This window comes from Pinus tabuliformis, chromosome 9 (genome assembly GCF_031772625.1).
Source record: "Pinus tabuliformis cultivar Carrire ecotype Pingquan chromosome 9, CPIR1, whole genome shotgun sequence".
Taxonomy (NCBI): domain Eukaryota; kingdom Viridiplantae; phylum Streptophyta; class Pinopsida; order Pinales; family Pinaceae; genus Pinus; species Pinus tabuliformis.
Window position 1 is genome coordinate 1,667,859,014 of NC_142307.1, and position 72,089 is coordinate 1,667,931,102.

The 72,089-nt window shown below is 37.6% G+C and overlaps 1 pseudogene; it reads right to left on the minus strand.

Annotated features, from left to right (window-relative positions):
• Positions 1 to 13,230: 13,230 nt before the first annotated feature.
• LOC149155269 (E3 ubiquitin-protein ligase PUB23 pseudogene) lies at positions 13,231 to 14,883 on the minus strand (annotated as a pseudogene).
• Positions 14,884 to 72,089: the final 57,206 nt, after the last annotated feature.

The window sequence follows — 72,089 nt, forward strand, 5'->3', positions numbered from 1 at the left end:
AGCCTTGAGATATTCCAACTGTATATGTGGTTTTTGCTATCATTCGTGGCTCCCCCAGATGCCGTGAGAAATTTGTCCAGAATTTTTTTAAAGCACCTAGATATAGTGGTAGAGGTACCTCCCATTAATATAGTATCATCCATAAACTGACCATTATTTATGCTTTTGATGCCCTCATGTAAACGAATGCTCGAAAGGTTGAGAGAAGGACGTTAATTCTGAAAATTTCTTCTCAAGGCATCATCCATAATTATTTATAGGAAGGGTGAGAGGGGGCACCCTTGACGAAGGCCTCTCGAAGATTTTAAGAAGCCAAGAACCCTACCATTCACCAACGGAGAATTTTAGGGAGAGGAAACACAAAGGTTTATCCCTATTATAAACGTCTCATCAATCCCTAATTTTTGAATGAATTTTATCTGGAAACTATGCCTAACCCGGTCAAAGGAATTCGCCATGTCCAGTTTAATGATCTTGCCTTGATCTCCCCTTTGTTAGCTGGTGTCCAGGGCCTCTTGGATAAGGATGATATTTTCAAATATTTGTCTACCAAGGACATGTTGTGCTATACAACAACCCCCCTATTTCTAAAAATCTTTACATAAAATTTTGATAAGAAATGGGTCCATTTTTTCAACTTAGTTAAGACTTGTGTATCCACAAATAAAAATGGTATTAACCTATCATAACAAAGAAATCTTTATTAAAAGGACCGATGTAAATGAATCATTTTATAAAGCCTTTTAAATAAAAATAAAGTGTTCCTTTAGTAAATATTATAAAACCATTCTTTATTGTGATAAAGCGAACGGAGATCACATATTGCAATAATAAAGGAAACAAACACAAAAGCAAAAACCTCATCCAATTCTCCGATCCGAAGATGTAATCGCAATCCATAAATAGGAGGAAGAAAATGCCAAACGTATAATATCCCCTCAACTCCTCCAATGCAATAAAGCAAATCGCAGTGGGCAAATTGGCGGTGTCAATGATAAAGGAACATATAAATAGGCCTGCTCAAAACCCTAGATGCGATAAAGCAAATCGCAATCGGCAATCGGCAGAGTCGCATGACAAAGCAATAAAGCTCGAGCCAAGTCCCGACTGCGATCTAACAATTAGGCATGCCTCTCAAAAAATAAAAATACATTTAAAATGTTTGCAAGCATTATATCACCTTTTAGTAATATGAGATATTTACAGCAAGTGTTAAAGCCCTTCACTTCGACACTCCCAATCACCGATTTGCGATTTATCAACGATCGCCGATCAATGAAATATAAGGAACGCTTGAAATAATCAGTCAGCATATGAGCGGCATGATGGGCATTTATGATGTTATTTACCATGATTAACAGGTTAAACGACTATTCAATAATACAGTTAAGGGTAGATCTTTTAATAAGATTTTATCTATGGTAATCCTTAACTATATCTCTTTATCATTTGCTAATCGACGTAACTCTATTCATTGTCATATTGGCTTGCAACAACACTTTCTCTGTATCACAGTTTGCAACTGTTTGTGCAGAATTCCTATGAAATCAAAAATCCAGAGAAAATGGGGAAGAAATCAAAGAAGCTTGCAACAACAGCTCCTGCAGTCAAAGATCTAGGACCAAGCAAAAAGGGATTAATCTCAAATATGACGTGTCTTGGTCTGGGAAACACTAGCTAGGAGAGCATTTATCATCTAATAGAAGCAGAGGAGCCCGAAGAGTTATCAGAGTAGGCCACAGCTGATTCAACTAACAAATCAGAAGGAACTCTTAAAGAATTGGCTTATTCTTATCTTCAAAGGATAGCAGTGCAAGCTAAACTCCTGCCATATACTGATGCAGTAAGATGGGTGGTAGAGAAGATTTCAGTTTTGGACAGAACCTTTTGCACAGCTGATGGGAGGATATTTGGCTCATTTCAGCGTGAGGATCTCAGGAAAATGTATCACTTAGCTCAACCTGAGAAGCGATACAACAAGGCATTCCTAGAAGCATTTGCAAAGGAAAACGACTCAGAGCCAGTCTCGATAAAGCATTGGAGGAATTTCCCGAAAAAGCACAAGCACGAGTCATCGAGTAAGTACTGCATCGATTCATTGGCTTCCCCTTACTACTATGCTGGAGCTATGATATGTAAGATGTGGGGAATACACGATTCTGCTAAATTCACTACAGAAATGGTCCCTCTAATGGAAGCTACAATCAATGGTTATGTGATCGATTGGGCGAATATTTTGTCCGACAAACTAGCCACAACAATTATAGATTACAGAACAAATGCACATCAAACTACCAAGACCATTCCCCCATTCTATTACAGTGCATACATTATGGATACTATTAAATAGGGAATCCATACAGGTGAGGATGGTTTTAGATAGAGGAGGAATGACCTGTTGAAGAGTTTTGAGAACCCAACGTTTCGGACTACCAAGTGAGTCCATCATCAGGGGACGCGACAATAGATAATCTTCAATCTTAATGATGTATCCATGAGCTGGGTTTAGGGTATATATATCTAGGTTATTAAAGAATGATGTGAGAAATTAGGTCGGCCAATGTATTTATTTATTTATTTAAATATTTTATTTTTTATTTATTTTTTATTATTTATTATTTTATTTTATTTTATTTTTAATTTAATTAAATAAAAAATTAATTGTTTTGAATAATGATTTACTTACTTTATTAATAAGTTTAAATTAATTAACTAATTATTTATTTATTTATTTGTTATATTTAATTATTTGTTTATTCTGATTATTAAATTATTATTAATTTTTTTATTTATTATAATTTCTTTATTCTATTTTAATTTTCTTTAACTTTTAATTTTTAATTTAATTATATATTTTAATAAAATTTTTGATGAAATATGTATCTATATGTTTATTATTGTTGTTGTTATTATTATTATTATTATTATTATTAATTTAATTTGATTAATTAATTATTTGTTATATTTAATTATTTGTTTATTTTAATTTCTTTATTCTATTATAATTTTTAATTTTTAATTTTTAATTTAATTATATATAAAAAAGTTTGATGAAATATGTGTCTATATATGATTATTGTTATTATTATTATATATATATATATATATATATATATATATATATATATATATATATATATATATATATATATATATATATATTTTAATTTAATTAATTAATTAATATATGATTAATTAATTTATTCCTGTCTTATGATTTGATTAGACCAATGAATTAATGCTTAAGGAGGATGGTTAAGTGGAGTTTTATAATGATTGTTAGTTTTTTTTTTTTTTTTTTGTTTAGAGGAGGGAAAAGGTTAATCTGAGTGGCGATTATTGTTTTTTAGGATTTCTAGTAAAGGTTTCCAAGCGTTACTCAATTTTAATCCATCATCACGGTTAAAGTTGTTTTTCCTTTTTTCTATTTGAATGGCTTCTTTAATTTTTCTTTTAAGACAGTGTTCTTCTTTTCTAACAAGTTTGGATTTTTCCATGCAGATGTAATGAGAGGAAGAGTGAACATGCTCAGCTAAGGCAGATTTAGAGATTCTTGCTCTTCTTAAGTCAGCAGTGTGTTCTTTAATTCTAACATTAAGAGATCTACCTATTTCACCTATGTATTCCTTGCCGCATGAGCAAGGAATCACATAAACACCTTTCTGAAGGTTAGGGTTTATGGGATCTTTAACAGAGTTGAATAATTGTTTGATGGTGTTAGCTGGGGTGAATGCTACATTAATGTTATGTTTATTGAGAACTTTAGTAATTTTATTTATGGTACCTTTTATGTACGGAAGGGAGACCTTAGGAGTTGATAAATTTCGATCATTAATATTATTGTTATTTTTCTTAAGGGATAGGTGCATAGCTTTCTTTATGGTATTTCTATTATAGCCATTTAGCTCAAACACTTTGTGAAGATGGTTGAGTTCATTGTTTAAATGGTCAGGATCAGATATCCTTACTGCCCTAGTGGTTAAGGTCCTAATGATGCCAATCTTCTGTTTAGGGTGGTGATGGGAATATGCATGTAGATATCTTTCTGTATGAGTTTTCTTTCTATAGACCTGGAAACCAAGAGACCCTTCTCTTTTAGTTAGAAGGACATCAAGAAAGGGAAGCTGGTTGTTGCTTTCAATTTCAATGGTGATTTTTATATGGTCAGAGAGGCTATTTAAATGATTGAGGAATAGGTCAAGCTTTTCTTTTCCATGACTCGACTTAGCAAATATGTCATCTACAAACCTTTTCCATTCTTCAGGGGTGTATGGAAATGACATAAGAGCCTTCTGTTCAAAGTGCTCCATAAAGATGTTGGCAGTTATGGGGGATAGAGGAGAACCCATAGCCACACCATGAGTTTGTTCATAAATTATTCCTTTGAAGCTGAAGTACGAAGATTTCAAGCATAGTTCCAAAAGATCCACAGTTTCTTTATCAGTGAGGTTTCTCATGATCTCAATGGCTTCATCAATAGGAATCATGGTGTAAAGGGATACAATGTCAAAGCTGACCATAAGATCTTCATCTTTCATTTCTAAGTTATTTATCCATTGAACAAACGAATAGGAGTCTTTAATATAAGAAGGGGTATTACCAGATAGGGGTCTAAGCTTTTTAGCAAGGTATTTTGCGAGCAGGTAAGTCGGGGAACCTATGGTATTAACTATAGGTTTGAGAGGTATGTTAGGTTTATGGACTTTAGGAGCCCCATAGATTCTAGGAATAATGGAACTGCTAGGAATGATTTTCTTTTTAGTGGCATCATCTAAGGATGATTCCTTGATTTTCTTAATTACATCACGCATGATTTTCTCACTAGGATCTTTGTTTATTATTTTATAGCAACCACTATTGTTTAGATGATCTTCCATTTTATTGTCATAATCACTTCTGTTCATAATCACAGTTGCGTTGCCCTTGTCAGCCTTTAGGATAACTATGTTTTTATTATTTCTAAGGGTGTTTAAGGCTCTTTTCTCTTCTAAGGAAATCTTAGATGAAGGAGGTTTTGCTGTTCTCAGGATTTTTGCAATATCTTGTCTGATTTCTTCACTTTCAGCTATATCTAAGTTTTTTATGGCTACTTCGATATTACTGATAACCTCTTCTATCGGAATTTTATTAGGGGTTATGGCAAAATTCAGCGCTTTTTTTAAGATGGATTCAGCTGCATGATCTAGGATGATGTCTGATAAGTTAATAACTAGGGCTTTGTCAGAGGTCATGTTTAGATTGTGATGAGGGTTTTGCGTTTTTAAACTGGTGGAAGGGTTATTAGCGAAGTTTTCTGTTTTATCCATATTATTATTTATGCCAGCGCTATTTTCATTTTGTGGCCTGTTGGTTATGATGTCGTGCCTACCTATTATACCTCTGTTGCTTTTATCCTGAGTCACAGCCACGTTTCTTGCCATCGTATTGCTGCCTTGACTGCTCCCAACCTGACTTGTAACAATGTGGTTCAAAGGTTTAACCGTTGTAACCTGCGTTGAAGAATGCGCTAGACTATCCTTCGAATTCATAATACATTTCCGTTCTGCACTGTTTAAAGATTTTACTGCTGGACCGTCGGGACTGTATACCTGCACCACCGAATCCATAGTCTCAGGGGTTGAATCAAGACTGGATTCCGTTCTGGATGAGTGGATTGTGCTCATTTGTGATTCTGTTTGCAAAGGAGCCTGCGCCACCGAATTATTGCCACTTCTATTCATCATCAAGGCAGTGTTGTTTATAGGCACGACTGTTAAAGATTGCGAGTCAGGAATAGGGGCCGATGAATTATTCATTTGTTGCATCGAATCTAATTCCGAGTTTTTGCTGATACAACCAATATTCACTGCGCTGGTTTTCTTTAATATAGCTTGATTGCTATCAGGAACATTGTCAACCAACATGTCTTGCGGTATTTGTATTCTGGAAGAACCATTAAGATTGTAGTTCTGAGGAATCTTTGAACGAGCGCACAGGTTGTGATCTTCACCATTGTTGCGTAAATTGTTTAACTTTTTTAGTTTCTTGATATTGTCTTTCATTAACCATTTGTCAGCTCTTATGAATGAAATTACATCCAGTGATTGCCAAAAATCCTTTCTAAGATGCGCGGAAAGGTTCAGATGCGTAGAAAGAAGTTTCTTAGAAGTTTTTATTAATTTGGATACTATTTGTTTCAATTCTGAATTTTCGTTACTCAGATGGAGATGGACTCCCCAAGACCGTAAACCAATCCATATTTATCATCAATAGTTATGGAAAGCTCACTACAAAAATCATCTGTATAAAATTTGCAATGGTTTTATTTTACTCGTATATTACTCTATTTTTAATAATCCTACTCCCAGGATATCCCAGAAAGCAGAGACAAACATGACAGTAGTAGGAAGTTGGTTCGGAGAGGAAAAATTTACTTATATAAGGCTTTTTGGTAGCCTCACTAAACCCCATGTTCTCCCCCTGTATGTGCCTGATAAATTGCTAGATCGGGAATTGGCTTATCAAATAACAATAGAAGGGACATCAAAAACCCTTAGAAATTCTAAGAAACAGGTATGGCCTATATTCCCTTTACAATGTGGTGTTTTCACTCTTCTTGATTACAAGCACGAAGAGAAGGAGACAAAAAAGATGCTAATGCTGAATCTTGCCACAATTCCTAACAGGCAATATGATCCAAGAAAGGTTACCTATAATGTTCTTGAACAAGCCAAACTTTCTAAATTTGATCATGAAGCAAATGACTTCAATGATCTATTTTCCTCAACTGAATCATTATTTCAAGTTAAAGGATTGGCTAGAATTAGGTATCAAGATGAAGGGCTAGAAACGTTTAATAGGCTTAGAGAACAGAGGTTGCAAACTCTACCTTTAGAACTATTAGCCACAATCCGTATAGTTAAGCCATCCAGTCAAACTGAACAAATGTCTGCTGATACGACCCCTGAGGTGGAAAAGGACTCTAAGAAAGAAAAGTGCCAAATCAGGAACATGAACAGGGAAAAGGTAGTGAACTCATGGATACAGACATTCATATTGATCCCAAACTACTCAAAGAATGACAACAGTTTGACTCAATCATAAGAAATACTGAGAGCCTACAAGGATTTAGCACGCCTGAAGTCACAACTGGTCAAAAGACAGCAACTAATAGGGTTCTAATTGAAGGAACCAGCAACCCACCCATGACTCAAAAGGATATAGATGATTCTAGAAAACCTATCCGATGAAATCATTCTACATGTAGAAGAAATACCACCTTTGGATGTCTTCTATAGCCCTAAGCATAGGGTTGTAATAAAGAGACAAAGGAAAAAGAGATAACTTTATCAATCTTCTCTTTTGCTTGCACAGATGGAAATAACTAATGTGGTATGGAGAGAGGAAGTCAATCCTTCTAAAGACATTACTAAACTCTCTCAGTATGTTGCGGCATACTCGGCAACTACTATGGATAAGGCATCAGAAGTCATCAATTTTCTTAAAGAAAAGGATCGGAAAATTGTTTCACTGGAGACACGGGTACATGAAAAACAACAGAGGGTAGAGTAGTTAGAACAGCAATTGGCAGCACAGCAGCAGTCAAACAACCAATTAAACAAGAAATTGTTCAAATAGAAATAGAGAATAGATCAAAATGTAGTTCAGAAGCAAAAGGAACTATCTCAAGCATTGAGCAAGCTGAAGACAATGAATGAACAGTCGAGCAAAAAAAAAGATGAACAAATTGCTCAACTATCACAGTAAATAGAAAGGTTCAAAGGATTTCCTCAAGTAGGAGAATTCAAATCAGAAGCTCTCCAGATTAATAAGGCATTATCTAATCAATTGAACTTACTATGTCATAATATCTCTCTTTCTCTACCCCTATGTGAAATTTCCTCATCAATGATTGATAAGTCAGTTGATGCAAGACAGAAATTGGAGAAAGCCAATGAAACACTAACAAAGTTTCTCTCTTGGCAAGAAACCAAGGAAGTACAAGTTGCAAATCTGCCTCAAATTCTGAAATCACATAAGGAAATCATGTTCCTAGAATGGCAATCTCAACTGATGAAAGCGGAGAGGGCGACATCAAGATGCAGATCGGCGATTGGTAAACTGATTGAATTAATTAATGATACTCTTTATTTGTCCAATTTAATTTCAGAATGCACTCTAGGAAAACTACCATCAGCCAAAGCATTGGAGTAGACATGGAAACAGGAACTGGAAAAGACAGAAAGATTGATCGCAGGAATTCAAACTTTAACATGGGACACCTTTTGGTTCTTCCTTGTTAAACCACATAGTCAAAAGGCAGCAATGAAATTTCTAATCGATGCAATTGGTTACATGATTCCTAAAATTATTGATGCCACATATTCTGCCCAACTACATTCACATATGAGTCACCCTCTAGAACTGCAACCGATGCTCGCCATATGCCAGTGCAAGCCAAAGGATAGTCAGCCGAAACAATGAGTCATTCTTACTGACTGCAAGCATGTCTATTTCGGGGAGATTTTCATATATTTATGATTTGGTTATACCAGCTCACAGCTTTTTTATTTTATAGCTAGTTAGTTTTGGAAAGTATTTATAGATCCTTTCATGTTTTTAGAAAGGGTCCTCAAATTTTGTATTAAGACTTAGATCGGGAGTTTCACTATTGTGCTTCTAATATATATATTTTTTATGAAGACTAGACCTGAATTATGAGTTTTAATGACGAGTATTTTTATGGAATATGCACTATTACTTTTTGTAAGAGTATTTCCAAGTTGAAAGGCGGAATCTGAATGCAATTGATATCAAAGGGGATTCAAATTACATATGGTTCTACTATCTATGTCTGTGTTTTATTCTTTTATATGAATCAGCGTTTATTCATTTTTTCTATCATTGATATATGTATGTGCTTTCACAACAGTCCTTTGGCTTATCACTATTGAATGTTTAAGGGTTGCTACTATTTATTCATATTTATGTCAATGGTATATAAAGAATAGTGTAATAATGTTTTAATTATTACTTTGTTCAACTACTTGAACAAAGTAATTATCATATGAATGAATATTCTTGTTCATAAGTGGAGTCATCTATATGTCTACTTGTTAATAAGAATCACCAAAAGTTGCACTAAGAGAGAAATTTCTCGGGATATATTAGTTATTTATATTGTTTCACTTTTAGAATAAATCATCCATCATTACCCCTAGATAATAGAAAATCAATCACTTATCCATCCTATTTACAAATCATTGGGAAATTGGTCCCATTATATCTAGTCGGAGTCACCACATCAAACGGAAAATGAGCTGCCTTTAAGGTCCAGACCGGGTGGCTTTCCTCGATGTCAATGTAGCAATTTTCGAGGCATCAACAGGACAAAACCCCCCTAGTTTTCAAAGATTAAGAGGGGCAATAGCAACTTGAGACGATAAGCTAGCAACTTTGAAAAGATCTTATAAGAGACATTGCAGAAGGAAATCGGGTGAAATCTAGAGAATGAGGAGGGGCTCGATTCTTTAGGGATTAAAGCTAGAAAGGAATAATTTATGTCACTCCCCATATCACATCGTTTAAAGGCGTATCCCACCAACTTGCACAGGTCCTTATTTATAACATCCCAGAAGGAGTGGAAAAATATCATCGATAAACCATTCAGACCCGATGCCTTATCAAGGGGGAAGGAGAAGATTACTTTTCGGATCTCCTCCTCTGTTGGAGGAGTAGTCAAAGAGATATTACACTCCTCTGACTCTAAGTGGGGAATGTCGTCGAGAAGCAAGTCTTTGTTGTCTAAATCCCATGTATGATCCTTAGAGTACATATTTTAATAGTGCTCTGTTGCATCTCTTTTAATTTCTTCAAATTTATTGATGATCGTCTCCCCATGAGTAATCTGAGTAATATTGTTTTTCGATTCTCTAAACTTGGCTTGTTTGTGAAAGAACTTAGTATGCCTATCCCCTGCCTTAAGCTAGTTATTTCTTGATTTTAGTCTCTAGTACTCCTCTTCCTTTATGAGAGTTGTGTGTAGGCTCTTGAAGGTTTCAACTTCCTTTTGTATATCTAATTCCCGAACTGACATGGTTTCCATTCTCCCTTGGATTGCTTCCATTTTTTCTTCCATATTTTTGATATTGAACTATCTTTCTGATTTGTTTTCTTTGAGCCAAGCTTTCATGTCTCCTTTAAGTTTGTCAATATTAGCCTCCCATATAGTAATTGGGCATCCATCAATCCATCTCGACCAGGAGATGGTGACCATCTCTAAGAAATCAGGAACTTCCATCCACTGGGGGGAGTAATCGAAGGGAATAGTGCCCAAATCCAAAGGCAGGGAGATATCTAGGCCAATCGGTCAATGATCTGATCGTACCCATGAGAGGATGGAGGATTTAACGATGTAATTCAGAGTCAGGATATTGTTGACAACAAGGAACCAATCCAAACGAGTTGTTATATGGTTTGGACCCACTCTTTTGTTAGTCCAGGTGCAAAACAATTTTTGAGGTTTGAAATCATATAGGTTCAAGGCTAGGATGAGGTCCACCATGTATTCCTATTGGGCATCATGAATAATGGAGTCCCCTCATTTTTCGTGATTTCCCATTGTGGTATTGAAGTCTCCCCCAATAGTGTAGTTATTCCCGAACTTTGTAGCTCTCATTTCCATGAGAAGGAAACTTTCTTTTCCCGAAAGTGGATAGGCATGTACACATTGATCACTATGAAGAGTTGTTGTTTCTCAGTATTAAAAATAGTTGTTATCCAATGGGTTGTTTTTAGAGTACTCACGAGATTTAGCTTTTTAAGATTCCATAACATACCAAGGCCTCCAGACGCTCTTCTTGAACTGACTATTTCCATCTTGCTACTGTTCCAAAACTTATGTTTAATAGAGTTGATAGACTCCTCGTCCATCTTGGTTTCCTGTAGGAGGGTGACTTCTGGTCTTTCTTTATAGATGAGGGATTTTGGTTCTGTGATTCTTTTTACTAAACCCAAACCCCTACAATTCCAAGACATAATATTTAGTAATCACTTTTTGGTGTCCCCTGCCCCATTGATAAGGCCCATGTTGTTTCCATTTTCCGCCCCACCTCCTTTGTTTCTTAGATTTGGTAGCTGACGTGGTATAGTGTGCTAGACTCCTAATTATTTCTTTTTTTTCCCTTCTGACTTCTTGGTTTGTTTTTCATCCTCATTTATTCTCTTTTATGATAGGTTTCGTTTTCCTTCTCCCCTTTGATTTGTCGTCAGCCAAGTTCAGCTGCACAGTAGGTCCCTTACCTTCAGAGGAGGTTAAGAAGCCTTCCTTTTCCTCCTCTTAATCTCATGAATCCTCGAAACTATTGTAGGTGTTAGGACTTGAACTAGAGTCCTTGTGCCCTTTGGGGGTGTGGCCTTAGGGGGCAGAATGACGAAAATAGGCCCTCGGAAAGGAGCGGGGAGGCTCGGGGAGATCTGGACCTTTGGTCCCAGCCACAGAGCCCAATATTCCAAATTTATTCTTAGATTCCAAACCGAGACTGCCCTGAACCGACGAGCTTTGGGGGAGTGGGGGGTGGGAGCGGGGCAAATCCACTCCCATGTTGGCTTGAACTGAACCTGGGGTGTTGGTGAGAGGTGGAAACTTCAAGGACTTGCGATGCTTAACCTACATCCATTGATCTTTAGGATCCCCATAAAGCTTCTCTGCACATTCTCCACTTTTAGGTTAGTCTTTTGCAAAGTGTCCATATTATTGACACAACTTGCACTTGAAGGGTAACTGATCATAATCAACCTCTTGCACATGCCTCTAGCTATCCATACAGAGGTTGACTACCGCCAGGAGATTCTTTTCTAAATCCACCTCCACATAGATCCAAGAATAAGAGAAAATGCCATATTTAGGCTCAGAGCAGTCAATATTCCTCCCCAAACAGCTGCCAACAAGCTTGAAAGTCGCATCATTCCAGCAATGCAGGGGAGGTAAGGGAGTTTCACCCAGACCGGAATTGAATATGGAACATCACATTCAAGGTTGAAACTAGGACTCTATCGATCCAGAGAGAGCCCCTAGGCTCCCATAAAATACAGACCGCTCCTGAACACTAAGTCTCGATCCAAAAGATTCTCAAAATAAATGTTTTAGAAACCTTTGCCACATATTGAGAAAATTACAACACCCTTGATCACATGATTCCAGTTCTTCTCAACCCAGACCTTAACCATATGAGGGGGCCCAAAGGTCCATGAACTCCCCAACAGACCTCCGTCTACAAGCATCAGAGCCCTTGAGCGGGTTTATGGGGAACAGATTTCAATCTTAGGGATCTCGTCATCTTTCTTCAAAAAAATAGAACCCCCCTACTTGTTGAACGTAAGGGCAGAGGCCACCAGAGTATTGGAAGCTTCGATTTCCGCCTAGAACGAAACTTCCAGAGAAGGCGAAGGAATTCCCCCCTATCCAGGAACCAATAGGGCGGGTGACTGCAGAGCCCAGGACAATGACAGACCAAGCCAGAGGCAGCAACGAAAGCAGGAAAGGGGACCGACTGAAGAAGGTGGAGTCAATCCACGGAACCCACCCACCAGCCAAACGGTTCGAACGATGCCAATCCAATAAGTGACTGAGACCGAGTAGAGGAGCCGAGGGAGCAAGAAATGGTCAGTCAGGCCGCAGGAGACACGGCCAACACTGAACCACTGGCACCGGCTAGAAGGGTCAATCCCACTAGAGGGGCATAGACGCACAGCGGGGAACTAGCGGCCAGCAATACGAGACCATCAAGCATCAGGTCAAGCTGGTGAATGACATTTACGTGATATGAAGCCCATTACCATCTTGGAAATTCTCCATTGTTAAATCACTTATTTTAATATTTTGTTAATTGAGGTTATTTAGGGTATTTTGGAGGAAGGAATAATTTTTTTCTCAATGGAATTTAATTTCAGCAAGTAAAATGATAAATGTTTTAGTAAGTAAAATGATAAATGTTGACGTATTTACATTATATGCATACTCAATCAATATAATGTTGTGAAAAAATAATGGATATAATGTTGTGAAAGAACAATATTATTTTCATATCCTTTTATATTAATAAATGCTTTTTTTTCAATAATTTGTAACATATATTTTTGTGCTGTCGAAATTTTTAGTGTGTAAATGATAATATCATTTTACAATTTCTTTTGGTAAGAGGATGATGACTAAGTTTTCATAATGTAAATAGATATCACTCTCCACTGACCTTGTTAACAACTTCGTTGGCTAAAGATATTATTCGTCAATAATCTCATAATAATCAAATATCTTCCCAAAACGATCATTACTATCTGAAATATCCATAGCATTTAATCTTGCACTCTCCCTCTTCGAAATAGGAATGCCTATATACATGACTATAACAATAACGATGCTCATACGCATCGAATCTCTATGGGCCGGCAAGTTTCTCTGTCTTTTTTCAAAGTAACACTATTAATGTCCAACCCATTCTATAAAATTGACATAACAACGAAAATGCCTCCTTTTTTCAAGCCATCCTTTTGTTTAATTGCTTGGGTGTATCGGATCAAATTTCGAAACTGTGCATGATAGTTCTCATTATGTACGGAAGACAAGGGGAGACTCTAAAAGTGTTTGCATGCAATCTCAATACCTCCTTCGCCTTCTGCTTCGTTTTCTCTGCGCAACTGAGTTGTTGAAGCATGCAAAGTTTAGACACAGCTCCACACTGAAGCACCTCCCGAAGAATCGACGGAGTTGAAGAATATATGCAAAGCGACCAAAGAATTCGAACTGCTTTCTGAGTGGCAATTTCTGAAACCCTAATAATCTTCTTGGAGACTACAGCAATGCCCATCGCGTGATCAGCCATGGCAGCCCTTCCCTCTGCGTAGTCCACTAGCATGTCCAACAGATCTAATATCTTTTCACACTCGGGCTTCTCGGCCTCTGGAAGTAATTCAATCAGACAAAATACTGTGCCTGCCTCTATAGCCATTAATCTGTTCTTTCTGGACCTTTTACATATTGCTCTGAGGACAACCAAGGCTGCCACGATTCCCTGATGGCAGGATTCACCCTTTATGATCTCTATGAGACTTTGGAAAATATCAATCTTTTCCCTGCCAATAAATTCCCAATCAGATATCCAAGTGGAAACCTTCTGCAATAAAACGACCGCGTGAAGTCTAGCTTCATTGTTTCCCTTATGCAAGACAAAGGCCATGGACCTAATGCACGCTGCCTCTGACAAAGATCTTGCAGTTTCCTGAGTCATAGGAAGCAGATGCAATATACCCAAAGTTTCTTCACAAGCCCTGAACTTTTCATTGCCAATCTCGTCGCAGCAAGACGAATTGATCAGAGATGCAAGAACGATACTCGAACCGGCCGCCGCCATGCACCTTCTGTTTCCCTCGCTCTCCCGCGCAATGGACCGCAATTTTTTCAATGCACTGATGCCTTCGACTGCTGGAGATCTGAGTGCAGCTTGAAGTAACACGGAGATTTGATCAGAGTCGACGGGCGCCCGGGGAGTGGTGATTTGCTCTACGCCCTTGGAGCTGTTTGCAACGCACCATCCTTTAATGAGGCGACGCAGCATGTGGTTGGGAGTTAAATCGAAATTCTCTAGCGGCTGCATGGTAGCAGGACATGTTTTCTTGTTGCACGAAAAAATCCAGTGCTCTATGCTTTCCCGATCATACGTCATGCCGGTGGAAACGGTTACGGGGTCTCTCATAAGCTCCATCGATATGGGGCACCTGAAGTATGAAGGCACCTCCACCTCCGAACAATCATGTGGTGGGTTATTGAAGCTTAACATAGTAACGTTGGTATCAATACAGCGAGATAACCAGCTATTCAGGTCGACGACACATCAGGGCAGGCTTGGTATCAATACAGCGAATTATTCAGATCGACGAGATAAATTGAAGCTTAGCGTCTATGACTATATAGTTTCTCTTGCTGCACAGTTGTTAATGTCAACGCACTCGCGCTGTCAAGGTTTCTGTAGTCAACTGTCACGCGGTCAAATATTTCTATAGACTGCAATTCCACACGTTCCAATTAATAGACTATTTCAGCTTTCAACGCAGACACTAATGACTGTAAGTGTTTGATCCAGTCCAGTCCATAGGCAACTGTAACCACACATATCAGAATATTGACTTTTTGAAAATGTAGTAAGATGGTAACCAAGGCAAAGTCATCATTAAAAACGTGTCGCAATGCAGCATTGAAAACGATTAAGAGATCAATCCTCTTAAGTCCACCAGAAAATTCGGCATTTAAGATATAACTATCATAATTTTGATTCAATCGAGTTTTAACAGTTAGTTCATGTGTCGGGATAGTAGTTTATGGATTACTTAAAATGTGGAGATTTTGGAATTCTCTCTTTTTATTAAAGTTAAACAAATTGTTCGAGTTAAAATTTTATGCCGCCTAGTTCAATTAAGTCTCTGAAATTTCCTAGGATTGTGTTCGAATCATGACTTTTATGCATGAATCTTATTTAATTTGAGCGTTTCACAGATCATTTATGGAATTAATTTTTGTATGTATTTAAAATTTAATTTTGAAGAATAAAAACATATTATGTAATTAAAAAATGTGTGATTAGATTTTATTTTTGTTGGGAGAATTAATTATATGAGATGGTTTTAAAAGTTTATCAAATCTTAATTTTGTAATTAATCAAATTTTTTTTTTTCAAAAAGAAAAGCTGAATTGTATTATAATGAGTCTGTATAATAGAGCATCCATACAAAATATGAGGACATATGAAATATAATCCATAGGATGAGTCTGAACAGAGCATATAGCCTGAACACAATAGCAGACCTCCCAGCACCAGCTGGGATCAAAAAGAATTTTAACACTCAATTTTATTCAGTAAATACAAATTTTAATATATTTTAAATTATTTATATAATTTATTAAATATAAATTTTTAATGATAAATAATTTCTTTAATCTTTTTTTAATATGTATAAATGGTTAATTTAAAATATGAAAAAAAGCCATTTATATCATGAATTGGGTTAGCCAGTGCAAAATGGCTAATATGCCCTCACTACCAAAAATAATTAACTCTAAATATCCCAGACAAACTAATAAACAAAAATAAAATAAAATTAAACTTTACTTTATATTTCTTAAAAAGGAAGGTTAAAACTGAACTTATTTTTATATTAAGAAAAACTACAGACTAATCATTCGAATTAACGTTATCTCCCTCTATTCCCATAAACCAAAACGACGTGATATTCCACAATGAAATCTTATCCATAATAATCAAATTATGAGGATCCTGCGTGTGACTAGGAAGGGATATAACTCAGCGGTAGAGTGTCACCTTGACATGGCGGAAGTCATCAGTTCGAGCCTCATTATCCCTAAATCTAATGTAAGCCCTTCCATATTTTTTGGTCAAAGGTATAGTAGTACTTACAGCAATGCCATCTCTTACTTGAAGTAAGGTGCCAAGATTACGAACTCTTACTTCGTTGTTATATTGTTTGATCTGTTTCCGTATAATACTACTAATTTCGTCGAGTCCTCTAATACTTCCCATTAGCACTTATTAATTATCTGTTCAGAAATAGGTCTTTAACTTTTTTAATTATTTTTTGAGAAATAGGACCTATAACAACTAATCATTTGTGTTCATCATTTTTTTACTTCAAGAAAAAAAATGAATATTTGATCATTTGATAGAATTATTCAGAACAGTAAAAAGAACTAAAAAATTTGTTCATTCCAATCCAATACATTGCACAACAATTTATAACAATTGAAGAGTTAGCTCAGAGATGGGAGAAGCATTCTATAATTCGAATAAATGTAGAAAGAAACATAATAATATGGATCACATCAATTCCAACAGAGCGGCATAAACATGATTGCATAAACTGCTATTTGTAATTGGATTTTGAGAACCACCCACTGATTTCACAAACCTTCTCCCCATAGACCTTGTGCATGACATCCCTTGAAAGTGTTTTATAGAAGGTTCGCAATACCTTTATGCATACAACTCTATTGTAATTTCAAATGCATCGTATATCATTATTTGTTCAACGGATTTATCTTGTAGCATTAAGGCTGTTTTTATTTTATTAAGCTTTAGATTTGTGTGGAAAATTACAAGCTTTTTTGAAAAATTATAAACTTTTGAAAGTTGATTTTAAAATTAATTAATTTTATTACTTTTAAATATTATTATTATTATTATTATTATTTTGAAATATATATATATATATATATATATATATATATTTAATAGGTTGTTATTATATATATTGTGATTGTAATCCATTAATATTAGGAATATGTATTTTTTTAAGGAGTTTATAAAATTTCTTTTGAATGAAGTAGAGTATGTACATTAATTTGGTAATTGTTTTGGTTATAACTTTAAAATTAAATTATGTTAAATGTTTTATCGGTAAAGGTTATGGTGTAGAATATGAAGTCAATAGTTGTATACATTGTATTTATATCTATATTATTCTAATGAAATGCAATGTATTTATATTCTTTTCTTCTTCTTTTTTTACAAAGAGACATTCTAATCAAAGCCATCAATTTAAGTCACTAGCTTTAAACTTAGGTGCTCTTTAAATCTTTTCACATCTTCCTTACCAGGTTTGGCATTTTGTCTACTATTATGTGTTTATTGCTATTTATTGCACCTCACCTCCATGGTTACATTTGTCTACATATTTGAAATTCCCTTATCTCTATCCACAATCATTTGTTTTTATGTACCTAGTTCTAAGGTACTTGTCTCAACGTGTTTATTTTCTAGTAATATCTTCCAGTGGCTCTTTGTTATCAATGACATCACCTTCTATGCAACCATTCTATTCGAGATAGTTAGGTTCGACAACAATGCATCATTTTTTACCTTCTTGATGGAGCTCATGAGTGGCAAAGGGAATTTCATTTCCCTTGTCACGATTGACAAAGATAGTAGAAGGTTTCTCTTTATCATTCGAGGAATCCTCATTATCATATCCATTCTTTACATTCTTAACCAATTAGTTTGCTTGTCACAGTAGCCACTTTCTATATCAATCGCACATCACTTAGATCCATAATTCAAGCATAGTGTTTTCTATAGCTAGTGATCTCTACTATTATACAAGGAATTTGGATTTTCCTTGGAGAAATAGGGTTGAATTTGGCACCATTTCGGAGACAAATCACATAATTTAGATTGTCTTCTGCAAAATAAGCCCAAAAAAACCTTAAATATAAGGGCCACTAATTATTTTTGAGTTATATATGGAATCAATGGCATGCTCTATGACATAGTGTGCTCCCATTCTCAGTCATGGTCATTAGTTTATTGATATTTTGACTTCCATAGTGAAACAACCACGAAAATAGCTACGAAAATGTTTATTATTAAGCCCATGATGGTGAAATTCAAGGAGACTCATGGAGAACTACATGGGATTGATATGTCTTTGCCTTCTTAAAAAATGAACCTTGAAAAATGTTACAAAGGATGACAATTATTCCCTACCACCAAAAAAATTGAATTATCAATTGAATAGAAAAAATCGTACTTTCATGAGCACTCTCTCTAGGTTTGTATGTAAAAAATGGTATCTATGTAAAAAATACAGACACGAGCATGGCTTAAGAATATACTTTATTTTAGCACATGTCAAAATATTTTTTCTCAAGAGACTAGGGTTAAGGATTATCATAATATTTACAACAATAGATGCACATATATTATCGATTTTGACTATCGCTTTCTTAGCTACTATTCAAAGGATACATGCATGTTTCATACATAATCAATAATAATGTGGAGGAATGATAAAATCCATTGACAAAAAGGCTTATTGTTTTGAATACCTATGAATCAAACATGTACATGTGAGCCTAATCCACAAGCAGAACTAGTGTCTCAAACCTCAAGTTAGAATTAATGTTGTAGCCAAAAGCAAAACCATCTGTGTGTTTCATTTTTCAGTTATTTTTTAAGCGATATTAGTTTATGGTCATATTCAAATTTAGAGAACTTCCACTTAACATAAGAGATCATCCCCAGGATAAATTAGAAATGTTTTGGGAATTTCTAAGCCCTAAAAGCATCCTCCAATAGTTTGCAGTCATATTCAAATTTCCATCTGTGAGCACTACTAATAAAAAAATACATCAACTTCTAGCAAAATTTTGAAATGTTTTAGAAGAACTAAGTGTTAGAGCTAAGTTGTAGAGTTAGTGGTCACACTTAAACAACAATTTCTTAAAAGAATTCTACTTTTATTACCCATTTGGTTTAGATCTTCCTCAAGTCATGAGATTCAAAGATCGCATCTAACCCTTAGCAAGTGTCATCATCTGTCTACTAGGACTCACATACACTCATTCAAATTAAGGAGGGGGCGGGGGGGTTGGTAGACACATAACCAACAAGGGTTATGGTGTGGAATACAAATTAACACAAGGAGTCTAGGAGAACTTGGAGGAGGAATCCAGTGGTCCTAAACATTTTCTTTATATCTATATCATTCAAATGAAATAAAATTACTAATAATAATGATATTTATTATTATTATTATTATTATTGTGTATAAAGTTATATACAACATGGTGTGGTTTCATTGCATGCATTATAATCATATTGTACTAACATATTGTGGTTTCCTCCCATCTATCTTCCTCCACATGGATTCATACAACATATGTTAATGTCAAACCATTAGTACTTAGTAATTCATAATGCCACATTTTCTCACTTACTCCATGTAGAATACATAGTTTAAGGACACTATCATCCCAATTAAAGAAAACTGGTTTCTCGGAATAGTCATCACTGTTCTATTAAACTATATATTTGAAATATCACTTGTGCCCCTCACAAAATTTTCAAGATCTGTCTAATGATAAAGGAGGAAATTATAGTTGCATACTTAAACAATCTTTTCCCCTTGTCATTTTATTTGTCATTGTTGGAAGATATATCTTACCTTATTAGTATAGATTTTGTAGCTTGGTTAATGATTTAGTGAGGAAGACACACTTCTGGGAATGGAAACATGATTTCTTCTCTAATCCACCATTTTCTACTAATGGTAGAATCTTCAAAGCTAGAGAACCACATGGTAGGGAGATTAAGACAATGGCTTAGACCTACTCTCAAAATTGGTCCTCCAAATTGTTTGACTAGAGTTAATCCATTATAATTAGAAAAGAAATCAAGGAGTATCCTTTCAAGTCCAATTTAAATTTAAAATAAATTTATTTGTAAATTTTCCTTAGAGAAAATCCAAAAATATTTGTTTCAAAATTATTCCTAAGAGAAAATCCTATATTTTTTATTTGAATTATTCCTGCAAGTGATTCTAGAAATATTCATGAACAATACTTAGGCTAAATCTTGAATCATAAAATTGTATGGTAATGGTTTCTCTTGCCAACTAATGTGAACTATATTTTGTCTTATAAAAGAGAGGTTTTTGGTGAGACTTTGTGTTTTCGTTTGAGAAGTAACACATTTATGCTAGTATTCAACTAACTCCTTGTAACCTTCCTCTTGCACCTATTTTCCTTTCTTGAGCAAGAAAGAGTTTCCTTGACTATATAATTAAGATATTCCCTAAGTGAAACCTAGTGGATCTACCTGGATCAACCTACTATAATGAGAGAGTGGGATCCTTTGTTGGTTATTGAGCTTGATTTTATTCTTGATTGGGGCTTTTTTTAAGCCATGTTTGGACAGTAGTTTATCATGGGGGGTAGATGGTCTTTCTATTGGGCACGACCCAACTTGGCCTAAATTTTAGCAAAGAGTCCACATATTGTGGGGCGGAGCACGTAGCGGAGTGGAGCATGCAGCAGAGCACATTTATACCGTGTGGTTTCGTAAGGACTTCAGGGTTGGTCGAAGCCCCTCCTTTTTGTAAAAGTACGCGACTTTCTAAGGGATCAAAGGGTTTTGGGGCCATAGTTGCTTGTTTTAAAGAGTCAATTGTATTTTGACCATGGTATTTTGATGATGTTACCCTACAATGCAATATTATATGTAGGGTGAGATAATAAGAAGAGGTATCAAGTAGTTTTTATCCATATAAGTGTTATGCGTGAATTATTGTTATCTATAATTTGGTAGCAAAGGAGAGGCTCTGCAACTCAGTGCATAGAGGCATAGGGAAGAGTCTGCAGCTAAGTGCACAGACCAAGAACTCGTTGTTATTCAAAGATTCATTATAGTAAGCAATAGTTCTTCTGGAAGTAGCCCTACACTGGGGTCAACCATGTTAATTTGGTGTTTTTATGTGTATATTTGCTTATTATCTGTTGTAGAGTAGTAGTTATTACAGTTGCATTTTACTTCATCACAATCATAGGTTATCATTTTATATGGAATGCTTAATTGATTAATCTAATGCGGCAAAGGGATTTATAATTTCTAATAATAAGATAACATAATAATACCACACCTCCTAGTCCCTCAAGGCTACAGAAACTTGGTTCTACATCCTCCCATAGTAACTTCGTGTGAGACAACAATCTGCTTGCAGGTCATTGCCGAAAGGGCCAATGATCAAGGGTTTTGTTGGGCTGCGATATAGATTAAACCTAGGTTAGCCCAAATCAAGCCAACAAATGGTTTCGTTGTCGGGATCAACATCTGTTTGAGGGATATGTGGATGTGGTACCCATCAGAGAAGGAGATTCAATACTGGATTGTTAACGGGAAAAGTGTCTACTCAGAACGCCCCTATCCCACTAAGGTGTGACAGTACCTTAGAAACAAACAAGGAAAACTACTTTCGTATTCTTCTTTATGAACTATAAACGAAGAGGAATAGGATGAACCAACCTGTGTCTTGCGCTAGCCCTTTGATCCAATCTCTCTCCTCTTTGACAGCTTCCAGCTACCTGCTCCCTTACTTGCCCAACTTCACCAAGTTCCTGCAAGATCACAGAAGAGGAAAACTACACAAAGACATGGATTTACATTCATAAATAGCTTAGGATCAGATTTAAGCTAAACATGCAAATATAACAAAACATCATTGATACACAAGCATGTAGGAGAAACTCAAATAGTTTTATTGATATCACAGGAAGATCCAGGAGGAGTTACAACCGATGATTCCTGATCCAGGATCAACCCCCCAGCAAAGGAATCCCCTCTTCACCTCCAACAAAGCATAAATCACCCAATGCATTGATCTCTATCTCAAAACCAACAGCAATTCTCTGCAATGTACAAAATTCCAGCCTCCGAATCTCTGGGATGAGGGATCCATATATAGATGTATGCAAAGAGGATGAGTTAGCTTATGATTTGACTAGTGGCTTCTCTTTGTCATTTGTTGCTTCCACTTGGAGACTAAGAGCCTCTTACTCATCCTTGGTCGAACTCAGTGAGGCAAGTGTCATTGGGGAAGATTCTGGAAGCTTCCATTGTCTGTCCACCTCGCGGAATGACACTGCCATTTGTCATTTCCCGCTCAGCGCACCCTGGTAGTGCATTTAGGTGCGTTGCAACGCACCTAGCTAGTGTACTGGGGTGCTATGCAACGCAGCTAGCTAGTGGAGCAGCTGAAATGATCCTGATTTGATTGATTCTGAGCAGTTTCTGGTGGAGAACTTCTGGGAGAAGCTCTAATTGGTTGACCTTGTTCCTTTAGGGGCAGGAACAACTCTTTTAGGGACTTAGGATCCCTTGGTTTATGGACAATTCATGCTTAGAGCTGTAAGGCACAAAAATGTCTATAACAGTTTCCCCCTAAAGTATGAGGCCGTTTATCGGGTGAAATTCTTTATTAGGAGGATCCGAAGTTCTTTCAGTGCTGGGAGGAGACCTGTAATAAGATACAATACAATACATTATCTTCATACTGTTTTCATGATCTAGCTGAGGCGGGCATTCCCATGCTCAGCTTTATAAATTAATTTTTATGTACACAGGACAAACAGCCGTCTGATGGTAGACTGATGATTCTGATGAAGTCATCATCCTTTTGGTAGGATGATTATCTGTGCTGCAATGCTGTACATGTCAATGTATTTATTTTTCCTGAATATATATCGTAGCCCGGATGGATGAAACTAGATCCGGGGTCTTCAATCTCGTCCGATCTTCACTCGAAGTACAAGTCGATCCATGTGAGAAATGTTTTGAAGTCGAACATGGAAAGACATCGCTTGATTACCAGTCAATGATGTAAACTGTTAACAAGCGCGAGAGGAATCACCGATAATGATGATGACCCTCAAGGTACTGCAGTACAATTCACGTGGTGTGAATAAAGGACTTGGCGTCGAACACCACGCAAAATCTTTCGGTCGAAGGTCATTGATGTATACCTATCGCTGGAAGTGAGAAACTTTCCATTGAGGCATGCAAGCTTCAAAGTACTGAATGGGGTGTTCCTAGATCAACTTCTTGGATAATGAGCTGATGTCGACAAGAAGCGATCCGTCAAAGGAGGGCCTTGATGAATCCCACATCAATGACACAGAACGGAGCAAATGATTTTGATGGAGGTGAAAACGATCTGATGATATATGGTTCAGGATGGCGGCCATGAAGGAATGAAGTATAATGTATGGTAGTGGATGGGACACGGGTGACTTCTCTGGATGACTTCTCTTGAACATGTCGGCGACACTTATGTGATGGATTGGTAGCATTTACCCCAAATGTGGATGGTATGGCGTGACCATGGTGATGTGACCGGTGAATGAAACAACCCAACCCGACTCAAGCACGGAGTGGAAGTTCAAGAGCGACTTGCTACCAATAAAGATTCTTTGAGTTTCTTCCCAATTTTTCCCCAGTCATTGCTGACCAATACCTCTTTATTTTTGTCAAGCTTGAGGAGGATAACATATGCTTGTTCTATAATTTGCCCTTCGGGCAAACCCATTGCTATGTTTTAACGAGCCTAGCGATAGTGAAACTCGTTCTCGTCTAAAGACAAGTTTGTCGCTATTAATCTTTTTAACGAGTTTAACGACAAAGATAACTCGGTCCTTTTCATTTTTAGAGAGTCTGAAAAGGTACGTAAAGGTAACTCCGAAGTTCCTTTTTCGTCCTCTAATCCCTTAAGTCCGAAATAGTATAAAACAATACATAAGGGATGAATTTTCGATAGTTTTAACGAGCCGAACAAAACATGCGCTCGATCTTTTTGTGCAATAATCCCTCAGGTCCAAAAATATTAAAATCTAGAGGAGGGATAGCACTTCCAGTCGCTTTAACGAGTTGGAAGGCCAAAACTCGGCAATCTTTTCATATTTTACGAGTCAGTTGAAAAGAGCTTAAAGAAGACTCGTCTTTTGAGGAATGAGTGATAAAATGGGTAGCAGCTGATTCCAGGTAAGGGTTGGAATTTTCCAATCACGGCAGTGTCACAAGGATGGCTAGTGAAATCACTCTTCGTAGCTGTTCCTCAAAATGTGTAAACAATCAAATGGATGTGAATGATCGGCCAATGGAAAAGTGGAGGTGACGGTGCAAACACGACCAAGGCTTTAATGGCTGAAATGCTTCATTCACGGTGGTTATTTACCGGGGAATAGTTCATTTTTTAATGAGCTTAAACGCGGGTGGAAACACTTGCTCATGTCTTATGTTTATTTTTTAACGAGCTTGAACTATGTGCTAAAACTGCTCGATTAATCCAATCATATGATAAGAATGTCTCATATAAAAACGGCAACTTTTAGATTTTTGCCCCACATCCTTTCTTTATGCAAGTTAGGTGACAACTAATCCTACGAGTTTAAAGGGTTAGAGGTCCTAAAAATTAAAAAAAATAAATAGTCGCCCCTCGCTTGCACTCCAAAAGGTTTGCATGCCCCCAGGTATAAAATAGAGTTTCGAGGTCTCCCTCTATTCGAGCTGACAAAACATTCGTTTTATCAGGAAGGGTCACCCTTTATTCGAGCTGACAAAACATTCGTTTTATCAGGAAGGGTACTACCTCTTACAGGTTACCCAAAGATTGCTCGATTCGCAGTGCAAACAAAACACTTCTTCGGCGATGTCTACCGAGATAAACAAAGGTGAGTGACTCTGTTCTATCAACTCACATAACTTTGACAAAAGAATCTTGTTCTAGAATAACCCCTTTTCCACCGACGGACGGGGTACAAACTAGTCATATTCTCCCGCAGAAACCTACCCTATACCCGAATTTTTCCTGCCGAAGCAGACCAGGACGCATGCCCCCTGGGTTTCAGTCATATCCCTCTGAATTACTCACGCTCATCGGGAGGATGGACTAGAGATTGAGACATTTCTTGCGTGGAGAGACCATTTAGGGATGGTATATGACTATTTGCTATGCGTGATCCAGGAAATGAAAGTTGGTCCACGAGCTTGACCACTCTTCCTTCGTGCGGAAAACAAATTACTCTAAAGAGTGAGGAGACGATGGCTCCCATGCAATAAATATAGTCTCGTCCAAGGAGTAAGTTATAATCCAAGGGTCCTTGAACTACTATTACGTTCATTTGAACTGTCTTCCTTCTCAATGTTATGGGCACATTGGGAAGGATCCCTAAAGGTAGACTGGTTCCTTTATCAAAGCCTGTCAGATTTCTCATCTCAGGCAACAGCGGTGGCGAACCAAGCGCTTTCCAAGCAATAGAGGAAAGGATACTCACAGAAGCCCCCTCATCTATGATGGTACCAGCCATGACCTTTCTATATATTTGAACGATAATTCGGAATGGTATGCTTGCTGGTAAACGGGGTATGCCTAGTTCATTCCAGTCGAAGGAGACAACTAGGTTGCTTGGTGGTGGGACTGAGCAGACGGCCGGGTATGGCTCTGACGAACTTCCCTCCTGCGGTAAGGGAATGGGTAAACTGCCCCCATGTTCGTCGGAGTCTGTGTTGATGAAGAGAATTTGGACGGTGTCATCCTTGTTCTCTTCAGTGACTGTATCATCCGAAGATAAAACCTCTGAAGGCAAGACTGGGTCAACTTCCACCTCGACCTTTTGACTTTCGTCTGGTATAGATTCAGATGGTTTATCTTCGACGATAGGCGCTTCAGCCGACCACTTGAGTGGGCCAGCTGGATTCTCAATTAGCGACGGACTGGGCAAGAGTTTTTTATATCCAGGAAGAAGTCGTAACGGTGAAACCGGACGATCATCCAAAACTCTTTTCGCTTCGTCTAAGAAGGGACAACGATGGACGGCATGATTGCCTTCGCACAGTTTACAGGGAAATCTAGCTTTCCCTTTTTGTCCTGGGGCTTCACTTTCGCTAGTTGACGGTGTGCTTTCAACATGATCATCAGAGGTTGATGACACTGGATTGTGCAAACGAGGAGACCAGTCCCTTAGTATCCGAGGGATGTAAGGACAATCTCTGTGAAAGTGGTCTCCTTTGAAAATGACACATGACGATTTAGGCCTGGTCGGTGCAGTGTGTGTATTTTCATTAGATGACACTCGTTTTCCACCATTCGCCTTTGGCTCCTTCTTCTTTTTCTCTTTCTTCTTCTTTTCCTTCTTCTCCTCAGGAACTTGACTTTTGGCTTTGCTAGCCCCATCAAGCGAAGATGAAGGAGGAGAGGAAGAATTAGAGGAAGTAGAAGGTTGGTGGGCAACTCTGGACTCGCCTAATTGCTGATTCGATTGTTCAGGAATAGTGGTGTTCTAAACGACATTGGTTGAGAAGAGCCAGACTGGCAAGCCAATTGTCAGTCCTGGAAGCGACAATGTGGCCATATGGGGTGCACGAACATCTCCCCAAGAGGAGAAGGGACTAGGATTTCCACCAAGGGGAATTCCTTGGTTGGTAGACTCCATTTTTCTCAACCTAAGATCAACGTAGGAAAAGGGGGTGAATATTCCGTTTAAAATAAATTTTAAGACGCTTTGACACAACTTGTTTTTTCAATTTTAAAGAGTCGAGAAAAAATAAAAGATGACTCTAGTCTCCTTCGATTTTTAATGAGCCTGAAGTGACAAGTGCTTAGATGGACCTTTTCCGTTAAGGAGTCTGAAAAGGAACGAAAGGGACTGCTCTGGAGATCTAGGTAGCGGGAGTACCAAACCAATCGCAAAACTGCAGAATACTTTTTACGTTACGGCAGTCAATCTTCTCGAATGCTGTGTTCGGTGCATTGTGATCAGTAGGGCGGCTGACACGGCTTCCTATGGATAAAAGGTTTTAAGCCTATAGGGGTCTCCCAATATATACTCGACGATACGTGGGAGCACAAGTCCGTACTGGCACTTATCGTCTCAAAGTGGAGGGATCACCCAACCATCAGTGAGGACAACAGTTACCAGGCTTTACGACACCGGAATACGTCTCTAGCCTAGACCTCTAAATGTTGTGTGTTAAGTTCCAAAGCGTTGTTAGATTCATTCAATTTATTTTAAGTTGATCTTTCTTAGAAGTTTGCCTTTTGGGATCACCACGAGATGTAGATATAATTCCTAAAATGCAATCTAAAGATGATAAGCAAGCTTTTATCTCTTTTCAGCAATGAAAATCCTAGCTACAAGGGGAAAAGAAAGACACAATCTTTTCTCAGAGAGCAAAGATCACACTGTAAATGCACTTTCCCTAAATCAAACCAAACAGACTATCAATATGCAAATGCACATATGCATGTATTTGTTTTCACTTTCTTAATATTGATGCCTAAAAAGAAAGTTGATGTACAAATCTGAATTTGCTTTCAAGTGATAAACACAAACAAGCTTCTTTTCGAAATCAAAAGGTGGAGAAGATTACGACACTTTATGATTTCGAAATAAACACTCGTTTAGACGCTAGAAAGTGACAAATTCAAACCAAAGACAAAAGTAAAAGCATAATCGATTGTCAACAGCAAATAAACTTTCTCCTAAGATCAAAATCGACACTTACGACAGATCTAAATCCAAGGACGACAGTGTGACTATTCTACTCTTTCAATGGAAAACTGTAAATGATGTAACAAACACACAAAGAACATGTACAATCTTTTTGTACAAAGGAGGCGGAATTAAGGCAAAGAAAAGGGGTTTTTAAACAGACACACACTGATCACAAGCTGCAAAATCAAAGACAAAACTGAAAAATGAAACAAAGAACCTCAGCTGAACAGGGTTAGACTGATCAGCGCACCTGTTACACAGACAAACTGAATTGCAGCGCAGGTAGCCCTCTCGGGAACTGCGTTGAAATGCAGAATCTCTTCATAGAGCCTGCGCTGGGGCAGAAACGAGACTTCTATCTGGGTTTTGGGTCACGGTTTGCAGTTTAATCTATGGATTTTGGTCGAGTAAAAGCAATCAGTAATGCACAATCAGAGGGTGGATTTAAAGGAGGTCTAAGAGCTATCACAAAGGGTAATCAGATCATTTGTGAATCAGCTGTTCAGATCATAAACAAATCCAGTGAATGGATTGAAGTAGCAGGTGTCTACTTTGCATTTGATGATGGCAAATGCAGTTCGATTGCTACTTCTGTGTTTATGAAACAAACAACAAGAGAAACACAAACAAACTAACTAGACACGCTCCCCAGTGGAGTTGCCATTTTGTTAACGGGAAAAGTGTCTACTCAAAATGCCCCTATCCCACTAAGGTGTGACAGTACCTTAGAAACAAACAAGGAAAACTACTTTCGTATTCTTCTTTATGAACTATAAACGAAGAGGAATAGGATGAACCAACCTGTGTCTTGCGCTAGCCCTTTGATCCAATCTCTCTCCTCTTTGACAGCTTCCAGCTACCTGCTCCCTTACTTGCCCAGCTTCACCAAGTTCCTGCAAGATCACAGAAGAGGAAAACTACACAAAGACATGGATTTACATTCATAAATAGCTTAGGATCAGATTTAAGCTAAACATGCAAATATAATAAAACATCATTGATACACAAGCATGTAGGAGAAACTAAAATAGTTTTATTGATATAACAAGAAGATCCAGGAGGAGTTACAACCGATGATTCCTGATCCAGCATCAACCCCCCAGAAAAGGAATCCCCTCTTCACCTCCAACAAAGCATAAATCACCCAATGCACTGATCTCTATCTCAAAACCAACAACAATTCTCTGCAATGTACAAAATTCCAGCCTCTGGATCTCTGGGATGAGGGATCCATATATAGATGTATGCAAAGACGATGAGTCAACTTATGATTTGACTAGTGGCTTCTCTCTATCAGTTCTTGCTTCCACTTGGAGACTGAGAGCCTCTTTCTCATCCTTGGTTGAACTCAGTGAGGCAAGTGTCATTGGGGAAGATTCTGGAAGCTTCCATTGTCTGTCCACCTCGCCGAATGACACTGCCATTTGTCATTTCCCACTCAGCGCACCCTGGTAGTGCATTTAGGTGCGTTGCAACGCACCTAGCTAGTGTACTGGGGTGCTATGCAACGCAGCTAGCTAGTGGAGCAGCTGAAATGATCCTAATTTGACTGATTCTGAGCAGTTTCTGGTGGAGAACTTCTGGGAGAAGTTGTAATTGGTCGACGTTGTTCCTTTAGGGGCAGGAAAAACTCTTTTAGGGACTTAGGATCCCTTGGTTTATGGACATTTCATGCTTAGAGCTATAAGGCACAAAAATGTCTATAACATGGATAGAACTGAAAGAGTGAGAATTTGTGGATCAAGAGAACAAAAACCCTCATCTTACATCTAAATCTTGGTTACAATAGTATATTTTTACAGATCAATACAAGATTTTATTCGGTTCTTTTCATGTTGAGACGTACAAATGGATATCAAGGTTGACAGAAAGAAAGAATTGTTTTACGGGTGAAGAACCTATGGTGTGGACTCCTGAACTGATGCATCAACTCAAGAGGACTCACAATAGGAATTCAAGGGTTGTCAATTTTTGGATTGATAGGATCTTGGGAGGATTCATTATTGAGTTTGTTGTAGACTTGACCATGCCTTATAGTGAAGTGGAAAGAAGATTCTTCAAAGGAAGGTGAGGTAAGTATTTAAAATATCTAAAACTTTGGATTAAGATGCTTATGTGTGAAGAGGGCGTTTTATGGATGCAATCAAATTGCTAGTTTACTTATGTTTGGAAGAAGAGAGAGTAAATATGAGAAAGAGATCAATGTAACATGAAGTAGAAAGAGATATAGAGTAAATACTAGAAATATATCTCGTGGAAAAGACCCGAAGACCTTCGTAGAGACTGATTATAGTCCTCTTTTGAGTGGATCTGAAAGCGAAAGAGAAGAAAACCACACTGATAAGCCCTAGGTAACTTCAAAATATTCACCCTTCCAGCTTGAGAGTTCGCAGAGGCCAACATCTAGTAATATCCAAGGTGTTTTTGGCTTCCCCCCTCCCCCTACCCGTCCTACCCCCCATCCTCCTCCCCTTACTCATACCCCTCCCCCCTCCAAGAAGAAGTATGGCTCATGATATTAAGCAACCCATTTTCAAAGGAACTGCATTGGAGGATCTGGAACTATTTTTCTTTTCTGTGAAGATGTATGGACAATGAAGTAGATCAATGATGCGAATATAAATAAATTGCAACTCATTACCAGGCTCTGAGATAGAGCATTGACATGGTATATAGATTATTAAAATAATCAGAAAAAAGATAATAATAATAAAAATTTAAAAAAATTGCAGATATTAAAACAACACTGATAAGAGAGTGTAAGAAGTCAAAGTATGAGTTGGAGTGCATCACCAAGTTGAAAGAGATGAAATAGAAACCTATTAAGTCTGTTTGGGAGTTCGATCAAAGATTTAAGGTGTTATTGGATCAAGTAAGCTTTGAAATAGTTGTGCAGCAACATCAAGAATTTTTTATAGCTACATTGTTACCACATATCATATTTCCATTGATGCAACAAAAGATAGAAATTCAAGTTGAAGCTCTACAGATTGCGATCAAAATGGAAGCTTTGCCTATAGGAGATATTAATGCAGGCATGCAACAAAATCATAAGTGGTTGGCAAAACTAACCCTACATACATAAGAAACCAATAAAAGAAAAGAAGTTAGAGAAGAAGTATGGTGTACGAAGTGCAGATCGGAGGGCCATTCTAAAAATCAATGCCCTATCTTCAGGAATTACATGACTGGTGGGACATCAGATCCCTTAAATGTAGGATCTAGCGTGTGGTGCAAAATATGTAAGACTAGAGGCCAACATCGTTCAAAATACTATTACTTGTTACAAAATATGTACAGAATCTGAGGAATCTATATTGCTAATTTTGTAAATTAGTAGGATATGATGAGAATTATTATTGTGCTCATGAACTAATGATGGGGCACGGTGCAGAAGCTTATAGAATGCACAAAGAAGAGCACGGACATGAGGAAAATGGACAATGCAGTGGTCATGGAGATTACTAAGGAAGAGGTCGAGATGGTGGAGCTGGTTGAGGATGTGGACAGATCATTTGCTATAACTATGGCTAGCCAGTTCATTTTGTGAGAGACTGCAACAACCCCACAACGACATGTAAGTACTCTAAATCCTTTGACCATGTAATTAAATAATGTCCTGTACTTATGGCAAATATGATAGAAAAAAGGAATCAGCAACCGACATAGAATATCCAAATGATGACTGCTAAAAGGAGGACTGAGGAACCTCAAATTAGTATTGTCACTAGAAGTGGAGTTGTGACTAGTAGTGATAAAGAAGATGAAAAGAAAGAATCTGAAAGTGAATGAGTGAGAAACACTATTGAGAAAGTTCATGTTTTTATATTCATAAATAAAAAGAAGAATTTATTGAAGAAAAGTGAAGTTTTATGGATGTTGGAGCTTTGACCTCTAATGCACAACCAAAGCCCGATGAGAAAAGTAACTGTGACGTGTCATTAACTTCAATACATAACCGATCCCTAACACAAAATTGAGCTTTGACACAAGACTAGGATTCAACAAATCAAGTAGGTATTTTCAAGTCTTTTCTGCAAACTTGCATGAAATTCTTAAGAGATCAAAAGGTTGTACAAGGGTTGCAGGAGTTGATAGATTCTATGCAACCAAAGAAACACTGCGAAGTGAATGTGTGCAGCCAATAATTTGCATCAACACAAGAGAAATGGAAGAGAGATGAGGCTTAGTGTGCAGATAGGAGAGTATGAGATGGATCAAAACATTCTATATCTGATGCTAATGTCTTGAGGAAGAAGACGTGGGAATTAATAGGTAAGCCAAAGCTACAGTGAACTCCTATTCAATTAAGGATGGAAAATCAGAAAAATATCTTCCCTCTAGGAAGAATACCAGGTGTCACAGTGTATATTTAAGGAGTTCCACTACTGCTGATTTTTAAGTAATAGATATCATCGATGATAGTAGCCCTTATGCTGTATTTCTCATAATTGACTAGGCATTTGACAATATGGCCATAACTAATTTGAAGAAGAGATAGATGATATTTGAATGAAACAATATGAGAGTAATTGTTCCCTTCGATTCATGAGAATGAGTAATATATATAGAACCAGTCAAAGATGAATACTGTGCAGCTGACATAGGCAATATCTATCAAATGACAATGAAAGAAAAAGATTGTGTTAGCCCTACTATAGAGGGAAATTTGAGTTGGTAGCATGATAGTTTTTGTACATAAAACTCAGAAGAAGAGTTGGAGAACTGGCTGAATAGGATGCATGAATTATCCAGAAGGTGTTGTGTAAGAATTACCAAATCAGTTCTTTGTCTGATATCTAAGCTATGTAACCTACCTTCTTATGATGCCTTAGGTGATGTGAATACTTTTCTTGATAATTATGAAGGACAAGTTCCAGAAAATCAAGGGTTGTTAGCCTTGGATATAGCCTTGAAAGTTATCCCTGCTAGATGGTGGAATACACACAAGAATAATATAGGAGGTTGGCAGAAATGTCGAAGACTGATAGGGATAATGTTTGGACAAATAGATACATATATGGATATAAAATATGATGTTGAAACTAATCCTAGGAAGCATATCCAATTATGCACTACAACATGGAAGGATATTCCACAACAAGGATGGGTACATGGATTCATTCATACATTAGAGACAGTCCTTAAGAGCTTGTCCCTAGAAACAAAGCTTCAACATGGTATCGTGAACTGGGCAGACATGGTTTATCGATTCATATTAACATTTAGCTTTGAGGATGATCTCCCATACAAAGATTTGGCCCTTGAGACAGTCAAGAAGAGGATATTTGAGAATGTAACCCCATGGACATGGAAGCAACTTGATTGGCCTGCGCATATAGAAAATGCACTGGAGTGCTATAACCTTACCTCAGATGAAGAAGAAGATCATCGTAACATCGATATAGAACACCCGTAAGGAGATCACTGAGTAACTGGACCTAATCTAGAGATACCAGACATAACAAGGCCACGGAATACCAAGAAGGTAAACATAGGATCAGAGAAGGAACCCAAGTTTGCAACAATAGGAGACTACTGGGATGAGGATACAATCATTAAATTTACATAGTTACTTCATGAGTATCAAGAACTATTTCCCACCATGTTTTAAGAGATGAAGGTTATAATAGGAGATCTATGAGTCATGAATATTCCTGTTAATCTTCGTGCAAAGCTTTAGAGGGACAACCCTGCCACTACAGCTTCGCTCTAAGGAAAGGAGAAAAGTCTGAGTGCCACCAATAGTTGAAAGTGGGAACTGGGCTATAAACTATGCTGCAAACAGGGCTTTGATGTAGGAAGTTACTTCACTACATTCTAGATTATGTCAAAGTTTGTAGGAGCATTGACAAAAGAAGCGTTGCTTTGCTACAATATGGGATGCATCAAAGTTTTTCAGGAAAATATGGTCGTTAAAAAGGAAAGTTGTGATTGAAACACATAGAGTGATGCATTTGTGAGGATAGATTGGCAATAGATATACACATGTTGGTGAACTAACACCCTCACCTTTCACTGAACCTATAAGAGAAGTATAGCTCTATCACAAAGTTTAAGGTTGATTTCCAGAAGGTTTACATACAAGCTAGCAGGGACACAAGGAATACATCACATCACATACCATATTTAGTGACAGACGACGATCTCCTAGCACAGATACAACAATAGTCTGCAAAGTGGATCAATGCGTTGGAGACACATATGAAGGATACTCCGATAGAAGAGGATACTATGCATTTTGGGGAAGTGAGTGGGAAGAATAAGGATAAGAAAGAGTTAGAAAAAGAGAAGCAATACGATGAGGGTCTCCAGGTTCCTCTTGGAGGTGTGTTGACGGTGTTGGACCCGCCAACATGTCAAGGGGATCTCCCCGGTAGGTAGTCCCAATTAGACCTCAGACCATTTGGTGTAGGAGTCCTAACAGTGAGTCGGAAGGTAAAGCCATGGTTGTGATGTCGCACAAAGGCAAGTAAGATAACTCTATCAGTAGAGAGGGTGTGATTGATGCAAAGAGTAAAGGAATGTGTACGAGAGGTTACAACATTTCGAAGGAAGAGGAAGGTGAGGGTGAGTTCCAGGTTAAAACGGATCAGTCCGAACTCGGCTAGGAACACACCACACAAAGGACATGGACAACTTCCGTTGGAGCAATCCATTCGGATGCGGAGACCACAACTGAACAACACTCACGGATTAGTCCAAGACGAGTGTGCCGGTTGATATAGCAAGATTCATGAGAAATGTCTGTCTAATGTCCGACAGAGCAGTTGACATAGACGGTGACAACATTAACAACATATGCAACACATTAACAACAAGATTCATATAATTGCATGTGAATCAGTTCATACACAAGTACATAAGTTAAACAACATATATCATTAAGGCAACCAAAACAGTCCAACTACAATAACAACATATGCATGAAAATGTGTTGGCTCTTATTATTAAAGAAGTGTAAGTCACAATCATACAATACACCATGTAAACCTGCTAGCCCCAATAGTGGAACGTTACAGCCACATCAGCCTGCTCCTCCAACGAGATGTACTAGCTCCGTGCAGTGGAGAAGCCAAGGCACGTTGCAATACAGTCCAAGTCTTCTTCAAGATAGTCTTAGTAGAAGCTTGGCTGACCAAAAGCCCATACAATGAATTATGAGGGACTATTTATAGCGAAGGGTGGGGTGACCCTTGAAATTCCCCGTTGTGACAGTTCAACTACCCTCATGACTCTTCACCTACTGTATCACTGTTACATCCAACTGTTCACACTCGAATTAAACTTGACATGACTCAACATTACAATGCACGTGTACTCATGTGAGACAACATGGTTTGAGCAAGCCTTGCAAGACACCACTAACACTCGATCCGATGTGGTGAGACCAACTCTTTGACACGCTTGTGATGGTGGAGCTGGCGAGATGATGCCAAGATTGGTCGTGTGTGATGGTGTGCATGTATCTCATGGTGACATCTTGCTGAAGTGAACTCTTTCCTCTATTGCAACCGGTGCATTGGTTCGGCCCCTTCATCTGACTCATTTGCTAACATGCGCATGGACTTCTTGGGTATGGTTGAACCAGAAATACACTGATGCATAGTGTTTGTGCTGATCTTCAAGTGTGTACTGGTGGTCATGTGCATCAACTTGCCAAAGTGCATGCTCAGGCCAAGTTGGACTTGCTTCTTGTCTTCACCTCGGTGAGTGTGTTGAATGGGTTGGATTACATGCATGTGCTCAATGACATTCATGATGTTGGATCCTTTGCATAAGATCAACAAGACTGCTGACCATGTTTACTTTGTGTCAGCTGCTAGGATGGATCCTTAACTTGCACTGGCACAATTTCATCCGTGAGTGCATGTTGCACCCACTGTTATTCCTGTTCCTATTGCAACTCATTGGATTGTCTATGCAGCTTCATGTTCTTCCTGAGTTGTTTCTTCATCACATGCAACTCCTTCTTTGTTCCATCTTCTACCTTCGTGCGATCTTCATGTCACGTCGTGACTTCATAGCTTGAGTCTCTAAAGTTGCTTTCATTATCAGTGGATCTACTTGATCTTGCAACTTTTCTCCGCCTCTATGTTGTCAGCAACCTTCCTCTTCCATTCATTGTGTTCACTTCATTCGTTGCATTCGATACATTCGGTATGCTACCTTTAGTTGTTGTCCATGATGTTGGTCGTTGTGATGTTGCTACTTGATGTTCTTGTCCATAAAAAAATTGATGTCTTCGTGAGTGGGCAAGCTCATAGACACCTGATCAACTGCATCCCCAAGTGTGCTCTAAATGGTGTCTTCATCTCTACTCTCCTGGAAGCCATTGCACCTATATTGTGAAGAGGTTGATGAACACCTGTGATACCTGGAGACATGGAAACACTCATAGAAGTAAATCTTTAGTCGAAAACCAGAATGGACATGAGAACTAACTTGCAACATACCTGGGTGAATGATTATGAAGGTTGTGCAATTTCAGCCAGGAGGTCGGGAGACTGACTGCCAAGACTGCACAAGGCATAGTTCGAGCTGTTGAGAGACTAACTAGTTGCTGGAACTGCGCAATGCACAATCCAGTATGGCTACTGGCTACTGGGATTGTGGATTGTGCAATTCAATTCCGGGAATGACTACTGGCCTAGGGACATATTTGTTCAATTTCTTGGGCCAAGCAGTCGTTGTCCTCCAAAAATTCCCAAAAAATTCCTGGAGACCATTATTTAGCAAGAATGCGCACATATGGAGAGGAAGGTGAGCCTTCCTTTCCCAGATTGTGCAATGCAGCCTTGGTGAAAGCAGAGCCCAAGCCAAGGTTGGCCCGACTTGCCGATGGGAAACTGAAAGCAAGTAAGCCAATGAATGCATGACGACACGAAGTGATAGCAGAAGTGATTAACAGTTCATGCAAAACATGTATGAAGGATTTAGCAAGAAGATTAACGTGCATGTGGGTGAGGCGGTTCACCAGTTGGGCGAATGTTCGTGCAAAACAGTTTCATGCATGTGATAGCAGTGAGATAGCAATGAAAACTAAAACAGAGCTAGGACAAACTAGTATACATGTAAATGACAGCAAGCATTCAAAGAAATCAAGAAAACAATTCTTCCATAAGAGAAAACACAAAAAGTGATAGAAATGCAGCACAAGGCATGGGAAGTGAGCTTACCCCAAAACAGCTACGCTGAATATGCTCACTACTCCTATATGTGATGTGGGATGTCAGAGCTACAAGGTTGATGTGAGGAATGAGATCTGTAGCATCTTGTTGATGAGTTTTGATAACATCAAGGTTTGGACACACATGCTACAAATCGAGGGGAAGCGACACTTGGTGAGAGGTTTCTAAAATGATCCTTGCATGTAACTTCCAACTGCTAAACATAGATCCCTGAAACAAGGGATGCCCTTGCATGTTGCCTTGGGAGAAGTAGCCCATGCATGTAAGTCATTTTTTCTCAATCCCGAAGGGAACCGGTCAACTTAGCTCCACATGCAAGAGAATGCTTGACTGCTAGAGAAAAATGCCTATTTCTGGCTGGGAGCTGGGTTGGTTTCCCAAGAGATTTGTGCAATTTTTGTGCTGAGTAACTGACTACTGCCTAGATTTGCACAATCCTGGGTTGAATAGCTTGCTGGTGGGAAAATTTGCGGAAATCCTATTGGGAGGGTTGGCTGGAAGGATTGCGCAACCCTCGAGCCCAGCAAGCTGTCAGATAGGATTGTGCAATTTCTAGAGGGAAGGCTGGTTTCCCTCTAGAAATGCACAATTTTCAAGGGGAAGCCGCTCAGCTTGCAGCTGGACCAAGTCCGGGTGAGCAGCCTATGGAGGGAAAAGATCAAACTGTGATCGATAAGCTGCCTTTGAGCAAGAAAGACACTGAATCTTGAGGACTTGACGAAGTAAAAAGTTGTTGTGAAGGTTGGTAGGGAGGCTCCAAAATAGGCTAAGGAAACATTTTGGAGGGTGGTTGTAGCCGCTACAACAAGGTGATGCACAGAACACAGAGTCTAAAAATATAGAGACAAATACAACACTCAAAGAGAAGAGGAAGGCACACACTGAAGCTACCACAAGAAGAAAAACGAAGCAGAAGGAAGACAAGACAAAGGAAATAACGTCATTTATCCTCACTAATGGGGACTTGGACCAGATTGGAGACATAATTCAAGAACAAACAATAGAATCATGGGGCAAGCTAAAGGATCATTATGCCACACTGCTAACAAGTGTCGCGAACCACATTGTAGAACTGAAGACACTAGCACAGGTAATTGGACAGCCAACACAGGCAAAGGAGAAGCTTGGAGAGGAAAAACCAGTAGTTGGGGCATAGATAGCACCGATACTTGCTAGAACCCTGCAGTTTGACTCCATCGAGGTAGAGCAGTAGGCCAAAGAGAAGATGTACGTGAACATGAACATCATCGTAGTGCCATTTCAGAGATTAGACAAGCTACATCTAGAGATCATAGATGAGCTGAAGCAGCGCAAACAACTCACTTTGCAGTTAAACATTCATGGTAGAGAGAGAATGAGCTTCATTAAAGAAAAATCTCGATCAGGTGATCTAGGAGAGGGATCAGGCAATAAAACAACCACAAAAGTTGAAGGATGTGGTTGAAGAAACATGCCACGAGGTTCCATGCATTGATGTCCAAGAAGAGGAACCAGTGGAGGACAAGGCCGTCAAGCTCGAGGTTGCAGTAAAATGATACAAGGATAATATCACGGACGTGAAATTTACATATGAGATGAAGATAAGTGAGCTACAAATGTAGCTACAACCAACTACACCAAAGTAAGTGTGAGAGCAGAGAGAGGCCAACCTGAAGGGGTCAATGGATAGCATCTTCACAACAGTGGAAGATTGTGGGAAGCTATTGGATGTGAGCATATAGATTTGGACTTCGCTACAAGAAGATACAAATGCACATAAACTACAAGATGATATTCAACAAAAGGTCAGTAGCTAGAGGAGATTCAGACAATTGTGAGAACCTTACCAATCTCACAGAATCTCGCAAAGTTCAATGAGGTAAATTCCCTCCAGAAGAAGATAGAGGAGATGAGGAAGGAAGAGTAGAATTAGAAAGAGACAAATCATCCATGGTAGGATGAGACTCTCCAAGTGTCACAAGCAGTGGATGAGAAGCTTCAAGAGCTTCGACAGAGAGAGGAGGCAGTGATGCAAAAGGCTACGAGACCAAGAACATAAGCACTGATAAAGGAAGTGCACAACGAAGAAAAATAGGTCACAAGCATTCTGCAGCAGTTCAACAACACCTACAACAACATTGCAATTAAGATTAGAGGAAAATCGGCTAATTTACTCTGGACGAGTCACATGTGAGTGTTGGGGGCTTGTTGGGTGCAACCCAACCTAGCCTACATTTTGGAAAAGATATGAATTTTGCGGGGTGGAGTAAGCAATGGAGTGTGCAAAAGAGCACATTTATATTGCACAGTGTTGTAATGGCTTCGAGGTGAGTGGAAGCCCCTCCTTTTTGTAAAAGTGTGCGATTTTTTAAGGGATCAAAGGGTTTTGGGACCATAGTTGCTTGTTTTAAGGAGTCCATGGTATTTGGACCATGGCATTTTGATGATGTAACCCTACAATGTAGTAATATATATATGTTAAGATAATAAGAAGAGATATCAACCAATTTTGATCCAGATTGGCATTATGGGTGAATTATTTTGATTCGTAATTTGGTAGCAAAGGAGAGGTTCTACAACTAAGTGCGCAGATAACCTGCAACTTAGTGCACAGACCAAGAACTGGTTGTTATTTAAAGATTCCTTATATTAAGAAATAGTTCTTATGGATGTAGCCCTGCACTGGGGTGAACCACGTTAATTTGGTGTTTTTATGTGTATATTTTCTTATTATCTGTTGTAAAGTAGAATTTAATATAGTTGTGTTTTACTTCAGTGCAATGATAGTTTATGGTTTTATATGGCATGTCTAAGCGATTAATATAATGTGGCGAAGTGATTTATAGATGTTAACGATAAGACAACATAATAATACCACATCTGCTAGTCCCTCAAGGCTACAGAAACCTGGTTCTGCATCGTCCCATAACCACTTCAGGTGAAACTGTGATATGCTTGTAGGTCGTTGCCCAAAGCGCCAGTGATCAAGGGTTTTGATGGTGCGTAGTATAGATTGATCCTAGGTGTTACAGATCCATTTGGGAACATCAAATCCCAACATTCAGATCAGTGATTTAGGACTCATCAAACACTAAAATAAGTTGTTTCATGCCATAAACAAGTCAACCCTTTGAATGCCTCCTTCCCAGAGAGTTTCATGACTTGAAGACATTCAGAGATTGCCTCTAGAGGGACCAACATAGGTAAGCCCTTATGAAGGTTTGCTGTAGAGCATCTAAGTCCATTGCCAAGGTGCTCTGCAGAGCACTCAGGCTTCCTTTCACCTGCACTAGGTGAGAATGAGTGAAATTCACATAGGGTTTTGGAATATTCTTATCTTGTGGAGTCATATTGAATTTTCCCTGTCTTATCAACTCCTGTGAGCTCGAAAATGGATGAGGAATGAGTTAAGGATCATCCTATCCTCTCATCCCTTCTTCCATGGAACTAATTCTAAGTATGGAAGGCCATTCAATGTCATCTTTAATGACAAAACCTCCTTCATCTTCCTATAAATTGACCACTCATCTAATTGATCAGGGGCTGGCTGGATTATGTTGAATTGTAAGGAGATAATGTTGCTATGAGACTTGACTTTGGAGCAAATGATGTGATGCCACAAGCTTGTCTTGCTTTTGATACAATGTGGATCGGATCCAAGCTGGAGGAATGACTTTGAATCAAACTCTGATGGTTGTAATTCCTTCTTCTATCTAATAAAGTGTTTGAACCTTTTTCCATATTTGTGTTCTTTCATAATGCTTATATGTATGAATTGCTTCTGATTCCTTTCATTTATACTCAATGGATCATATGCTTTGATCGTTTTTTTCTTATGTTGTGTTGACAGGGTACTTTTCAAGCGGATTAAGTACGGGAAGGAGCGATAGAATCGATGAAAGGGAGACGAGAGTAAAGCAGAACTACAAGTAGGCCTTCTATCCTCTCTTCTTATTTATTGCTTATGGGGAAAGTCTAAAACACTTTAAATTATTGTTCTAGGCACAACTACTTGTCTAGTGAATTAGTGTTTATCCGTAGATGCTAAATTCTCGAAAACACTAGGTCAGCCCAAATCAAGCCAACACTTCCCCCCCTACTATTGTTGTCATGATAAGGATTAGTAATGGTTGGTTATGGTTAAATATGATTGATCATTAGCGACCATGTTAACCATTGCTGGGCACGTTTAACCATGGTTGAATATGGTTGAACTTCTTGTCAATGTTTGATCATCGTGAGTTTTTTAAAGAATGAATATAGTTATATGAGGATGGTTATCTATGGACAAGTATTATTGACTACAAGAGAACATGGTTAACTATGGTCAAGTATGGTTGACTATGGGTGAACATGACTTACCATGGTTGGCAACGTTTAGAAATAAATTAATATGGTTGAGCATCTACAGTATGCTTGATAATGTGATTGACCATGGATGTTCATGGTGGTCATGGTTGACAATGGTGACCCTCATTAACAATTGTCGACTTGTTTCAAGAATGGTTGAAAATGGTTGACTAGGTTTGACCAAATTGGCAATGGTTGATCATTGTTGATCATGTTTTCTATGCTAGATATCTTGACTATGGTCGGCTATGGTTGACTATTTTGTCTATTTGGTGGTGTTCACTATGATCAACAATGTTGCAATCATTGGAAATTGTGAACACAATTAACTATTGTAAAATTGATATTCTGTCACCATGTTCAACCATGCTCAACAGTTGATCATGTTTCAACATATTTGACAATTAATACTATGATAATGTATAATAACCATGGTTAACCCATAGTATGAGGCATACACTATATGTCGTTGGGCACATTATAATGATGATTACTGTTGGTCACATTGCAGCAATGACATTTATTGTTCATAACGGTGTGATGGCATTTGTTATTCTACACATGATGTTCATGTTGACAATGGTTGACCATGTCCAATAATTGTGGTGTCATGTGAAATGCCATCTGTGATGTCATTTATTATTCCACACATGATGCCAATATTAACAATGGTTAACCTTTTTCAACCATGTTTCCATGGTTGAGTAGTATTAACCATCCTGATCGAGTAGACACTTATTGGAAATGGGATGACCAAGTTTGAGCATAGTCAGTCATGGTTTTCTAGGTTGTCTATGGATTACCGTGATTAATTATTTCTAAATAAGGATAAATATAGTTAATTATGACCAAAATATGGTTGAATGTGGTTAACTATGGTTAACTAAGATTAACTATAGCTGGTATATAGTTTACTTAGGTTTACCATTTTTTATTGTAGTTGACCATGATTGATGATGTTTGAAGAGGGTCAACCATGGTTGAAAATGGTTAATGATGTCTAAACATGGTTAACAAGGTTGAAGAGGATTTACAATGCTTGGACAAAGGTTAGTAAGGATTTACCATAAGTGACCATGGTAGGCCATTGGTGACAAGGATTGGCGATGATCGATTATGGTTAAATATGGTTGATCATTAATGACCATGATAATCATAGTTGACCATTTTTTAACTATCTTCAGCATGATTAAATAGGCTTGAGCTTCTTGTCCATGTTTTATCATAGTGAGCTTGTTCGACCATGGATGAGATTATAAGAACATGGTTGACAACTTGACCATGGCCAATTATGGCTGACTAAGAGTGAACATGGTTGACTATGGGTAGTAATATTTAGCAATATATGAATATGGTTGAGCATGTTAAGTATTCTTGACAAAGTGGTTGACCACAAATGACAATGGATGATCGTGGTGGCCATGGCTAACAAAGGTGACATTCTTTAACCACTATTGATTTGTTTCAAGCATGGTTGAAGAAGGTTGAATATGTTTGACCAAATTGGCAATGGTTGATTATTGTCGATCATGTTTTCTATACTAGATATGTTGACTATGATTGATTGTGTGGAAAGTGATGACAATGCTTGACTTCATTGACTATGTGATGATCCCGACTATGGTAAACCATGTTACAATGGTTGACCATTATGATCATTATTTTCTATTATAACATTGAGATTTTGTGACCATGTATGACCATGTTGACAATTGTTGACCATGTCTGAACGTGTTTGAAAATTAACACCATGTTATGTATATGAACCATGGTCAACCCATAGTATGATGCATATGCCATATGTTGTTGGATACATTGTAATGATGTTTGTTGTAGGCTAGATTGTAACAATGAAATTTATCATCAATCATGTTGTGATGTCATTCGTTATTCCACACATCTAAATAATCTTTATTATTCATTAGATTGTGATATTGTTTGTCACATTATGACATTGTTCATAGTTCTTCACACAACGATGGAATATACCATTCATCACATTGCAATGATGGATATTATTCTTGCATTACACTAGAAATTATTGTCTTTCACATTGCAATGACTTATTATTCATCATGTCTATGGAATTTCTTATTCATCACATTGTGATAATATTATTTGTTCAACATATTGTGATGTCATTTTTTAGGAACAAAAAATGATGTTACTGTGACGTCAACTATGTTCAACAATGGAACAACATAACCAAAAATAAGAAAACATGCTTGTGTATGGATAGCCATTATCAAGCATAGTTAAAATCAGACGACATAATCAACCACTAACACATTGACCATCCAAATTAGGTATGTCAACTTTTGGGAACATTTAACCATGGTTGATGAATTGTCCATGGTTGACCTATTGATCATGGTTGACCATGTTGTTTCAAGTTAACTGTGGTTGACAATATTTGTCTACACACAACATTTTTTATTAATAACATTAATATTGATAATAACATTGATGTTAAGAATAGCATTATTATATCATAAGCCCCAAGCGATAGCTCAATTGGTTAAGTTCTCGTTGCTAAGTACCTTGCCAATTTGGGAGGTCATGGGGTAAAATCTCCTCAACAACCTTGGGGTTACGCCTGACTAGATAAATCGGTGGGTAGATCCCTTCAGGTGGATCTGCCTGGATTATTACCCATGGATGTAGCAGCCACTAAGTGACCGTGAACTATAGTTGAAAAAAACAAATATTATTATATTATAATTGGATGAATTTTTACATATTAAATTATTATTATATTAATGATATTGATAGTGTTTTTATATTATAGTTAGTGTATTACATTTAATAATGTAACATTATTAATGTTATTAATGATGTTACTACTAAAATTATTATTAATATTAAAATTATCGTTATTTAATGTTAGTATAATGCTTTTAATATTATTCACATTAGAATTACTACTACTAATAATAACAATACGATGATTTGTTTCACATAATAACAATATTATATTAGCGATATTAATATTGGTTTTATGTTATAACTAATATATTACATTTAATAACATAATATTGTTAATGTTTTTTTTTTTTTTCCTTTTTTGAAGTTAGACGCTTTGCATTATATCAAATGAGGATTACATAAAGCAAAACGTTTTTTCTAATGGTCTTCTTCAAGGGAAACTGGACCAATAACAAAAGTTCAGAGTCTTGAGGTTGTTAAGACCTCGTCTAACTAGAGCATCTTGTAAATAGAAATTTATAAAAATAGGTTGGTTGTGCCAAATCTTGACATACATCGACATGAGAAGAAAAAAGAGATTACAAGTGCTACAAGCAAAAAATCAGTGAGTCATCTTGGGAAAATATCCAAGCATCAAAGTTGGTTGGTCACTACCCTCATCTGAGAAGAAGGAAATGTTGGTTTATCTCCTCGCTAGAATGGTCATCTTGTGGTCTACATTGTCAATGTTTTCCTCCACCTCTACCAATCTGATAGAATTCTCATGTTGAGTCCTCGTGTACCTCCCTATGTCGTCTGCAATATTCAAATAGCGTTTAACCTTGTGTTGACTTCCTAGTGTGATTGATGAAGTGGTGGATGTATAGATTGCCAAATATAATGTGATCCACAACCTCCTTTTTTTTGAGTTGGCGTCATATTGAGGTGAGGGAACACTCACTCTTGAGAATGCTCAATGCAGGATAATATTGTTAATATTATTAATAATGTTCATAATATTATTAATATTATTATTATTGATATTAGTATTCATTTTAATATTATGTGTTTAATATTATTTACATTAATTTTATTAATAATAATAATAATAGTAGTGGTGGTGTTATTATTAATATTATTCGTAATATCACTATGTTGTGACTATTAATTTAATTAATAATGTTAATATTAATGATAACATCAATAATAATATTATTGTATAATAATATTATTATAACATGATTATTATAGTATTATTATAATTCTAAGTTGTTATATATAATAATATTATTATAGGATGATAGTAATAGTGTATTTATGTTATGTGAAAAAAACCATATAAATAAACAAGTTTTATTAGGTAGTCTCATAATTTTTTTTGAAGTAATAATAATAATGATGTTAATATGCACATAATAATAATATTAATGTGATTTCTTAAATATTATTAATAACAATAATATTAATAATAGTACAACAGAGAAATACTTCCACGCCCATATATGCATAGTATAACATATGTAATTAGAAAAATTGATGTGCAAACTTCCACGCCCAGATACGCATAGTATTTAATTTTACAAAGCCTGTATGCATGATAACAATGCTCATACATATGGAATCCGTATGGGCTGGCTAGCTTGGGCTTACAGCCAACTGTCATGCGGTCAGAGTTTTCCACCATCACGTTCCAATTAACAGATTATTTTCGCTTTCAACACAGACGCAAACAGCCGTCATCTTTTCATCCAGTGCATAAGCCAGTGTAACCACACATATGACAGCATTGACTTTTGAAAATCTAGAATGATGGAAACCAAGGAAACATCATCATTATAAGCCCAACCTATTGCAATGCAACATTTAAAATGTTTAAATGTCCAAGACTTTCGATTCATATTCGATGATTCAACCTTCCTCTAAATCTCTATTTATGGCCGGGACGAAGGATAAGATTTATTTAAAACTCAATATTTATCCGTCCACGTTTATCTATTGGGATCTTAAGGTATTTGTTACATGAAAAAGTTTAACACCCCTCGTATAAAGTTGTAAATATTTTGTTTTACGACGTTTTCGTAAAATAATGGGCCATGAAAGATATGATAAATGATGTTTTAATTTATAAATAATATTAATTATGGCCAGATAGAAAATTACGAGAAATAATGTTGAATGAGACTAGACATTTAGAAGACAACTTTTTTTAGAGATAAATAATATCAGTTGGGACAAGGGAGCCAAGAGGGTTGAAAATCTGAGGCAACCTCCAAGGGCAGGGAGATATCCAGGCAAATCGTCCGATGATCTGATCTGGCCCACAGGAAGAAGGAGGATTTAAGGTTGTAATTCAGAGTTGGGATATTCTTAGCAGCTACGAATCGATCCAAATGAGCCGCTATATGATTTGGAACCACTCTTTTTTTAGTCCAGCTACATATGAATTTTTTAGGTTTGACATCATATAGGTTCAAGGGATTACGAATGATGGAGCCCCCTCTTTTTTTGTGATTGCCCATTGTGGTATTGAAGTCTCCACCAATAATGTAGTTATTCGCAAACTTTGTAGCTTTCAGCTCCATCACGGAGTTCCAACACTCTTACTTTTCCCAAAAGTGGATGAGCATGTACACATTGATCGTTGTGAAGAGTTGTTGCTTCTCAATAATATTAAAAATAGTTTCTATCCAGTGGGTTATTTTTAGAGTACTTACCAGATTTAGCTTTGTTGGATTCCATAACGTACAAAGATCTCCAAACACTCTACTTGAACTAAGTGTTTCCACCTTGCCAGTGTTCCAAAACTTATGTTTAATAGAGTTGATAAACTCCTCGTCCATCTTGGTTTCCTACAAGAGGTTGAGTTCTATTCTTTCTTTACTGATGAGAGATTTTACATTTGTGATTCTTTTTACTCAACCTAGACCCTTACAATTCCAAGATATAATATTCATTAATCACTTTTTGGGGTTCCTCGCCCCCTTGCTAGGGCCCGTGTAGTTTCCTTTTGCCCCCCCACCTCCCTTGTTTCCTACTTTTGCTAGCTAACGTGGGATAGTGTGATGGGGTCCTAATTCATTGTATTTTCCAGTTTTTTCCCTTTTGACTTCCTTGTTTGTTTTTCATCATGATTTCTTCTCTATTTTGACTAGTTTCTTTTGCCTTGTCCCCTTTGATCTGTCGTCGGCCAAGCTTAGCTACACAATAGGTCCCTTACCTTCAGAGGAGGTCATGAAGCCTTCCATTTCCTCCTCTTTACCCGATGAGTTCTCGGAACTATTGTTGGTGTCAGGACTTCAACTAGACTCCTTGTGCCCTTTGGGGGTGTGGCCTTGGGGGGTGGGATGAGGGACATAGGCCCTCGAAAACGAGGGGGGAGGCTGAGGGGAATTTGGACCTTTGGCCCCAACCACAGAGCCTAATTTTCCAAAGTTATTCTCAGATTCCAAATGGAGACCTCCCACAACTAGCAAACTCTGGGGGGGGGGTTAAATACAGTTCCATGTTGGCCTGAACTAAACATGGGGTGCTATCAAGAGGTGGAAACTTAGAAGACTTGTGAAGCTTAACCTATGTCCATTAATCTTCAAGATCCCCAGAAAGCTTCTCTGTCGAGTCTCCACTTTTAGGGCAGCGTTTTGCAAAGTGTCTATATTCTCGGCACAACTTGCACTTGAAGGGTAATTGATCATAATCGACCTCTTGCACATCCATCCAGCTATCCATACAAAGGTTGACTACCATTAGGAGACCCTTTTCTAAATCCACATCCAAACAAATCCAAGCACAGGAGAAAATACCATCTTTATGCTTAGAGTAGTCAATATACCTCCCCAAAGAGTTCCCAATAAGCTGGAAACTCGCATCATTCCAGCAATGTAGGATGAGTTAAGGGAGTTTCACCTAGACTGGAACTGAAGATTGAACATCGCATTCAGGGTTGAAACTGGGACTCCAACAATCTAGATAGAGACCTTGGGGTCCCATAAAATATGGACCGCTCCTGAAAACTAAGTCTCGATTGAGAAGATTCTCAAAATCAAAGTTGTAGAAACCTTTGCCATAGAAGGAGGAAATTACAACATCCTTGATTAGAGGATTCTAGTTCTTCTCAACCTAGGCTTAATCGTACGAGGGGAGGGCAAAGGCCCATGAAATGCCTAATAAGGCCTCTGTCTGCGAGATGTAGAGCCCTTGAGGGGGCTTGTGGGGCACATATTTCAATCTTAGCGATCTCATCATCTTTCTCAACAAACTTAGAACTCCCCTTCTTGTTGAAATTAGGGGTAGAGGCCACTAAAGTATTGAAATCTTCGATTTTTGCCTGGAATGACACTTCCAAAGAAGGTGAAGTCATTCCCCCTTACCCAGGAACTAATTAGGCAAGCAACTACAGAGCCCAGCGCAACACTAGACCAAGCCGAAGGCAGTGAAAAAAGTAGGAAAGGGGACCCGCCTGAGAAGGCATAGTCAATCCACAGGAACCCAACCACTAGCTAAACAGTTAGAACAATGTCAGCCCAATAGGAGACTGAGACCGAGTAGAGGAGGAGCCAGGGGAGGAGGCAATGGCGAGTCAGACAACAGTAGATGCGGACAACAGAGAACCACTGGCACCGGCCAAAAGGACCAATCCCACCAGAGGGGCGCAAACCCACCTTGGGAAGTGACCAACAATAGCAGACCATCATGCCCATGAATGAAATTTACTTGATGAAGCCCTTTACAGACTTGGAAATTCTCCATTATTAAATCACTTACTGACCTATTAAAAGAATACCAAAAAAATTGGTTTAGAAAAAAAGATGATTACATATTTTGAATGTAAGGTTGCTCATAAAATTGATAAAACTAATATATGTTTATGAAAAAATCCTCTTCTTATAATAAATGTTTGAATTTTTTTATAAATTCATATATATCTATCTATCTATCTATCTATCTATCTATATATATATATATAATTTTAATATTTTCTTAATTGATGTTATTTTGGGTATTTAGAGGAAGGAATAGATTTTTTCTATTCGGATTTAATTTAGGCAAGTAAAATGACAAATGTTTTAGTAAGTAAAATGATAAATGTAAGCAATATTAACAATATACATATACTCCTCAATAGTGTTGTGAAACAAAAACAGATATAGTGTTATGAAAAAAAATTATTATTTTCATATCTTCTTATTATAATAAATGTTATGTTTTTTTATAATTTGATGCATATATTTTCGTGCTATCAAATTTGTTAGTGTGTAAGTGATGATATCATTTGATAATTTCTTTTGGTAAGAGGATGATGACTAAGTTTTCATAATGTAAATAGATATCATTCTCTATTGAGCTTGTAAACAACTTCGTTGGCTAAGGATATTATTCATCAATAATCTCATAATAATCAAATATGTCCCCAAAACGATCATTACTATTTGATATATCCATGGTATTTAATCTTGCACTCTCCCTCTTCGAAATAGAAATGCCTATATACATGGTGATAACAATAATGATGCTCATACGCATCGAATCTGTATGGTTCAGCCAAGTTTTTCTGTTTGTTTTTTTAAAGTAACACAACACTACTACATCAAGGGCACTTTTAAGACAAAAGAAATCTTTTGTCTTAAAAAATCACTTTTTATTTTAGATATTTTACATTAATATTTATTATGAATTGGATTGTCTTAAATATAAACTTTAAGACAAAAAAAGTTTGAGAAAAAAAATATTTTAAGATGAAACTTTATATTCAAGACAAAAATAGTTTAAGACAAAAATATTTTAAGACAAAAGCAGTTTGAGACAAAAATATTTTAAGACAAAACTTTTTATTTAAGACAAAAATAATTTAAGACGAAAATATTTTGAGACAAAACTTTATATTTAAGACGAAAACAAATTAAGACGAAAACAAATTAAGAAAAAAACAATTTAAGACAAAATTGTTTTAAGACAAAACGTTATATTTAAGACAAAAATAGTTTGAGACAAAAATATTTTAAGACAAAACTTTATATTTAAGACAATGGCCACTTTAGATGAAACCTATTTAATACAATTAACAATTAAGACACAAACATATCAATCTAAGAGAATATTATATAACAACTATAAAATTGACTTTCACAGTGCACCCTAAGTCTGGCAGCTTGCAAGCAACTACTGTCTTATGCCTATACCGAGGTTATAATTTAATTACCATTCACATTATCTTATATAAAGAAAATGATTTGTTGGGCTCTTTTTTTGTGTTGGTAGTCGACTAAGAAGAACGCGACAACTTTTACTGACAAGATTTCTCAGACATCAACTCATCTTATGTCCGTTTCATATCCGCTGATATGATTAGAGACAACTTGTTTATCATTGCATTCGGTGCTACTTCACATAGGGGGATTTTAAGACAATTGTTTAATAAAAAATAAATATTTTGTCTTCAATTTTTTCAATACGAAGCACTAGTAAAAAAGGTAAAGGTAAAGGATTAGTGGTCTGTCTACTAGCATTCACCAAGTGGTTGGTTTACCATGGTTGTGAAGCGATATTCAACAAAGGAAAATTGTTCTTGAGACACATATCCACGAGACAGGTGAATCATATCAGGGTTCATGTGAAGAACCTGTATAAGCTAGATGTGGAAGATTGTGCTACATTAAGCACTAAGGTAGAGAAAGTGCAGGTCGCGATGTCAATGAAATTTGGCACAAAATACTTGGTCATTTGCATCATGGTACCTCAAATATTATAAAACAAATAACCACTGGCCTCCCTTAAGGAGCACTTAAGCAGTAGGATGTATGCAAAGGATGTAAGTTGCGGAAGTACATAAAATCCATATTCCATGATCGGGACAACAAAGCACATACAGTCCTAGAAAGGATCCACTATGATGCTTATGGACCTTTCTTGACTACCTACACTATCAGACAAAAATATTTTTTCATTTTTATTGGTGACTTCTCATGAAAGTGTTGGATCTTCTTCATGTAGAAGAAAGATGAGACATTCTCCAAGTTCATAGAATTCAAGACACTGGTTTAAAAAGAATCTAGCAAGAAGGTGAAGGCTCTATTGTAACAGCTACAACACCCTCCAAAATTTTGGCCTGCACTTAAATTTCAGAGCCTACTATGGATATTGTGGTCGATCGTTCTTTAGTCACTTATTAGTAAGTTGTTGATCTCAAGCTCCCCTTTTCGATCTTAAGAGTCGTTCATGCTTTTATCTTTACATAGAATGTTTCATATTTGGGCATGTGGCTTATCGCTTGTCATGAAAAGGGAGGTTTGTTTTTCTTCAAGGGGAAACCTTTATGAGAATGGGTTGTCCTCACCACATAGAGTTGTTTCACTCTCATTTCACACACTCTTACACAAGTGTCACCTTTATCCTCCCAAATTCTATCATCGAAGCCACACTTTCCATAAGTTGCCACAAAGGTTGTTGCATTAAGCGAAGTATGTGTTATATGTTCTGGATGGTCTATGTTGTATCGCTACATTTTCAAGTGTGTGATTGTAGCCAATTTTTATCACTGTTCACATCAATTCCACTAATCCCACACTTAGCCAAATTTCGTAGTTTCCTTAGCAACCTAGCCTCATCCAACTTTCCTGAACTGCGCACTTCACATATGTAACCCTCAATATTTTCCCTTGCCTGTTGGAACTGTGCAATGCGCAAAAATCCCATCCTCCCTTAGCATTCAAAACTGCGTAGTGGTTTCCTCTAATGTCCTTCCCTCAACCGAAACCCACTGTCTCCAAAAACTGTGCAATTTTATCCCTTGACTACCCAGTCTTCCTTGCATCCTGAAATTGCGTAGATGTGTCCTCCCAGGGCCTCATCCCATAGCAGTGCCTTGCATCCTAAAACTGTGTAAATGTGTCCTCCCAAGGCCTCATCCTGCAACAATCACTGCCCGCTGAAACTACACAATTATGTCTCTCAGGGGCCACGAAGAAAGATGACATGATAGATGACTCTCAAGGAGCTGAGGAGAAAAATAGGTAGACAAAGGAACCGAAGATATGATAGAATATCCGGACTACATGAAGACTCCATCTGATGCATAACTGTTTGGAGGCTGGGTATGAAAAACAAAGCACATCTTTTGAAATACACCTCTTAAGTAGCTTAAAAGTTTGCTTATCACTGTCATATCATTCTGTCTTTAATGACATGCATGGTTGCAAGAACTAAAATTCATTCCATTTGTTTCCTCGACGTCTCTTGCTCCCTTTCACTTGTTTATTACATAGCTTAGAAGATGAAGAGTATTACCACTTGTTTATTTAAGATATGGAGGTTGTGACCAACATGATCTTATGATTAACTAGGCACGATGCAAGGAATCCTAAGTGGGATCCAAGATGTTTGATGATATGTATATAGTTTGTAAACTCCTTTGCATTAATCCTTGCTTTGTATCTTGCATGTACCCTCACTGCTTGTCAGATTTGGCTACCTGCTGCCAATAGTCTCTTAGCTCTTTCTTGACAAAGCAGGGGAAGGAATTTCCTTCAACCTAATTTCTTCAAGGCTCTTCATAGAAAGTATAGAGCTAAGAGAAGGAGATGTGGAATCTCACTATCAAACTCTTGAAAATACTTTTCATGTTCGAATCTATCCAAACAATTAAGTTGCCACTCAACAACATTGTCAATCTTGGAAGACTCAAGAAAGATCACATCTCTAGATATTATAAACTTCTTATTCACTTCATCATAGAGATGGTATGCTTTGGAGGTATGAGTACCCAAAGAAGATACATTTGTGACTCCTTGCACTGAGTTTTTTATATGATCCTTAGTTATGAAGGCACAACAGGAGGAACCAAAAACTGTGAGATGCCTCACCGAAGGAATGTGGCCATACCACATTTCATAGGGAGTCTTGCTTCTAATAGCAAGAGATGGACACCTATTCTTTATATACACAACACATAGAACCACATCAGACTGAAACCTTATGAACTTAACATGTGAACTATGCCAAGTTCATAGTGAAAGTAATACATTCCAGTGAACTATATGTTGAAAAATGCAACAAGAAATTCTCAAATTAATTTTTCCTTAATTAAATTGAACAAATTTGAATTTCCACATCAACAGACAACTTCGATGATGTTAACTTGTGTGACATGGCTTATGTCACCTAGTTTACTAAGCAAATTCGAGTTGGAGGAGTTAGAGTTCAGTTCTGAATATGTGATTGCTAATTTGTAGCAATAAAGGTCAATTATCTCAGGTTGTTGTCAGTTAATCTATTTCTAACTTTTGGAGGAACTAGTGGAAGGTCATTTAAGCAGTGGGACTTACATCAAACTCAGTGATCATCCATTTAACTAATCAATCAACCCAAAATAGTTAGGGCATACAGAGAAGTCAAGTTCCCTAAGATTGGTGGAGATTCCAAGGAAGTTTTAATTTCTTGTAGCTCACACAATTGCAAGAACTTACTATAACCATAGTGGAGGAGGTAGCTTGAGTAGGATCTTCTTATGAAATTGGAGAGGGAATGATTGTTGGTAGCATTAATATCCTACCAGAATTTTTTTTTTCACCACACTTCAATGTTTTGGGTAGGGTTTTTGAGGGTGGATAATTTTTTCTGATGCTTTTTGGTCATGCATGTCCTCAATAAGTATCTTCGGAGGTCTGTAATAGTTCCTTGCATGCACATCCTCACTAAATATGTTTTGGGATGTCTATACTAGTTCCTTGCAAATTTCTTTTTCTCAAGGCTTAACTACTTATGATCTTAGGTGCTCACAATAGTCCGCTAGTTTACAGAACTCTCCAAATCACCATTCCTAAAAGGATCCAAAAAAATGACTTAAGAGGAAGATGAGAAGGGCACACTCTTATTGGAACTAGCCTAGAACTAGTGGAATTGGTTGGTCCCAATGGTTTTAGATTTGTACTAGTCTAGTTTGGTGGTTCAGATTGGCTAAGGTTGGTCTTGCATTAACCTAACCTTAAAACACCAAAGTGACTAGCTCTCTACTAAACTAACCAATTCTGAAGAATGTAGTGCAACATAGCTAATAACCACCAAATATTAATTTTTGAATAAAAAATACTTAAAAGGAAAAAATATATCTTAACCCTAGGGCCCTACAAAACATAACGCTAGTAATTAATGGTAATATTTAATTTTGAAAGTTAAAGTAAAAGTTGGCATTCTCCTTATCTTTCCTTTTTGAAAAGGAAAGATAAGGATAATGTCAAATTTTACTTAAATTTTTAATATTAACATTAATTGTTTTAGGTTGTTTAAGAGTGTTTCCAACTTCATTCAATTTTGAGAAAGTTAAATTTTAGATCTGATTCAAAACTTGGTGGTGACTGTTTGAACCACTTCTTTGTAACGAGTCCTAGACTTTGACTTCCAATTTTTCATGTGTATTTATTACATAATCATATTCCTCATGAGACTTTGCAGAAGAAGTTAATATTTAATCTTTGCAAGCACTTGACCTAGCTTAGGGAACCATCAGCTACCCCTACAAAGTTTCTCCTCAACATTGAAATTTTCTTTAGAAGCAGGCATTCATTTTATCCATTAGATCATTTTTTCCACTGTGGCAATCCAACAACACCCCTGCCAGCATATGCTTGACAATCCATATCATCTTTACTACTAACTTATTAACACTCTTAAATCCTGTGTCTCCAATATAGAAGAGGAAGAACCAGAAAGGGAATTCTTTGCCCTCTTCTCAACCCACAATATGTTTAGCTTCTATCTTGTGCTTATTCTCTAGTCTTCTCGCAGCTTCAGAATGGCGAATCTTAAACATAGTCTCATGATGTGCATTCAGGGAGGCATAATTCACCCTTGCTTTGCATCAAATTACCCCCGTATAATTCCCTTTACCTTTACATGCAAGCATATATTTTCCTTGTGGAGGACTATTAAGCTTCCCATCCCTATTTTGCCTCCCTCTCCTCCACTCATGAACTTGATAAGCTAAATTTGACCAATCTCATTGTATATGAGATAAACAACCCATCCAACTGGGTAGATTGAGTTGAGACCCTTTTAGAAACTAAATCAATCCCTCCACAATGATATGTCCATCTCCAAGAACATCCTCATGTTGTCTTCAAGATCTATCATTCCCATGATCACCATAAATTTCCCAGACCTTAACTTACATCTTTGGTAACATCATCATTCAGATCACTTATACTTTGTGTTATTGTTGCTTGTGTTATGATTTCCTTTAATGGAAATATATCCCTAGTAGGCATGAGTAACCAAATTCAAGTTCTTATTGAACTCTTGTGTTAACATACTTAATTTTCATTTTGACCTATTCGGTTTCAAATTCTGGCGTGGTTGGTTTACTGGTTGACTACTAGCATTCACTAAGTGCTTATTGATGATCATAGTTAGCTTAGAGTGAATTTTGGACTTTGCCTTGTAAACTAATCCCCAAGAATATGCAATTATCATGGAACATTTCAGAGCTCATACTTTTCTACAGAGGACTACACTATTTTCATTCATCAGGAAAAGTTATATGAGAAAGAACCAAGTGGTTATTCTTTTCAACATTTTCACCTACATTTCCTATCTATCATTTTCTTATTGAATGGGAAATTTGGGTTTTTGGGATTTTCAAATTAAAGTTCTACGCTGGTGGTGTTCATCTCGCATTTTGGTCTCCTTCTAAAATCTTGTTTGGTATGTGAAAAACGAGCATTGGTGCAGCTTTTAGTGGTGCAATTTTTAAAGATATGCAAATTCTATATTGATTTAAGACATGCAATGTTCAATATCTACATGATACCTTTTCTTGACATTCCATTCATAAATTTGAAATTTGTAACAAGTATAAATTTTACTAATTAATTATTATATTGATTATTACAAAATTGAAGACAAAGGAAGAATAATATATAATGTAGGTTTATGTGAATGGAAAATGTTAAGACAAAGGAATAATTATATAATGATAGGTGGACCATAGGGGTTGGGTTCCTTACCATCGATGTATTCTATATAAGGAGGGAGAAGAAGGAGAAGATGGCATCACTTTTTCTTGTGTAATTGAGGACAAGGCTAAGAAGAGACAACATAGTAATGGATTGTGCATGACTTGTTTTTGAAATATCTAGAGCAATAAGGTCTATGGCTAGGTGAAGAGTAGAACTCCAAATATTTTTTGCAATAATCAATCTTGAGTGAATAGAATGTCATATCTACATAGACCTTTGTGAGAGTACTCTATTCTAGGTGACGATAGAGTACATCATTTCCTTATTGGAAGTAATTAAACTTTTATCATGGTATAATTTAATTATAAATATTTAAAATACTAGATGTTTACAATCAATTTTATAAAGGGTTATGGGCTTCTTAATTTTTTTGCTCGAATTTTAAATATTGAGATAGAAATTTGTAACGAGAATATAATGACCTCAATTCCTTGTGAATGCTATAAGTATCTACTATGTGTATTTTTTTCAAATCAAATAGAAATATGATCAACTTTGTTTTTTCTAACGAAAAAACACACAAACATATTCTATTATATAAGATTTTTTGTTATTGTTAACAAAATTATTATCAACCATGGTTTATTTATAAAATAACATCTATTAAACTATAAAATGAATTATTAAATTGATAACTATTTAATATGGGTTTGTTATAGAAATTTTTATGCCTCGCATCATGGAGCATGGAATGTCGATAATTACAGGGATCCTCAGTCCCTAAACATGTTGTTCTTACCCCTAAAAGAACAAGGTCGTCAAACAACAACACTTCCAATCAGTTCTCCACCTGAAAACACTTCAAAACAGGCTTATTTTGGATCATGTCAGCTGCTTAACTGAGCTTCTGCGCTGTAATGCAACTGTCCCACTCTGTACCTGCGCTGGAAGTCAAACGTAATGAAGGCTACCTGCGCTGGGCGAGATTGGCCAAGTGGCACAGTCATCCTGCAAGGTTTCAACTGCCCAGGAAGCTTCCAAACTGACACTTGGTTCATAAGATTTGCCCTGTGATGAGTAAGAGGTACTTGATCACCATGTGTAACCAAGGATCTCCAAGTGGACTCAAGAACTGAAGATTAACTGAAGAGGGAGAGGACACAAGGCAGCTTCATGTCAGTCTCAAGCTGACTCATCCTCTCTTCTTCTATCCTATATATAGAGCTCTTCTATGAGGTCTAAAAAGGCTGGAATTTTGTGTAAAGCAAGGAGGTCCTGTTGGATTACAGTTAGAGCTATTGGGTGATTGTTTTACTAGAGGTGAAGAGGAGAGTTCTTGCTGCTGGGGAGGTGCTGCTGGATTGGAGCCATCATTGGTTGTAACCTTCTCAGAACCCTGTTACTTCTATCAATAAAGTTTTGCATGTTCTCCTATATACTTGTATTGCATTGATGTATTGTATTTACATGTATATTTGATTCACTCTAATCCATGCATCAGTTATGAGTACTTGTATCTTGTAGTTTCCTCTCTCGTTTTGTGTAGGGCTTGTGTGTAGCTGAACCGGCAAAGAGAGCAAGGAGCTGGGAACAAGAGACAAAGAGAGAGGATCAAGATCGACTAAGCGAAGGATACCAGGTTGGTTGATCATTTCTTCCCCCTCTCTGTACTTTCATAAAGGAAAACATCAAAGCTTTTCTTTCAGTTGTTGCTAAAGACTGTCACCTTTAGAGGAGGGATAGGGTCATCCGCATCGGATACTTTTCCCCACAACAAACTGGCGACTCCGCTGGGGAACCTAGTATCTTGTTGGTGTTTGTAGTATTTTGCTATTCATTTCTTGAAGAAAAGAGTACCAAATCGAAAAGCTTTTGACTATATCAAAAGCGAAGTAGAGGGACTGTTACTCTTGCTCCTTTGCTGAGCAAATTCAAGATTTAAAGAGCTAATCTACAAAAGACTCTTTACTCTTTGTGATAGATCTTCATCCTCTTGATCATCCCTTAGCCTGTACTTGACCTATAGCTTTTTATTTCAGCAAAAACAGTGCATTTTTGAGCTTTTTATGACCCGGAAAACTTTGCAGACGCAACTCTCGTGTGTCAGTGCAGGCTGTCCACAGGCAGTCTGCATTACAGCGCAGGTACTCCCTTCGGGAACTGCGCTGGAAGTCAAACTGACAGACCAGTGCCTGCGCTGGTCCAGTTAGCCATTGTCTTGCTCAGCTTTCCCATTGTGTCTTGGCCCTGTTTTCACTGATTTTCTTGCTGATTGCTTGCTGGTCATTGTACTTGCTGTAGACCACTTTCCTTGACATTATTCCGCCTCAGTTGTGTGATGAAACTGTGAATGTTCTTTCAGTATTTCTTGTTTCAGTTACAGTTCCCCATTGTGAAAAGCAAACCAGTATAGCTGTGGCCTCTTAGATCCTGAACTGTAAAAGTTTTTTTGTGTGATCTTAAGAGCTAGTTTTATTACTGTTCATGGCTGTTTGAGTTTGTTTGTTTTTCATATTATGGTTTGAATTCATATATTTTTAGTGTTGAAACAAGTACCTGTAAGGTGTCTTTTCATTTTAGACGAAACTTGTTTGTTTACGCTTCGAATCGGATTCAAAATTATACAACAGTTTCCTTTCTGTCTTACATCAACATTAAGGGAAAAGAAAAGAAATACATGCATCTTGCATTTGCATTTTTGATAAGTTTGTGTGTCTGATCTAGGAGAAAGTGCATTAGTTTGTGCTTTATGCTCTGTGTGGAAAGATATTGTTTTTCTCTCCCCTCAGTAGCTAGGATTTTCAAAGCTAAAAAGATTGTAAAGCTTGCTTATCATTTTAGCTGCATTTAGGAATTTGTACCAATACATCTCGTGGTGATCCTGAAAGACAAACTGTTAAGCAAGATCAACATTAAAATAAACTCAATTTACATAACAACGCTTTGTAACATAACGCAAACATCTAGAGGTCTAGGTAGAGACGTGTTCCGGCGTCGTTAAACATAGTGACTGTCGATCTCTACGAAGGTGGGTGATTCCTCCTGAGAGTCGGTGGCACTAACACGGACTTGTGCTCCCGCGTACCATCGCGTATATTGGGAGACCCCTATAGGCTTTTATCCTTTATCCTTAGGAAACCGTGTCGGCCGCCCTACTGATCGCGATGCAGTGAACACAGCATTCACGAAGATCGACCACCCGTACCGTAAAACGTATTCTGTGGTTTCGCGAAAGGTTTGGCACACCCTCTGCCTAGATCTCCAGAGCAGTTTCTTTTGGCCTTTTTCAAACTCTATAACTGAAAAAGTCCAACCGAGCATTTGTCACTTCGGGCTCGTTAATACATCGAAGGCGACTAGAGTCATCTTTAGCTTTTTCTCGACTCTTAAAACATGAAAAAGCAAGTTGTGTCTAAAGCGTCGTTATAAAATTTATTTTAAGCGGAATAATCATCACCCTTCCCTCGTTGATCTTCGAAGTTAGTCCACCACAAGTGGAAGTTCCTGTAAAATCGCTAAGAAATCTTTTGGATAGACTAGATATGTCTGAACAACCGTCGACATCTAGGACTGTGTCGTCCGACACAGCAGCAGCAGAGGCTACTACTGCTACTCCAACGATGTTCGCTGGTATACCATCTGTCCCGGAAAGTTGTCAACAACAAGCCGGAGTCCCATCAGGGATGATGACATGGTTAGTTCCTATTTCTTCGTCCGGATTATCATCTGGTATTTCTTATGTTGAAACTCGCCAAATTGATCCATTTGGAGGTCAACCTAGGCAATCGATCCCTTTGAGTTCTGGATTGATGCCATATGGGGGGCAGTATGCCTTTTCATTACCTCCTTCGGGAGGATGCCCATCCGTGAGTTCACAACAAAGTTCAGGTCAAACTGGAATTACATCCAGCAGTTGGGTACCAATACTGCCTCAACAACCAGGAGTTGTATATTCTATGCAACCAGTCCACCCTGTGTCGAATGTTGCCACTATACCTGGTATGGCGAATGTGTCGCAAGTACAAGCGCCACCTGTTGTAATACAACAACCTCTTGGCTCAGCGACTCAATCACAATCTCAGGGTAGTGCCTCCTTATCTGGAGCGACTCAGGCTCAAACAAGTACTGTGACTACTCATCCTGGTCAATCATCCAGTATTGGTCAACAGCAAATGGTCCAACAACCAGAGCTGTTTCAAACTCAACAACCGCCATTCCAGCAATCATATCAAGGACCTGAGCAACAAGTCTTTGTAAGTAATGGGCAACTATACTATAATGGTTATGCCCATCAACCTTGTCTAAGTTGTCAGCATAATGCTGGTCTGCAAAGACCCATTGCTCAGGCGATACCATCTTATCCTGGATATGCTTCACCTAACCTGAACCAACAGTTGCCCTTTGTAGCAACTCTAGAACTACCAGATCTAAACCGGCTGACGAATGATCCAATTGCTTATGCCCCTTGGTGGCCAGTGATTCCACATAAACTTCCGTCAGATATTCCTAAATTTAATGGAAATCCGGGTGAAGACCCATCGAATCACGTGATGACATTCCATCTGTGGTGTTCGTCGAATACCTTGAATGATGATTCGATAAGGCTTCGCCTCTTCCAGAGGACATTGACAGGTCCAGCGGCTAAATGGTACATTGAATTGCCAAGAGCCTCTTTCGACAATTTCAGCTCCTTAGCCACGACTTTCTTAACCCATTTTCAATTACCGATAAGGTATGAAACAGGGACAGAACTCCTTACCAACTTCAAACAGACAACGGCCACTCACATATCTGATCATATACATGAGTGGCGATGTCGTCGTAGAATGGTGAAAACTTACGTTCCCGATCAGCTGTTAGCTGAATGGTTTATAAAGTCGTTACTTCCAGCTATAACGGAAGATGTGGCTAAGGGAGGAGTCGTAACAGAGGAGCAAGTCATTGCTCGTGCTCAATATTTAGACTTAGTATATACTCAGTCGGGCACGCTCTACGACAAAATACCTGACGCCCCTAGACATGAATTTTCAATTCCTCCCCCTCCTGGATCGAATACTAACTCTCACGCCAGTAATGGCGTGACTGGCAAACGCAAAAATTCTAGTCAAAATGCAAATGAGCGACTTCTTGCCTCAGAAGTAAATGCCATGTCGACCGACAAGGGCAAACAACTGAAGCAACCAGGGGGCAAGAAGATAAAGAAAAGGAAAGGGAGACCCCCGACACCATGTCATATATGCGATGAGGATCATTGGACAGCAGATTGTCCATACAAAGCTGAGCTTAAAAGATTCTTTAAGAGCTCGAAAACCTCAGCCGTGTTGACTGACCCGTTTCCCAATCAAGGACAAAATCTGGTTGATAGTAGAAATGCTTCCCCGTCGCAAGTACTAATGGTGTCGACCTCTGAACAGCAAAATGATGCTTTGATTTCGACGAAGTGCAAAAACTGCGGACATCCGCAGTCGTCAAACAGTAAAGGAAATGATCAACCAAGCAGTTCGACGACAACTTTGACAAAAGTTGTGCCACCATTTACGACGGGAAGCATTCCTATGATCCAAAGAAGGAATCACTCTCTCCAAAATATCGGAGTCATTTTCCCAAAAGACCCTACTTTAATGGGTACTTCCGCATTTCCGCCTTCAAATAATCTGACGGAAATGACCACAATGGAATATGAGACCTTCTGTTTCTAGCGGATCTGAAAGATCGAGGATAGTTCCTATCTCAGGTCAACCTCGTTAAAAAATGAAAAACCATGAGGATAATTCTTTTACTATGTCAACCTCATTAAAAAATGAAACAATCCCCTGTCCAGATCTCAATGGTAAACCTTCATTCCAATCACCAAGTTGAATGCAATGAAGCTTGGGGGGCACCCTCCTTTGACATGCGTCATTATGATGCTGGGGGCATGCGTAAATCACCGAGCAGTTTTAGCACATAGTTCATGCTCGTTAAAAAATAAACATAAGTTGTGAGCAAAAGTTTCCCTCAGAGTTCAAGCTCATCCAGAAAAAATGAACCGGTAAATAACCGTGGTAAATGTAACTTTTGACAGCCATATTAAAGCCTTGGTCGTGTTTGTGCACCGTCACCTCCATCCGTTCACTTGGCCAATCGTTCATCTCCATATGTGTGTTTACCTATTTTGAGGAACAGCTGCGAAGAGTGATTTCACCTAGCAATCCTTGTGACACTACCGTGATTGGAAAATTCCAACCTGTACTTGGAATCTGCTGCTATCCCTGTTTATCACTCGTTCCTCAAAAGACGAGTCTTCTTTGAACTCTTTTCACTGACTCGTAAAATATGAAAAGTTTGCCGAGTTTTGGCCTTCCAGCTCGTTAAACGACCGGAACGCTATCCCTCCTCTAGATTTTAATCTTTTTGGACCTGAGGGATTATTGCACAAAAAGATCGAGCGCTTGTTTTGTTCGGCTCGTTAAAGCAATCGAAAATTCATCCCTTCTGTATTGTTTTATACTTTTTCGGACTTAAGGGATTAGATGACGAAAAAGAAATCATGGAGTTAACTTTCTGTACCTTTTCAGACTCTCTAAAAATGAAAAGGACCGGGTTATCCTTGTCGTTAGACTCGTTAAATTCATTAAATAGCGACAAACTTGTCTTTAGACGAGAACGAGTTTCCCTATCGCTAGGCTCGTTAAATCATAGCGATGGGCTTGCCCGAAGGGCAGGTTATAGAACAAGCATATGTTATCCTCCTCAAGCTTGACAAAAATAAAGAGGTACTGGTCAGAAATGACTGGGGAAAAATTGGGAGAACATTCAAAGTTTAATGGTAGCAAGTCACTCTTGAACATGACACTTTTCCTCCGTACCATATCGGGTTGGGTTGTCTCATTCACCGGTCTCATCACCATGGTCCTCGCCACACCATCCACATTTGGGGTAATGCTACCGATCCATCGCATTAGTGTCGTTATATGTTCAAGAGGGGTCATTCTGAAAGTGTCAACCGTGTCCCATCCACTGCCATACATTATCCTTCATCCATTCATGATCGCCACCCTGAATCATATGTCACAGTTTGTTTTCACCTCCACTAAAGTCATTAGCTCCGTTCCGTGTCATTGATGTGGGATTCGTTAAGGCCCTCCTTTGACGGATCGCTTCTTGTCGACCTCAGCTCATTATCCAAGAAGTTGATCTAGGAACACCCCCATCAGTACTTTGAAGCTTGCATGCCTCAATGGCAAGTTTCTCACTTCCGGCGACAAGTATACATCAATGACCTTCGACCAGAAGATTTTGCGTGGCGTTCGACGCCAAGTCCTTTATTCACGCCATGTGAATTGTATTGCAGTACCTTGAGGGTCATCGTCATTATTGGTGATTCCTCTCGCGCTTATTAACGGTTTTCATTATTGACCGGTAATCAAGCGATGTCTTTCCATGTTCGACTTCAGCGCAATTCTCACATGGATCGACTTGTACTTAGAGTGAAGATCGAACGAGTTTGAAGACCCCGGATCTAGTTTCATCCATCCGGGCTGCGATATATATTCAGGAAATATAAAAGCATTTGCCATGTACATCATTGCAGCAGATGATCATCCTACTCAAAGGATGATAATTTCAGCAGAAAATTATCAGTCTATCTTCAGACGATCGTCTGTCATATGTACCAAAATGTATTTATAAAAGCTGAGCATGGGAATGCCCGCCTCAGCTAGATCATGAGAATAATGATGAATGAAAAATAATGTATTGTATTGTATTGTATTACAGGGCACTCTCCTCAGCACTGGAACGAACTTCGGATCCTCTAGATAAAGCATTTCACCCGATAAACGGCCTCATACTTTAGGGGGCAACTGTTATAGACATTTTTATGCCTCGCATCATGGAGCATGGAATGTCGATAATTACAGGGATCCTCAGTCCCTAAACATGTTGTTCTTACCCCTAAAAGAACAAGGTCGTCAAACAACAGCACTTCCAATCAGTTCTCCACCTGAAAACACTTCAAAACAGGCTTATTTTGGATCATGTCAGCTGCTTAACTGAGCTTCTGCGCTGTAATGCAACTGTCCCACTCTGTACCTGCGCTGGAAGTCAAAAGTAATGAAGGCTACCTGCGCTGGGCGAGATTGGCCAAGTGGCACAGTCATCCTGCAAGGTGTCAACTGCCCAGGAAGCTTCCAAACTGACACTTGGTTCATAAGATTCGCCCTGTGATGAGTAAGAGGTACTTGATCACCATGTGTAACCAAGGATCTCCAAGTGGACTCAAGAACTGAAGATTAACTGAAGAGGGAGAGGACACAAGGCAGCTTCATGTCAGTCTCAAGCTGACTCATCCTCTCTTCTTCTATCCTATATATAGAGCTCTTCTATGAGGTCTAAAAAGGCTGGAATTTTGTGTAAAGCAAGGAGGTGTTGTTGGATTACAGTTAGAGCTATTGGGTGATTGTTTTACTAGAGGTGAAGAGGAGAGTTCTTGCTGCTGGGGAGGTGCTGCTGGATTGGAGCCATCATTGGTTGTAACCTTCTCAGAACCCTGTTACTTCTATCAATAAAGTTTTGCATGTTCTCCTATATACTTGTATTGCATTGATGTATTGTATTTACATGTATATTTGATTCACTCTAATCCATGCATCAGTTATGAGTACTTGTATCTTGTAGTTTCCTCTCTCGTTTTGTGTAGGGCTTGTGTGTAGCTGAACCGGCAAAGAGAGCAAGGAGCTGGGAACAAGAGACAAAGAGAGAGGATCAAGATCGACTAAGCGAAGGATACCAGGTTGGTTGATCATTTCTTCCCCCTCTCTGTACTTTCATAAAGGAAAACATCAAAGCTTTTCTTTCAGTTGTTGCTAAAGACTGTCACCTTTAGAGTAGGGATAGGGTCATCCGCATCAGATACTTTTCCCCACAACAGGGTTGACTTTTAGTGATGTTTCTATGGATCATATTATGATGTTGTGGACTGTTTAGAAGTCACGTCACAAGTCAATTTTTCATGTATCCTTCTCATGTTTATAAAAAATAATGTAGATAATGGACCAGAATATTTAATTCTGATACTAAAAATGGGATCACAAATTATCTTAAGTTTACACACAATATATTGACAACATATCCATGTGAGATGTACTAGAGTAGAGGGATTGGATCAACCAAGCCTTTTCAATATATGAAAATATTAGGCTTCAAGAGTTCATGTGTTGTAGTGATGGATGCATTATAGAGGGACAATCAAATTAACTCAAACTAATAGAATGGGATATTGATGAGTGGAGGTTAAGTTGTACTTATTATGGGAGCCTCATATTTAGTATCCCCTTCGTCTATATGTTCTCCTTAGGTGATGGAAATTTTTCACAAAATTATTTTGAGTGTTAACATTTGTTGATTACATAGTCATCTTGTTTCATTAATAGAATTATATTTCTTGATAAGACAAGTAGCAAAAATCCCATTAGTGTGTTAGGATTCAAAGTAATTTTTCCTTCCCCTAATATTATTTTTCAACTCAAGGAAGTGGAGGATTTTGAGGATGGCATATTATGTTCTTCTAAGCAATATGGGTAGGCCTCAAAAAAATTTAGGGCCTCAATTGAGAAACCTGGGGAAAGAGATAGTGGTTTGGTAAAATATGCTGATATTACTGTCAGGATCTCATATGGCACCTCCTACCTAAGCTAGTCATAGTAAAACGAATTAAACTTTGAAGTTCCACTTTAATTCTTCCTGCTAAGTTTTTAGCAAAATCTTAAGGGACCTTGGTAAAATAAGTCCGCTGATGATTAGTTGTGACATTCTGGTGTAATAATACTTGTATATACCATAGAGTACATAACTCCATATCAATAAATAACCTTTCGTATCTATGTGGATGATATTTTGGTTATGGATGACATAGTATCTTGGTGGAAAGATGTTTGGATCCATATGACCATGGTGATAATATTTAACAATATCCTCATGTATATTCATCAATTTCATGTGTGATTAGTCAGGACCCAACATGCACACTTGTACCTAGGATATAAGATTATGTAATCCTTTCTTGGGTGACTTGATTGTCATGCATTGCTTGGATGACTTTATTCTTAGTGTGGAGTGCAGTACTTGTACATGGGACCTTGGTTTATAGATGATCCCTTTATGAACACACCTCTTGGAGTACTTCACTCTTAGGGTTGGGCGCAATGTCCATACACAGGAAGTTGGCTTATGGACATACACCATAGATTTAAAATTTGAGAGCAATGTGTTTCAAAGGGGATGAATTGGTGGGATCCCCTTGTTGTAGCATTTTTTGGTTTTGATTAGATAGAATATTTGAAACAATGTTAAGTTAGGATATGGACATAACAATAGTGAATAAAATGTTAGTTGAGAAATAAATCTTGATGATGATGTCCATATCAAAGAAAATGTTAGGTTAGATGCTCTAAAAAATCAAGCAAAAAAGAAAATGTTAGGTTAGAAAGAAAAGAAAACAAATAAATTCTGAAAGTGAGCAAGTCTAAATGCCACTACTCTGTTTCTGAAAAATAATTGTTGTGTGCATCTTGTTTTAAATGCCACAACTCATGACAGTCAAATAGTTTAATCTTGACTAGTTTATGTTTTAAATTTGATGTTATAGTTAGTGAATAAAGATCTTGCCAAACTATTTAATCTTGGCATAATAGTAGCTAGGTAGAGAATAGTAAGGTTCTCATTAGTTTAATCTGAGCCCTTGGATTGATATAAGGGTAGACTTAAATAGTTTTCTTTTGTTAAATAAGAAGAAAGGAAAAGGGTTTGCTATCTTAAATGTAATCATTAAGTAAAGAAAAAATGATAAGATAAGCAAAGGGTAAATAGAGAAAGGTTGCAGAAGATGATGATTGATTGGACAAAGTACACATTTATTATGTTTTACCATATGTTCTATGTCCATGAGGCAGTTACACAAGGCAAATGAAGGTCTACAACATCAATTAATTAACCTCCCTCATCCTCATTCATTCATATATTTACTAATTTCCCCTTCATACATTCATATTCATTCATTTCCATAAAAATACCTTTTCCTAAGGTGAAAAACCTTTTTACCTAGGAAAAGTGAAAATCCCATACAAAATCCCTTTTTACATGAAAAACCCTCAAAATATATTTCCCCTAAGTATTGATGCTTATATGAAAAGAAAATAAACCATTAAAAAGCACTTAGTGAAATTCCCCTTTTCGCATAAATTTCCCCTTTTCCGCTCATATTTCATATTAACACTAACTTTATTTATTAAATCCTTAAATTATCCCTTTCTCGTATATTATTAAAACTCCTTTAATAACATACCCCGAAACCTTTAGTTTTATTAAAAACTAGGTATTTTATACAAATATCGCATCGCAAATGATGGTGGATCACAACCTTTCATATAAATGCACCTTTCCCCAATTGCAATATGCGATATATGATAGACCCGGACCCACGGCTTATATATATCATATTTCATCGCCCATTTTTCATCCGCCATCCATCGCAGTCTCGCTTATAGCATAACCCTCCATGTATCGTTATCCCTGACTACGATATGGAATCCTGACCTCACATACACACACACACACACACACACACACACACACACACACACACGCACACACACACACACACACACACACACACACACACACACACACACATATTAATGCCACATCACATCCGCCTCTTGTCGCAAGTCTTGACCAAAGCCACTACTCCCCGCTTTCTAACCTCCACCATTGCGATATGCGATGCACGATGGACTTGACCCATATATATATTACAATTCACTGCTATATTACATCCAGCCCCTATCACATTCCTTTGCGATGGGCCTACCCCTGCTTAACTTCGATTGTGATATGCAATATAAATCCCGGAACCGATATCATTATCCACCCGCATTTATAAAATTTCATGTTCGCCATATCCATTTTTGTGAATTTTTTCTTTGTTAAATCATTTCTATGATTTAAATGAAGAAGTAACTAAACTTCCATTTAACCTCACTAATCACGTTTTAAACCCAGATTAAAGCCATTCCCGCCATGATTAATCCTCTGCGCTACTTTTTCGCTCCACCTCTACTCGATACTTAAAAAATTAACTTTTTCTTCATTTAAACAAAAAGGCCATTTTTTGCTCTGTTTGCCTATTTTACACAGCGCAACCCAATAATGCCTCTACGGCTCATAAAAAGCATCATTTACCCTCTGATACTCCCCGGACTCCCTCGATATCATTTCGAGCTCAGCAGAGCCATCACAACCTCCTCTGTCACCATGTTTTTCTTAACAGTTTATGTATTTTGCAGGGAAGAAGATTGTTGTTTCAAGCTTACAAAGAAACAAGCCTGTATAATAGCTTGAAGACAAAATTAGCGATTTACTCTGAAAAACACAATAAAAACTAAAATGCGCAGTCAAAATCTACTCATACAGAGTTATAGAGTTTAAAGAAGTCAAATAAAAAGGTTAAATGAAGCAAACAGCCAATGTAGAGGATACAAACAACAAATCAGCTAAAGGGGAAAAATATCAAACAAATGAAGCCAGCACAGCCTAAATAAAAGGGGACAGTAAGAAGCAGTTCAATAGCTACCCCTATCTTCTTGCATGAAGATCTTCTCCTTTCCTAGAATAAATCTTAAAACAGTTTTAGGATATTTCTTAGTTTTATTATTGTATAAATAACTCGTTTCTAGAGTTGTAAATGGTTCGGAGTTCAAGATTCATAGTTCATTGCTTGTAAAGTCTTGGCTGTTAATACTACTTTGAACCTAGAAGCCACCTTTGAAGGAAGCTTTTGCAGACAATTGATGTACTTAGTCTTTCTCGAACCTTAATACAAAGCAGACAATTTTGAATTTGGTTTTACATAGTTTGTGTTATCGTGTAAGTTTTTCCAATTTTCAATCATTATGTTTTTCTTCATATGCTTATGACTTACAGAGATATCTAGGTAGGAACAATTTGTGTTTCAATTGATTCCTATAACCTCCTGAAGTCATCATCTATTAAGAGATTGGATTAATGCAACTATCTGTGTAGCTAATCCCCTCTAATCAATAAATCATCAACATCGTGTGTAAGCATTAAGTATACTGCCTTGAACCTTTGGAACATAGTTTAGAAGGTTTTCCAACTTATGATTGTTCTGTTTTACAGTCTGGAAACTGTGATAATCATATTTTTTTCTGTCTTCTACTCACCACTATTTTTTATCTATATCACTATGTAATGCTTTATAGCAGCCCTTTGCTGAAGTATTAATATAACCCAAAGGATTAATTACTTTAATTCTACATCTGTCTTCATTCATTGGTCTTCCAAAAATTTAAACCAAAAATCCCAAAATAATTATTTTAGATGCTCTGGCATTGGTAACTGACCTACTACTATCTCAGAGGTACAGCATCAAACTGGCACCATTTCTAGGGATTCAAATTTCATTAAAGTTTCCCTTGGGACAACGATATTCATTCACTCTTTTCCTTTAAAGTTGATTAAAGGATTTAGAAAGGTTAAAATCATTCAACTAGGCAACTCCACACTCCCAACCTGGCACCTTATAAACATACTAGATCTCGTCTAGAAGGTGACATAGTTAGTCCTTTGTCAGATCCTGAAAATACTCTGAGAAAAGTTAGATCTAAAAGGGGACACCAACCATCTTCTTCTTCCTCTTCAGTCCTACAGTGTGAAGAATTAGAATCATTTGACCCCTATAGTAATATCCCATATGATCTTTATTACTTCCATTTATCACCTTGGGTTGCTAAACTTCTAAATAAAGGAGTTGATTTCAAGTTAGCATACCTTATTCATTCATTAGAATCTCATCCAAGACCCACACTACCACCAGGATCACCTAAAACTGAATCTGATTTGGGTGTTAATCTACTTGAATATAAACCCATAGATTTCATATCCCCTACCACCTGTCCATTTCCTTCCATTTTTGATCAACCTAAAGCTTGTTCTTTTGATCAACCTGAAGACACATTTTCTGTATATACCAATCCTCTCTTTGAATCAAAAGAAGGTATTCCTTTACAGGTCCCAAAGTTAGTTTTTAAGACTCCTTTGAAGTCTTTCAAGAGATCTCCTCCTCCTTCATCTCCAACTAGTTCACCAACCCCTAAATCACCATCTTCTTCCTCTATTTCTTCATCATCCTCTACATCCGCAAAAACACCTCATACTCCACCCGAACAACCCCATACACCTCAAGCACCTCATATACCTCAAGCACCTCATACTCCACTTGCTGTCATGGCTTTCCGACCAATTGTACAGGCTCGATATGCTACCTCAGTCTTACCTAATAACCTTGATGCATTCCCAGCTGGATATTTAAAGTACCTTCCCAAGTACAATGGAGAAACTGGTCCCTTAGCTGAGGACCATCTTCAAGCTTTCCTTGACATTGCAGACAACATGAACATAAAAGCAAAAAACATTTATATGAGATTGTTTGTACAGTCATTAGAAGGAAATGCGAGGATTTGGTTTAGGCAATTACCAGCAACGTCCATTAGAAATTGGTAAGAGCTCACAACCATATTTAAAAATTAGTGGGTGTCAAAAATTATCCTCTTTATTTTCTCACAGAATTTGAAGATCTTAAAAGGAACTTCGGTGAACCAATTGCAGATTTTATCAAAAGATTTAACAAAATCTATCACAAAATGCCTGCTAATTGTAAGCCCCCTTTAGCAGCAGCTAAATATAGGTTTTCTAAAGCTTTTGATGATGACTTTGTTGTTATGTTACATGAGATAACTGCAAGAACCCTTGAAGATATGCAAACAAATGCCATAGAAGTAGAATCAAATAGGGAAACCTCAACATCTTTAAAACTTAAGGAAGAAAAGGTCCAAAGAAAACTTAAATCTGCTCAAGAAGCCTCTAGTTCCTCAAAGACTAAATCAGAAGAGTCAAAAATAGATGAAATAACACCTCTTCTTAGAAACCTATCAAATAGGATTTCAAAGATTGAGACACAACCTAGAACAATACAACAAACAGTTACTAGACCTCAAAACCAAAACCAAGGTCAGTATAAAAGAAACCAACCACTACAAATTCTTCAGAGACCTAGCAATGATCAACAGGTTCCTACTCCTCTATTCATAGATGACCAACAACCTGATGATAATACTATGACAATTACTAAAGATATTAATAGTATGGATTCTTCTTCTAATCAAACAACCATCATTCCTCTCTCACAACAGAATCAGGCTCAAGAAGATCAGGAAGCTTCATAGGTATCTAAATATCATGCTTTCTCAAAAATTTTAAATTGCAGAATTAAACAAAAGGTATGATCGTAGACCTAGACATGGTCCTAGGAGACCTCCAAAGGAAACTCTAGTGATTGAACCACATACCAAAACTATTGAAGCTCAAACAACTCTTATTAAGCCATTAGATCAATCAAATGATATGAACCAAACCGGTAAAAACATTCTAACTGTGTTTAATGTTGAAAAAGAATTAGAGAGGGTTAAGATACCAATTCCATTGTCAGAACTTTCAAAAAAGACTAGTTACAAAATGGATTCAAAATACTTCAGTTGATGCTGAAGGTGATGTAATAATTCTGCAAGATGAAAAACTAGCAGCAGTTTTTGGACCTAGGTCGGATATGATAGATGAGATAGTGCCTCCTTTCTATGTAACTCTTAAAACAAATGATTCCATGTTATACAATTGCATGAATGATTCAGGAGCATCACACAACCTTATGCTGAAAGCTATCATGGGCCTTTTGAAACTTGAAATAACTAAATCCTACCATAACCTGTACACTTTTGATTCCAAAAGGGTGCCCTGTTTGGGATTGATCAAGGATCTAGTGGTTACCCTTGCCCAAATTCCAGTGAAAAGAGTAGTGCTTGATATTGCTGTAACAGATATCCCCCCCAAGTTTGGAATTCTCCTTTCTAGGTCTTGTTATGCCAAACTAGGGGGAACTCTACAGATGGACATGTCATATGCTACTATTCCTGTTTATGGAGGACAACAGTTAAGATTATATAGAGAGGTAAGATTTGCACA